Here is a 72,089-nt window from a genome sequence, read left to right as displayed (position 1 = left end):
AGCTTTTCTGTTGTATTTTATTTTAATGACTCAGTATGGATTAGTACAGTCTTTTTATCTCATTTGTTTACTATATATATACATATATATGTATATACATATGTGTGTGTGTGTGTCTGTACCCACATTCACTTGATATATGATCCTGAGACCCTCACCTACAGAGACCAGAAAAAGATGGAATCCCTCACAGCTAGAATCACAAGCAATTGTTGGATGTCTAACAGGGATGCTGGGTACCAAGTTCAGATCCTCTGAAAGAGCATCAGGAGCTCTTCGAGCCATCTATTCAGACCATGTACTATATACTTTCCAATTTGATGTTTCTTTTTAGTGCTGGAAATCAAAGCGAAGACTTTGCACATGCTAGACAAGCATGCTACCACAAAGCAACGTTTCCACCCTTGGTTTTCTGAAACAGGTTCTTGCTGTGTACACTAGGCTGACATTATACTAGCAATGTCCCTGCCCAGTGCTGGAATTATACTCACATGCTATAATTATTGTCATGAGCAACCACACCCAGCTAAAGCATTCAAACTTGAAGAACCAATCCCAAGACTCCCAGTAAAGACCATGGCTCCGTTAACAGTGTCATGTCACTCTATGTGTTTTGATAAAGATTCCATGGTGTGTTCATTGCAGACATTAGAGGAAATTGGATAACTACAGAGACACCTGATTTTGCTGAAGATGCAAAAAATTTCAGGATAGAAAATTGAACAATGACAACAAGGGACATAAACAATCCAACAAGATCCGTATCTTGCCAAGCTACTGAAAAGCAATCAGCTTCAGGTTGTTGGCCCTGTCCAGAGTGTCCCTGTGACACCTTTACTGGAAAGAAGCAGCAAGAACAGTGTGAAAGGTCAGATTTTGAAATATTTCCCTGAAATTCCAGGAGAATAGGTCACTGTATGTATATCAGGAATATTTAGAGTGAGGAGAGTGGTTGGTGTCACTGTTGGAAGGAACAGTGGAATCTGCAGAGACCTTCACTGCAATCTGGAGCATACAGGCCTTAAAGCCTTTTACCACGAACACTGGGGCCTTCTGCTACCACAACTCAGTTGGCATCAGGTCCAGAGTGCTTGACCAAGAGCTAAAAGTCAACTTTGGCTTGAGGAAACAGGGAAGGCAGATCTTGTGAGTTTGAATTTAGCCCAATACTTATAATGAAAAAGAACTTGGTCTACCTAGAGAGTATGGCGTAGTAAGACCATATCTAGAAAAAAACAGAGACAGAGACAGAGACAGAGACAGACACAGACACAGACACAGACACAGACACAGACACAGACACAGACACAGACACAGACACAGGGAGACACAGACACAGGGAGAAGTAAGGAGGGAGAGAGGGAGAGAAAAGAAAAGAGGAAAGATAGGGGGAGGTAAGGAGAGAGGGAAGATAGGGAGGAAGGGAAGGAAGGAGGAAAGAAGGGAAGGAAGGAGGAAAGAAGGGAAGGAAGGAGGGGTAAAGGAAAGAAAGAAAAAGAAAGAATAAACAAAGAGAGAGAGAAAGAAGAAATTGTTCCTGCTGTTCACAGCAGTGCACACAAGTGAACACAGCCATGGTGGGTGGGAAGAACCAGAGGTCAAAATCTTCTTTGTCCACATTAGAAGTTCAATAAAAACAAACAGACAAATAAAGACTGGTTACATAAGATACTATCTAATTCCCTCCACTGCCACACTCCCGCCCCATGACAAAAAGAAATGGATGCAGAAATCTGCCATTACCACAAAAATGCAGGAAACAGTCTTATTGTACAAATACTTATTTGCCCCTTTTACTGAAGAATTGTATGAGGAAGTTCAATACAGAGCTGTGGTACCGTGCACCACACTGCAGGCCTGGAATGATTTCTTCTTTCTTTCCTTCTCTCTTTCTTTCTTTCATTCATTCTTTCTTCCTTCCTTCCTTTCTTTCTTCCTTCCTTTCTTCCTTCCTTCCTTTCTTCCTTTCCTCCTTCCTTCCTTTCCTTCCTTCTCTCTTTTCCTCCTTTCTTCCTTCCCTCTTTCCCTACCTCCCCCTCTCCCTCCTCTCTCCTTCCTCTCCTCTCTCTTTCTCTCTGTCTCTGTCTCTGTCTCTTTCTTTTTCTAGATCTGGTCTTACTATGTCAGACTCTCTAGGTAGACCAAGTTAACGTCTTCATTATAAAGATCAGGCTAAATTCAAACTCATAAGATCTGCTTCCTCCTGCCTTCCCGGTTTCCTCATGCCAAACGACCTCTAGCTCTTGGACAAACTCTCTGGACCTGGTGCTGTCTGAGCTATGGCAGCAGAAGGCTCCAGTGCTCATGGTGAGGGACTTTAAGGCTGCAGTGAAGGTCTCTGCAGATTCCTCTGTTCCTTCCAACAGTGACACCAACCACTCTCCTCAAACTAAAAATCCCTACCACACATGCAGCAGCCTCCTTATCCTAGCTTTTAGGGAACGACTAGGAAATGTGACATTTCACACTCTTCTGCTGCTTCTTTCCAGTCAAGATATCCCAAGAACATGCTTTTACCAACAGTACAGCTCCCACCAGACATTGTTTCTCTTCCTATTCCTAAATGATTGTTTGTACACTAAAAAAACTTCTTCTGCTCCTCCTCCTTTTTCTTTTATAAAGATTTTATTTATCTTATGTGAGTACACTATTGCTGTCTTAAGACATACCAGAAGGGGGCATCAGATCCCATTATAGATGGTTGTGAGCCATGGTTGCTGGGAATTGAACTCAGGACCTCTGGAAGAGCAGCCAGTGCTCTTAACCTCTGAGTTATCTCCCCCCTCTTTCTCATCTTCTTTTGGTTAACACTATCTATCTATCTATCTATCTATCTATCTATCTATCTATCTACCATCTATCAATCATATGTCTATCTACCAACTATCTACCATATATCACTTATCTATCACAAGCAAATATTTAGTCTCAGGTGAAACAAATGTATGTGCGCATTTTTTGATATTTCAAATATAGCTGCAAGAAATATTCTTTTAAAATATGGGCATTTATGTGCTGTGAAAGTATAGAGTTTATAAAGTGTAAAGTTGATGTATCCAAGTATGATCTTATGTCAGGTACTAAACCTCAGAACAATGACATAGTGTAAGCATCATACAAGTAAATGAATAGCTACACTGGTTAGTTTTAGTCAACAGGACAAGTAGAGTCGCCTGGGAAGAGGAAGCCTGGACTGAGGACCCTCCTGTAGACAAGTGTGTGGGCATTGATTAATGATGGATGTGGGAGGGCCTGGTCCACTGTGGGCAGTGCGGGCTGGGCAGGTGGTCTCCTGTTGCATAAACAGGCAGCCTGAGCAAGGCAGTAAGCAGCCTGCCTCCTTATCTTACCTCTGCCCCTGACTGTGCTCCTGCCCCATTCCTCTCTGTGATAGACACTCATCAGGATGCTCAGGAACCCAAATAAACCCACTCGGCCCCAAACTGTTGGTATCTGTTAGCAACGGAAAGCAAGCTGGAATAAGAGCTGAGTGTGCATTCTCTGTCCCAAGGCAACCATTCAAACAAATAAACAAGCAAACAAACGAAACAACTTTTTTTGAGACAGGCTCTCATGTAGCTCAGGCTGGCCTTGAACTCCCTATACTTGTTATTTCTTCCCCACATTCCAAGTGTTGCTGGCCTTGCAGGTGTGCACCACCATGCTGGGTGTGGAACCCAGGCCTTGGTCCAGGCTAGGCAGACACTCTCCTGAGGTACATCCTCAGTCCCTAGAAAATTATATTTTTATTCCAGCACAGGCCCTTCAGTATGGGATTTGCTGCTTAATTTGACTGAGGAATCCAGTTAAACTGGTGTGAGGGCGAGGGCACACACCCTCAGTCAAGCAGTCAGCTGACTGGAAGATGAGGAGCAGAGCTGGAGATCAATCAAGCAAACCAAAGACGGAGCAGATTAAGCAAACCATGGAGGCCCAACAGTTTCCACCAGTTTTCTGTTGGAATCCCAGTGATTTTTATTCTCCTTCTCCTCTCCCCTTTCCTCCTCCCCTTCCAGGAATCAGTGTCCTGCCTGGGGCCTCTACTCTACTCTTTCTCTCCTAACAGTGCCCTCTCCTCCTGTGGCAGCCCACGTGTTCCACTTTCTAGGGTTACCAGAAGGATCCACCTGCTGTGTTGTTCAGGCCCTTTCAGCCTCTGCCTGGAGAGACTGCCTCTGTCCTGCCTGTGCCAGCCCCACCTTGTCCTCTCTGCTTCAGCCCTTCTGTCTTTCTGGCTGCTTCTAGGACAGCTGAGTTCTCCTGGTGCCTGCACCTATTCTGTGGCTGGTCCCTTTCTCAGGACACTTCTCTCTGGTGGCCATTGGAGCTGCCTCATACTTTTTAGTCTCCGACTATTGGGAGTGATGCCCTTGAAGCCCTCTATTGTTGATGTTATTATTATGGTTAGAATTAAGTATGACTGGGTTCATGGAAAACCCCCAGCCAGCTGCAGAAGACTAATACAAATCTGGTGGTCAAAATGAATAATAATATGATATGTCAAGATACCCAATGATATGACCCGTAACCTTTCTGAAAAACCAACATCCTGCTGACTAATCGATATGACAAACCTGTGAACTTTCTGACATCCTGTCAACATCAGCCGATTCCCTGACCACACGAATACTGTGTCCTTGGCCTGTGTAAATGTTTTACACTTCCCCCTTCCCTCTGTTACCCATATTATGACATAAATTCAGCCTTGGAGAAAAATAAAATTGTCGCCTTGATCAGACTCTTGTCTTGGCGTCCTTCTTCGTGTCTCTTGTCCCCCATTCTCCTCCAGGTAACCCCCCCCCCTTCGCTTACATCTGACTTACATTTGTTGCCCAGAAAACCAGCTTCTTGTTTGTATTCAGTTTACTTCTTGGGTAGTTTATCCCAATCAAACTCTTTTACCTAGAGAGTAAACTTTAATAGGTTACATAGTAGGAGCCTACACGTCGTTTGACCCATGGTGCAAAATGAGTTCATCTCCTGTGATTGGAACAGTGAGCACATGCCTATTGTTTTGCAAACCGATGAAGGAGGGGCTGGAAAGATGGATCAATGATTAGGAGTGCTGGCCGCTCTTCTAGAGGACCTGGGTTCAAGTCCCAGAGCCCACACAATGGCTCACAAGTACCTATGGCTTCAGTGCTACTGGATCTGACTAACGCCCTTGTCTGGCCTCCTTCGGCACTATATATGCACGTGGTACACAGACATACAGAGCTGTGCAAAATATCCATGCACATAAAAAGAAATAAAATATAAAGCCATTTGAAAGGTAAGAAAAAAGAAGTCAGAATGCAGTAGAAAGCTTCCATAGCAAGCCAAATATTTCAGCCAACACACTGAGCATGGAACAGACCTGCTGCCGCTATATTCTGAAGGACCCTGGGAAGGAGCTCTTAACCGTGTCCTTTGTTTTTCTTCTGCTCTGGAAATAGAAAATTTTAGTATAATGTTTGCTTAATTAGTTCTATGAAATTCATGTGACTCTGGCTGTACAGAAATGGCCCATGGAAAATGTGTTCCATAGGTAGGAATTGGTGACCTCATGAACTAGCGCATGTGACAGAGTCTAATTTCCACCCCTAGACCCATGGTGACTTAACGGGTTACTTGGTAGAGAAAAAGTATTTCGTAATGTAGCATTTGTATGCTTGTAGCCTCCTACCCTTCCCCGTGCTTGGTGTGCTTCCAGGTCAATCTATCTTACTAAAAGAAAAGGAAAGAAAGAAACAAAGGCAGATAGAAAAAAAACAGAATGTTGTAATTAGGCCGAGAAAAATAAAGTCATGTTAAGATAATTACTTCTACCTTTGCAACAATACATTATTTGGAGACTTCCTATGTGGTTTTGTTTTATTTTTTTCCTCTAAAATTTTATTTACTGTTAATTCTTCTAAGGAAGGAATGGGCATTTTGACTCACAGCTCAAGGATACAGTCTTTCATGGTGGAATCCATGCCAGCAGCAACGTGAGATGTCCGCTGACATTGCATGCATGGTCAGCAGACAGAGGGGTGATCAACATTGGTGCTCAGTTGGCTTCCTCTTCTTATTCAGCTCAAGGCTGAGCATCTTTGTTGCCCCCTTGTCTAATTTTTATTTACAACATTTAACTTGGGGCTGGAGAGATCAGCAGTGTATAGAGCATGTACTGCTCTTCTCTTGGACCTGATTCAATTACTCAGCTCCAATGTGATGAACCTATAATGTGCTGTTACTCTAGCTCCAGGGCATTCAATGCCCTCTCTGGCCTCCAGGGGAATGCACACATGTCGAGTACATTACACACACACACACACACACACACACACACACACACATACACACACACATACCACAAACACACAAATAAAAATAATAAACAAATCTTAAACAAATGAATCTCTTTTAACAAACATACATATACTAGTAAGTCATAAAATACTCAAATTATACACATTACATTTGTATTATACGTCATCAAACTAAAGCCCTCCTTTTTCAGCCTGATTCTCTACCATGCATAGAAAGAATACTATGGGGAGTCTGGTGGCTTTTTGCTTATGATATTTCCACTTTGTCTTAGTTAAGGTTCCTATTAAAGAAAAAAAAGAGAGGAAGAAAAGAAAAGAAAAGAAAAGAAAAGAAAAGAAAAGAGAAAAAGAAAAACCTGACTGGAGAGCAAACTAGGGAGGAAAGGGTTATGACTTCCAGGTCATAGTCCATCACTGGATGAAGAGAGGACAGGCACTGAAGCAGGGCTAGAGTCCTGTGGCAGGAGCTGATGCAGAAGCCATGAGGGCCTGCTTATTGGTTCGCTTCCCATGGCTGCTCAGTCTGCTTTCTATCAGAACCCAGGACCACCAGCCCATGACAGCACCACTCACCATAGGCTGGGCCCTTCCCAATTGATTGCGAATGGACAAAATGCCTTACAGATGGATCTCATGGAGGCATTTTCTCAACCGAGACTGCCTCTCCTTCCTCTCTCTCTACCTTGTGTCAACTTAACACACAACAGCAGCCAGTACCTGTCTCTTGACAAATGCAAATGCAAATGTGTTACCATTTTGTTCTGCTTTTGCAGAAATGGGTTTCTGTGGGACAGGTCGTTTTGCACTTTTTAAAAATTATCATTCTTGGAGATATTTTCAAGTCACAGAGCTCCGAGACATTCTCAGCCATGCAGTGGTGGCAAATACTTTTAATTCCAGCACTCGGAAGGCAGAGGCAAGCAGATCTCTGTGTGTTCAAGGACAGCTGGTCTACACAGTCAGTTCCAGGATACCCAGGGCTACACAAAAAGCCTGTCTTGAAAGCAACAGGCTGGAGAAATGGTTTAGTGGTTAAGAGCACTGACTGTTCTTCCAGAGGTCCTGAGTTCAAATCCCAGCAACCACATGGTGGCGCACAACCATCTGTAATGAGATCTGATACCCTCTTCTGGTCTATCTGAAGACATCTCCAATGTACTTATATATAATAAAATAAAGAAATCTTTTTAAAAAAGAAAAAAATTATTGACATTCTCTCTATATATATATGTATATATATATATATTGTTAATATATATATTGTTGATATATATATTGTTAATAAGCAAAGTCAACATTGTTTCAAGTCACAAGCCATGGCTAGGAAGTTGGCAAAATTTAATACATATTTTAGATAGCTGCCCCTGGCAGGGGCTGTTCAGCTTGGTGTCCAGGGACTGTGGGTCACCTTGATTTGAGTGTAGCCAGTTCTTTGTAGAGGACCACGCTGGCTGGGATGTAGTTCAGTTTTACTGGACTTGCCGAGCATGTATGAAGTTCTGAGTTGTGTCCTCAGCACAGCAGAAACCCCTGGGTGGTGACACACACCTGAGACCCCAGCACAAGGGAAGGTAAGAAGATGGGAAGTCTAAAGTCACCCTGGGCTACACAGGATTTCAGGCTAGCCTGCATTACATACTGAGATCCTGTGTCAAAACAAAACAATAGATGGGTGAACAACATCTTACACACCCTCAGATGGTCATGGTCTAGGAGAAGTTTTAGTGCCAAACTGACCTGTGACATTGTCCTCAATATCCCTAAGAACTCCATGCGTGCTTTATTTATTTATTGGGTTGGGAGAAACATGGAAGCCCTTTAAAGTAACAATACCTTCTGGAAACATTGGCACCTTTTGGTTGCCAGAACAGAAAAGAGTCATATCTAGTGTTCTGTTTTCACAGGACTCCATACCTTAGCAGGCCCGGAGACCTTAACACAACCAACTCAGTGATGGAGTACTATTCGGGCTGTAAAACTCATCACACAGAGACACCACCTACCAAACTAAAACAAAGATGCTACCCGTCATAGTTCACACAGTTCGGGAAGGTGTCTAAATCTCCCTACCTTGCTGTTTGGCTTCTCTAGTTCTGCTTCTGGCTAACTGTTGTTGTTAATGGAAGTATGTCAACCATACTTCAAACCAGGACATGGTTTTTGTGCTTAAAAATCTCATCCTGAAAAAGGCTTAGTGCTACCCAGGGATCCCGAGCACCCAGTGTCAAAGCTGGATGGCTAAGAAAGATTGTCTATTGGCTTAAATACATATTCAAGCAGTCCTCTCTGGGGAATAGCTCACAACATTTCTGGAGGCCCCAGCAAGATCCCAAAAACTAGACCTCAAGACACTGGGAGGTCTTGGAGCCCCATGGAGTGAGGAAGAGTATATTGGTCAGGAACCTCCTAGGGGATGTGTAATCTCGGTTATTTCAGGGCTCCAGGTCTCCCTTTGATCATTTGCTTCCTATGTTTCCCAAGGGGTCTGACATTAGGAAACAAATTAGAATGTCACGTGGTCTATCACTTCTGAAGCTAAGTCTAGTTAGGGAACCTTCTGTTTGAACACACAGGAGATGTCAGACATGGCTACTAATCCAGAATCTGGGATCCATTGGAGACATTACTGGATCCTCCTGTCCAGAATGTATGGATGGTGAGTATAAATTCACTCAGTCTGTATGAATGTATGGTGGCCACTCCTGGTTTGTGTGTGTGTGTGTGTGTGTGTGTGTGTGTGTGTGTGTCTTTCTGTATGTTTCTGTAAATTTTGTTTCTCTATATTGACACGTGGCTTTCTCTCGTGTGAGGCCCTCCCCTGACCCAGCTTAAAACCTGTGCCCCCTCCTGTGGGGGATCCAAATCCTTTTGGTTCTGTCAGGTCATCAGAAAAGTAAACAAACAAACAAAACAAACAAAAACAGAAACAAAAAACCGTCCTACTCCTGGAATAGGAGCAGTTGCTTGTTTTGTTGCTTGGTTCCTTCCCGCTCATGGTCAGAGTGACCCCAGTGTAGAGGTTGGGAGAAGCTAGGCCTCCAATCCAGAGCCCACTGACATCTAAGTGGAATGCACACAGGAAGGGGGAAATAGTTCCCCCAGGTGAGCATTTCTACTCCTGCTCTATGCTTGCTCTAAGGAAAGGGGAAAGGTTCCCCAGGGCTAAGCCCAAAAGGAAGGAGAAATTTCCACTCCTTTCTCTTTCACAATTTATTTATTTGTTTCAACCAATGATCTTCGAAATCTACCCTTCTCTGACAAAAAGGTAAAAAGAAGAAGGAGGAAGAGGAGGAAGGAAGGAAGGAAGGAAGGAAGGAAGGAAGGAAGGAAGGAAGAAAGGGAGGGAGGGAGGGAGAGAGGGAGGGAAGGGGAAGGGAAGGGAAAGAAAAGGAAAGAAAAGAAAAGAAAAGAAAAGAAAAATTAAAAACAACATCCCTGCCCTGGGCACCCTGCCAGATAATACACCTTGGACAGAACAGATTTTCCCTTCTGTCCAACACTTACCAAGGAACTTTAAAAACAACTTTTGCTGAGTCCTTTTTAAAGGATTAAAGACAGCTACTAACAAGATTGCCTTTGTCACCCAGTTGTCCCCAGATATTTTAAAAACAAAGTTATAAAAGTTAAAAGAAATTTAAAGAAATCAATAGGTCTTGGTTGTTGGAGATAGCTTAGAGGGTGCTTAATAACAGAGAACTGATTGGGCCAAGACCTTTCACAAAAGCAGAAAGCCACCGTCATCTTCTCTGAGGGTGAGATGTAGTTAGACTTACAGATACTCAGCAAAATTTTGATGTCTCACCCTCTGTCAGAAGAAACCCAACCCCCAGGGTTGGCCCAACCCCATGCTCCTATAATTGTTCAACTAACCAGTTCAGCTACCTCTGTCCAGATTAAACCGTACGCAGTGAGCCTGGAAACAAAGAGGAAATTAAAGTCAGTATTGCCTGACTTGAAAAGACAGGAAGCCCTGGCAGTCACCCTGGAGTTCACCTCTCCTGCCTTTGACAAGTCCTGGGACTTGGGACTCTCCTGTTTTGGACCTGAAAGATTAAATTCTTCAGCCTCCCATAGGCAGAGGTGAGTTAACCCATCTTTGTTTTCAAATGGACAGACCCAGTGGGAGGTTACTGCAGGCAACTGACATGGACCAGGTGGCCCAGGATTTAAAGACACTAAATATACACTTCCTGCTCTATTTTGTCAGAGGCTTCTTGAGAAAACCGATTATAAAAGGGCCACTGAGGGACTGCTCAAGTGTTGCAGGCTACAAAATGTCAACTAAACAAGGCAATGGGGGGTGCATGCCTTTAATCCAAGAACTTGAGAGGCAGAAAAAAGTGGATCTCTGACTTCAAGGCCAGCCTGTTCTATAGAGTGAGTTACAGGACAGCCAGGGCTCCCCAGAGAAATTCTGTCTCAAATACAATAAAATAATAATACTGGCTAAGAGCGCCCACTTTTGTAGAAAGCTACTTATCTTGACCCCCAACTGAAAAGAGGAAAAGAGAGCCTGTCTCACAGTAGTATTGCTACCAACCTTCAGATCCCAACTGAAGACTAAGAGACAGGTTTAAGACTTCCTAGGTGCAGCTCGATATTGCTGTCTCTGGATACCAGAGTTTGTGGAAATAGAAGAGCTCTATACAGCAGCACAAAGTGGGGCACTGAGCCTCTAATCTGGACTGACACTAAACAAAAGACAAAAGGGGTTTTGGCTTGTTGTGGTCCAGGAATAGCCACATGCTGACCACTTGGACACAGATCTCAGATATGCTGAAAGTTTATTGAATGCTTAATTCAGGCTGATCAATCAGGGTTACAGAGAAGACTCGGGAGCTAAACCATGATGCTGGTCTACTCTTAGGGCAGGCTTTTTATAGGAAAATGAAGCCCAGAAGACAAGGGGGAGCAGTGTTACATTTTGGCTAACTAGCCAATTATCAGGTGACCTGTAGGCTCATTGGTCCTACGTGAGGTAAGTGAGGTGGGTTAGGGTTTTTCTAGAGTACTGAGAGAATAGAGTGTGAGTAATACTGTCATAACCTTGTGATCTTTTAGGAGAACATGTTTCAGTGTCAGCAAGATTACTTCTGGGAAGTGGAGTTTGAGAACTTGACCTTAATTTCACACTTATGAACTAAGTAGACTAAAACCAAAATGACTACAGTTATATTAAAATGAATAGGTCTTTTCGAGCTGAAAAAAAAAAAAGAAAAAGAAATGAATAGGTCTTAACATAACCTAATCTTTGGTGCCATGGAAACACCCTGTGACAAATCTGTCCAAAAAACTTGACCCTGTAGCCAAGGATGGTCTGATTGTCTAAGAGCTGTAGTAGCAACTGAAAGTTTAATGAAAAAAAAAAAAAAAGCAAACAAGTTAACTCTGGGTCAAGTCATACTCAGAGCCCCCAACAACACAGTTGAGTCCCTCCTCGGTGGAACACCAGAATTCTACCTGTCTGACGACTGTATGACCCAGTACCAGACCCTACCAGGCCCATTCTTGAGTCCAATTTGAGAAACCTACCACTATTAATACAGGTGTTCATCCTTGACTATCAGGAGATGAACGATGAAACCAGGTACGTGGGAGCTGCAGTCATTACTCTAACCAAAATGATTTGAGCTCAAGCAAGGTACCTCAGCCCAGAAAGCAGAACTGATTGCTCTGACCCAAGCTCTCAGATGGGGAAAAGGAAAATCCACCACCATAAACAAGGACTGTCAGTCAGTATTGGTTTACTACCAACCATATCCACAATAAAATACAGAAAGAGGGCTTCTCACCATTGGAGAAAAGAGCATTAAAAAAATCTTGAACATCCTACAAGCTATTTGTTTTCCCTTATAAATTGCTGTCCTCCACTGACCTGGTTCTGGCTTCTGACCTGGTTGTTTGGACAAACAGCCCTAAGACCAATGTAATGGCTCTTTCTGGTGGTCAACTTGACTACATCTGGAAGGAACTGCAATCCAGAAATGGAGGGCACACCTGTGATCCAGATCTTGAGACTGGAAGACACAGGCTTCTGACCCGGAGCTTGACATGGAAATCTTGAAGTATAATGGCCATGAAATGTTTAGGCCCAGGCAAGGTAGTGCACACCCTTAATCCCAGGAGATTGAGGTAAGCAGATCTCTGAGTTCAAGGCCAGCCTGAGGCAAAACAAGTTCCAATCCAGGCATAGACCTTTAATCTGGGCCACACCCTCTGCTGGAGGCCTACGTAAGGACAGTGGAAGGAGGAAGACTCATTCTTCTTTGCCTGCTTGCACTTCTGGTTGCACTTTTGGTTATAGTAATGACTGCAGCACCCAATACCTGGTTTCATCGTTCGTCTCCTGATAGTCAAGGATGAACATCTGCATTAATAGTGGCAGGTTTCTCAAATTGGACTCGAGAATGGGCCCCGTAGAGTCTGGTACTGGGTCATACAGTCATTAGACAGGTAGAATTCTGGTGTTCCACCGAGGAGGGTCCAGCACATCTGTTGGAACCTACTTCTTCAGGATTCCAGCTTACATGGAAGACCAGCTGAAGCAACTAGCCTTGTGGGACTGAGAAACTACTAAATCCTTGAACTTCACTTTCACAACTTCCCATTGTTGGGTTAGTTGGATTACAATCTGTAAGTAATTACAGTAAGTTCCCTTAATGTATAGAGACATTCCATAAATTCTGTGACTCTAGAGAACCTTGACTAATACAACTAATGAGGCATATCGATAGCATAAGGAGTGAGTTATTGCTGAGTGACACTGCCTGAGATTCCATGGTAGAGGAAACAGCTCAAACCCACCCAGACAGGCTGATGGAGAACACCAGAAGGAAAGGAAAGAAACAACTGGCAGGGCTGTTGGTAACCTTCGCCAGGCTACATCTCTGGTTTCAGACCCCATGACAAATGGTACATGTTTCACATATCAAAACAGACCTGGCCTCCAGGTTCTCCCAGCATCCCTCAGTCCCTACCTGGCATATCCTTCCCACAGCCCCTTTCCAGCCGAGACACTGGACTGCCCTTCCCCCAGAGGCTCTTCCCTATATAATGCAGACATTTTGGTCTCCCCACTCTCTCCTTCCTCCTCTTCCTCTTCCTCCTCCTCCTCTTCCTCCTCCTCCTCCTCTTCCTCCTCCTCCTTCTTCTTCTTCTCTCTCTCTTTCTTCCTCTCTCTCTCTCTCTTCATCCTCCTCCTCCTCTTTCCTCTCTCTCCCTCTCCCTCTTGCCCCCTCTCTGCATGAGCTCTTTCTCGCAAAGACCTCCCCTTTCTTCTCTTTCCCTTCCCTTTCCAAGGCCACAGCCCTGGCCTCCTTCCTTGGTGCCCGTAAACTGGCCTACCTGACAGCAGTGTCCCAATAAACCCATAGTCTAATCTGGTTTGAATTTGCTCAGCAGAGAAATAACTTATCACTACTCATCTGAGGTCAACAAAACTTTCTGAGTTGCTCATACCAAGCTATGTCGTACCTTAAACTGGGCGGCCTAGTGCTAGGTGTCTCATCCAGATGCCGGGTTTGTGCTCAAATAAATCCACAACAGAGAACGCTTACCTAGGAAGGGGTGGGAATGAGCAGTCAACACCTTAGCAAACTCTGGAACAACGGATTTCACCAAGATCCAGCCTGCTGTTGGGGAGGATAAAAGTACTTGCTAGTTTTTAAAGACACCTTTTCAGGGTGGGTAAAAGTGTACCCCTCTCCACACACACACACACACACACACACACACACACACACACACACACACACACACACGCAGAAAGAATAAACAAGACATAAAAGCTAGGGGTCGTTCCTTTGCTTTGCTTCAGCTCTTCCACTCCATGTAGGAATGGATTTACTCCCTATGAGATTATGTTTGAAAAACCAGCCTTACCCCACCCCTCTGCTTCCCAGGCTCCAAGACCAGCAGTTGTCAGCATTCTCTTGCCATCCCTTTCTCAAGTCATTCCAGGTACTCCAGAAAGCCATCATTAGACTCTCTGAGAGATCCAACTGATCTCCCAGTCCATGACCAGTTTCCTCTTGTTCCAGTCCAATGATACTGTCTGGGTCAAGCAGGTAGCCAAAGGGACACTGAAACTGCCTCAGTAGAACTCTACCTGGGGATTCTCTCATGCCTGTGGAGGTGGCTGGCCTTACACCATGGATCCACGTGTGGAAGTCACAGACACTGCTGTCCAATGAACTGTCTCTAGATTCACTGAAATTAAGGTTTCATTAAGCCTCAGGCTGTTCCATTCCCTGACCTTCTTCCTTCTCCTGAGTCTTGTGTGTTGCATAATGCATCTGAGTAGAGTTATCCACCACCCTCAGGCCTGGATTAAAAACTGAAGACAGGCACAGAGAAGGGATTAGCTAGTGTGACTTCAAACTAGCAATCCTATATCCCATCTTGACCTTTACTTGCTGATGCCTATTTTAAATGTCTGCTTGAATATGGAACAAAAAAGATATGGAAATATATCTTTTAAAATAAAAATTTTAAATTTACAATTCTACATGTGCCTTATGGCTTTGGCCCCTTGATTACTAGAAACAGGGGAGCTTTTGTTACAAAATTTGATTTTGTAAAATGAGGCTTCCTAAAACAAATTTCTTCAAGAAATATTCTGACCTTTGGGAAATAGGAAAAAAAACCTGAGGATTCAGAATCCATGCCACAGAAGGCACCCTGAGGATAGAATTAAACATTCCCACCCACAATCAGCCAGAATTATGGTTAGTCAACTGGCCCCTGTACTACATAGGGGTAAACACAGTTCAGACTGTCAGCTCATTAACTGACAAAATTCACTGTGACTGGGGGTAACTACATCTCATTATAACAGGATGAGGAGCTGACTCATTTACTAAGACCAGTATAACAGGGCCCCAGACCTTAGCAAGTCCTGAGATTGACTCCGTGGTGGAAGTGCCATTCAGTCTGTAAAATTCAGCAGCACATGGACATCATCACCTGCCAAAACTAAAACAAAGGCCTAATCCATCAAAGTCATTATACTTCTGGGAACGTCTCAAAATGTACTAACCTTGCTTCTTAGTTTCTATAGTTCTGCTTCTGGCTAACTGGTCTTGTTAACTGAACTATGTCCATCCAGAACACGGTTTTTGTGCTTAAAAGTTCACTCTGAAAAGGGCTCAGGGATATATTGGGATCCTAAGCAGCCTGTGTAATTGTCAGCTGGATAATAAAGACTTTCTTAATTGGCTTAAACCTTTGTCAAAGCTGACTTCACCATCATGCACAACTACCTGTAAAAGTAAATTTTATTCACCAGATGTAATTGCTGTCTCGGAGGCTTACTGCTGAATAAACCCATCCCTTCTAGCTCTTTTTGAACTCTGGCTGGCTGGTTCTGGCCCAAATGCCTATCCAAGCTGATTGGGTCAAACTGGCTTCTCTCCGCTTTTTGACTGAATTGCTCTGCTTGGCCTCAAACTAACTGGCAATCTGTTATAAACTGGCTCCTTTTCTAGCTCATTCTGTCTTTACCTGCAGCCTCTCTCTCTCTCTCTCTCTCTCTCTCTATCTCTCTCTCTCTCTCTCTCTCTCTCTCCTCTCTCCCTCCCTCCCTCCCTCCCTCCCCCCTCTTAAGTCCTGTCTCTTTCCTGTCTTGTCCTCCTGAGAGTTGGGCATATCCTATCTTTGACTCATTCTCATTCCTCACGTTGTCTGCCTCTCTATTAGACATAACTTTCAAATATGGCTACTTCTTTCTACAAATTAACTTTACTTTCATTGTGGGGGATGGAGAGATGGCACAGTGTTTAAGAGCACTGACTGCTCTTCCAGAGGTCCTGCGTTCAATTCCCAGCAAGCACATGGTGGCTCACAACCATCAGCAATGGGATCTGATGCCCTCTTCTGATGTATCTGAAGACAGCCACAGTGTATTTGTATAAACAAAATAAATAAGTGAATTTTAAAAAAGAGTATCCTTAAAGTTGTATACTAAGGGCATGTCTGTATTCCAGCCAGAGAGATTAAAGGTGTATCATTCCAGCCTGATCATGCAGACAAATATGATCCTTTCATCCACAACAGCTATGCTGCTGGATTAAAATTCCTCTACAACTACCCAAGTCTGGAAGCCTGAATAACTAATAAGCCCGAAGAGTGTATGAGGGTGCGGAGAAGCTGCGCCTGGAAAGCTGGCAGCCTCTCCCTACACTTCTGCAAGCAGGGACTTTAGTCTAACTTTATTTGCTTAAGCTGTTAGTTGACTGGCAGACCAGGTATATAATTAGTCAGCTTTCACTTCTGCCTCTGCACCAGGACCCTCACTGGGTTCTATCTATATTCTATTCCTCTTTCTGACTTTCACTTTATTCATCTACAATTTTAAGAAAGCTGGTGCAGTGGTTCAAAGTCCCTTTCTGAAGAAAACTTCTCAAGCCTGAAGTCTGAACTCAGGTGAAGACCTTTGCTGAAACTTTACAGATTGCCCAGCAGAAAGTTAGCTTTTGTTTGTTTGTTGAGGAGACAAGGTGTCGCTATATAGACTGAGTTGGCTGTGAAGTCAGAAGATCCACCTGCCTCTGCTTTCCTGAGTGCTCATTTAAGTATTTTTTGTTATAAGCTCTCTAAGTTGAATAGATACTATCTGGCAAAAGGATTGTAGAACTAGATTTTCAAACAAAATGCTTGAAGGTGTGGCCAGGAGATAAGAATGGAATTCTGGGACAGACTCCTCTTTATCCATCAGCAGCGCTGGAAGAGTCCAGCAGCAGCAGAGGATTAGGAGAGACTACCAAGAAGCAGTGCTCTCTCCTAACTGGTAAGTACCGTCTTCTGCAGGCTCCTGCTGGAGAGGCAATGAGGATAGTGCTCCTTGGAGGTTCTGTACCATGTGGCTTTGTATTTGGGATGATGTGGGATTCTATGTGGGGCATTAGGACACCATTGGGTCTCTAGACATTAGGGCAACTTAACATCCAATAGTTCTTTGGATTCTTGGAAGGTGGATCCTCACTTATACGGAATAATGGACTTTTACAGACGAGCTATTAAAACTTTCTTAAATGGAGTTAACATGAGGTATAACTATAGAACTGAGGAAACTGGAGGAGACAATAGTCTGGTACTTTTAAACTAGGCCCCATATATTTAGGCCTGAATCTATAGGCCCAGAACTATAGCTTCAAGTAGGTTGCTGGGATTTGAGGTTTTGTGTTAGGTTTGTCAACTTGGCAAGGCCTGAAGTAGAAGAGATTTGACTTAGTTGGAGTGTTGAGAGCGGAGCATGTGGCCAGTCTAGGGAGATGTGCACCTTTTAGACCTTGGTTTTCATTTGGATTTTTTGAAAAAAAAAATTGTTTTTATTTCATGTGAATAGGTATTTGTTTACATGTCAGTGTGAAGGTGCCAGTTCCCCCCACGGAACTGGAATTACAAACAATTGTGTTGGAAGTTGAAGCTGGGTCCTCTGGAAGAGCAGCCAGTTGTCTTAACCATTGTTCTACCTGTCCAGCCCCTGCATTTCATTTTTCAGGGGCAGGGAAGCCACTGAGCTCTTTAAATGTTGGGGAATATTTTAAAAATGTATGCATTTATGTTGAGGATTCGCCTACTCCTTCCCTAGAATGCAGCTTCCTGTGTTTGGGGAACTTCATCTTCTTTGTCTGTCTTCTGGTATTTCCCCCTCCCTTCCAGAGTAATTGTGCTTTCACGCTCCAAAGCCTCACCCTCCCTTCTCTCCCCCACCTAAACTGTGACTTTTTAAAAATAAAGCCACGAGTCGGACAGTGCAGGAAATGCATCATAATGAACTCTCGTTTGATTTTTACAACAGAGTTGTGAAATCTCACTGGCCTGGACCTCATTGCAGCCTTCCGCTGAGCTCTGGGATTCCAAGTATAGACTGCTGTGACTGGCTCTTACCGGCACTGTATTTGAGAGCCGGCCTCTCTTGTGCCAGGATTTCCTCAGAGTAGAAGCCTTGGGGAGGATGAGCTTGAACTTCTGATCTTCCCTTTCCGATTGCACACTCAGCTTATCTGATGAGGAGGATTAAGCTCAGGGCTTCCTGCTTGCTAAGCAAGCTGTTCATTTGTTACCAACCACCAGCAAAAACAACACACACACACACACACACACACACACACACACAAAGATAGAAAGAAAGAAAGGAAGGAAGGAAGGAAGGAAGGAAGAAAGAAAGAAAGGAAGGAAGGAAGAAAGAGAGAAAAAAACCCTAGTCCTAGCATGTTGACAAGCCCGACACTTGGAAGACAGTAGGAAGTGGTTAAAACCCAGCTGAACTACAGTGTGAGTTAGAGGCCTGCATAGGTTATGTGAGACTTTGTATAAAAGTTTTTTTTTTTTTTCAATCGAACTTTTTGATCATAGCCTGCCTCTCTACTGTCTCTCTCCATTGAGTGTGCATGTGTGTGTGCTGGGGGGAAGGATATAAAACTCTAGCTATATAAAAATACAAACGCTTCTCTACAGTGGCAGTAAAATAGTTGACTTTGATCCAAGTTTGAGTGACTATGGATTTGGGACATCAAATAACCCTGAGTGACGTTCCCTATGGAAAACATATATGAAGTTCATTTTATCTTACAATATTATTTATTAGCGTGTGTGTGTGTATATGTGTGTGTGTGTGTGTGTGTATGAGTGTATGAGTGTATTTGTCTATGTGCGTGTGCATGCGTTACAATAGCATCTTGCAATGTAGATCCAGCTGACCCGGAACTTGCTATGCAGATCAAACTGACATGGAACTCACAGAGAACTGCATCCCTTTGCCTCCTAGTTCTGGGAATGAAGGCCTGTGCTACGCCACAGCTGACACTTTTCTGTTGTAATCACTTTTTTTTTGTGTATTTGCTGGAGATGGAAAACCAGTGTCTCTCTGCCACTGTTCTCTAACTCCAGTCATCCAAACTAATTCTCCTATTTTTTATTTTGAAACAGGGTCTTCAGTTGCTCAGGTTGCCTAGACAGGCCTTAAACTCATGATCCTTCAGCCTCAGCCTCCTGAGAAGCTGGAGTTACAGGCCTGTACTTCCAGGCCAGACATGAACTTTGACTGTCCCAGGAAATCAGTGCGTGTGCAAAGCCCAGAGGTAGGACTGGGTGTGTTGGGTCATGCCTGTGATCCCAGCATTCTGAGGCAGGAGGATTTCTATTTGTGAGAGACAACCATGAGACAGAAAGAGTTCCAGCTCAGCCTGGGCCACAGAGAGACCCAACCGAAATAAATCAATAAATCAATAAATCAATCAATCAATCAATCAATCAATAAATAAGAATGAATGAATGAATGAATGAATGAATGAATGAACCACCCACCCAACCACACTGGTGGGCCAGGAGGTGAGAGTGATTTCTGGTCATGGGATGTCAAGGTTATTGCCATTCCAGCCTCAGGGCAGATGGAGCTAGGTGAAGCCAACCCAGGCTACATTTCAAGGTTTATCTAAGAGTTAAGAGATTGTTCGAAGCTGAGCTCAGCAGCAAATGGCTATTCAAAGAGCTAAGATACCCTGAGGTGGCTTTGTCTCTGCTGGTCTGTATTCTATCCCTCCACCAGCAGCAAGTTCTCCTACTCAGTCAAGGTCAAGCAGCCTAAGTGAACTCCAGCCCATGTCCAGCTCCTTAGACATGAGCTGCTTAGTGTAACAATTTTGGAATAGGGTTTCTATTTTTTTTTTTCCTTTATTAACTTGAGTATTTCTTATTTACATTTCGATTGTTATTCCCTTTTCCGGTTTCCGGGCCAACATCCCCCAACCCCTCCCCATCCCCTTCTATATGGGTGTTCCCCTCCCCATCCTCCCCCCATTACCACCCTCCCCCCAACAATCACGATCACTGGGAGTTCAGTCTTAGCAGGACCAAGGGCTTCCCCTTCCATTGGTGCTCTTACTAGGCTATTCATTGCTACCTATGAGGTTGGAGCCCAGGGTCAGTCCATGTATAGTCTTTAGGTAGTGGCTTAGTCCCTGGAAGCTCTGGTTGGTTGGCATTGTTGTTCATATGGGGTCTCAAGCCCCTTCAAGTTCTTCCAGTCCTTTCTCTGATTCCTTCAACGGGTTCCCGTTCTCAGTTCAGTGGTTTGCTGCTGGCATTTGCCTATGTATTTGCTGTATTCTGGCTCTGTCTCTCAGGAGAGATCTACATCCGGTTCCTGTCTGCCTGCACTTCTTTGCTTCATCCATCTTGTCTAATTGGGTGGCTGTATATGTATGGGCCACATGTGGGGCAGGCTCTGAATGGGTGTTCCTTCTGCCTCTGTTTTAATCTTTGCCTCCCTATTCCCTGCCAAGGGTATTCTTGTTCCCCTTTTAAAGAAGGAGTGAAGCATTCACATTTTGATCATCTGTCTTGAGTTTCATGTGTTCTGTGCATCTAGGGTAATTCAACATTTGGGCTAATAGGCACTTATCAATGAGTGCATACCATGTGTGTTTTTCTGTGATTGGGGTACCTCACACAGGATATTTTCCAGTTCCCTCCATTTGCCTATGAATTTCATAAAGGTATTGTTTTTGATAGCTGAGTAATACTCCATTGTATAGATGTACCACATTTTCTGTATCCATTCCTCTGTTGAAGGGCATCTGGGTTCTTTCCAGCTTCTGGCTATTATAAATAAGGCTGCTATGAACATAGTGGAGCACGTGTCTTTGTTATATGTTGGGGCATCGTTTGGGTATATTCCCAAGAGAGGATCCTAAGCTGGGTCCTCAGGTAGTTCAATGTCCAATTTTCTGAGGAACCTCCAGACTGATTTCCGGAATGGTTGTACCAGTCTGCGATCCCACCAACAATGCAGGAGTGTTCCTCTTTCTCTACATCCTTGCCAGCATTTGCTGTCACCTGAGTTTTTGATCTTAGCCATCCTGACTGGTGTGAGGTGAAATTTCAGGGTTGTTTTGATTTGCATTTCCCTTATGACTAAAGATGTTGAACATTTCTTTAGGTGTTTCTCAGCCATTCGGCATTCCTCAGCTGTGAATTCTTTGTTTATCTCTGAACCCCATTTTTTAATAGGGTTATTTGTCTCCCTGCGGTCTAACTTCTTGAGTTCTTTGTATGTTTTGGATATAAGCCCTCTATCTGTTGTAGGATTGGTAAAGATCTTTTCCCAATCTGTTGGTTGCTGTTTTGTCCTAACAACGGTGTCTTTTGCCTTACAGAAGCTTTGCAATTTTATGAGATCCCATTTGTCGATTCTTGATCTTAGAGCATAAGCCATTGGTGTTTTGGTCAGGAAATTTTCTCTAGTGCCCATGAGTTCGAGATGCTTCCCCACTTTTTCTTCTATTTGTTTGAATGTATCTGGTTTGATGTGGAGGTACTTGATTTACCTAGACTTAAGCTTTGTACAGGGTGATAAACCTGAATCGATATGCATTCTTCTACATGTTGACCTCCAGCTGAACCAGCACCATTTGCTGAAAATGCTATCTTTTTTCCATTGGATGGTTTTGGCTCCTTTGTCAAAAATCAAGTGACCATAGGTGTGTGAGTTCATTCCTGGGTCTTCAATTCTGTTCCACTGGTCTATCTGTCTGTCTCTGTACAAATACCATGCAGTTTTTACCACTATTGCTCTGTAATACTGCTTGAGTTGGGTTGGGGAGGGGGTGTGGGCTTAGTAATTTCTGGTCCCACTACAAACCTCACTTTTGATTAGAATAGAGTACCATCTCAAATCTCTACACAAACCAACCAGCCAAGCCAAAAAGAAAAATAAACCCCAGAAGAAAAGAAAACTGCATTCATTTCACTCCCTTCAAAACCTATATACATGTTAAGTTGTTTTCTGTGGGGTTTTTTTCCATTTTTTTCTTTTTAAATTTTTTTTTTACTATTTTGGTTTTTTTTATTATTTTTTTTAAAATAAATTCAGTGTTCACATTTCTATAAAGAATTAATGCAGTTTCAGGAGATCTGCCCTTCTTGGGCAGGAGAACAGTGCTTTTCCCGGCCTGCCTCTAGTCTGACTGCCCACCCTGATGCTTCAAGGTGCCTGGAAAAGCCATAAGCCTGTGGAACAGGTCTGTTCCTGGCCGGGCCTCCAAGCCCTGGGCTCAGTAAGCTTTGGAGAAAGCAGAGGGGAAGACTAGCTTACTGTGAAACTTTTGCTAAAAAATATTCATACATGTCAACATGTACACTTGTCTAGACGCTGAGGAGAACAAGAGCTTGGAGACATCCCGTCCAGGCTGTGCGTGGGGGTGACCTCACCCTCACACTGGCATGTCCTCGGACGTGGGGTGCAGGGGAGTCCTGGCTTTCATCTTGGGTAGAGCCCGGCTTCCTAGTTCATGTTCAACTCCATTCTCTAAAACCTGTGCTGAGTCTTACACTACGCGGGAGGCACAAACGTTCAGCTTGTATGCAGAAAGGTAGAAAACCAACTAGAATATAAAAGTTTTGGTAATATAAGGTCATCTGTTCAAGTCCACCTTGGAAACCTGTAACAGATATTTAAATACTACATGAAAAGGCAACTTTAATATACTTTTTAAAAACATTTGAAGGGTTGGGGATTTAGCTCAGTGGTAGAGCACTTGCCTAGCAAGCACAAGGCCCTGGGATCGGTCCCCAGCTCCGAAAAAAAGAAAAAGGAAAAAAAAAAAAAAACATTTGTAGTAATTAGCTAAGAGTAAGAGTGAGTGAGTGTGTGTGTGTGTGTGTGTGTGTGTAAAAAATTCATTTCCCTTTGAGGGCACTTTGTCCTTTGAAGGAGGCAGGGAGGCAGGGAGGCCACATGGCTGGTTAGTGCTTCAGCCAAGGGTAGGCTTCGATGGAGGCCTTGCTCTGGTCTCCATAGTCGTACAGGAGCTCCTCCCCGGCCGCGATGTCTCCGGAGGCTATGAGGATGAGGTGAGGTGCGCCGTCGATGTCCTGCAGTTTGGTCTGGCCATTCCCACACTTACTGTGATTGATCGGCCTCCCAAGGCGGTTCGTTTCTTGAGTGGCATCCACGCAGTAGGTTTTGCTCAGATATTGAAAATAGTACATGTAGCAGCCCGTGGAGGGGTCCTGTGCGTACAGAGCCTCCTGCTTCTTGGCATCGGTGATTTCAATGAGGTCTCCATGGTATTCTACCACAAAGTCTCCCCGGGAGAATCGCTTGGTAGCAATCACACCCCTGCCTTTGCCATCGATTAGGTCAATCTTCATGCCATCTTCCTTCCCGCTCTCAATTAGCTCATCTGTCTTCTTCCTTTCTTCAGCCTGCAGCTTAGCGTTGCTCTTCCTGGAGCTCCTTCGCACGGGGTAGAAATCTGTGAGTTTTCTATTCTGCTGTGTCTTCCCTTGAGACTTCTTCCGAGGGGCCTGCTTGCCCTTGAGGGGCTTTTTCAGGGCTTGCTTAGCAACTGCTACACTGGTAGAATCACATGACCGGAGTGGAGTTTTTGGAGGTTCTGTTGCTTCAGATTTTTGGTTTGGAAAAGGCGCCAGGGGACCTCTCCTGGTATCTTTGCTCTTCCGTTCTCTGACTTCAGAGCGCTTCGGATAACATTCCCAGCGTTCCTTTTCTCTTCTCGCTTCCTATAGATTCCGGCCAATGGTTTCCCCGGGCATTTGACCTCATGATGTGCGACCGAGTTCTCTTCCTGCAGTGGAGAGCGCATTCCAGAGTATTTGTTCAGACTCATGTAGGCATAGATCTTTGACTGCCCAGCAAACACGTTCTCCTGCAGCCCGGCTAGGCCCATGGCGGCCCGGCCACCAGCGCTGCCGAAGCCGCCGCCGCTGCTGCTGCTGCTGCTGCTGCTGCTGCAGCTGCTGCCTCAGCTACCAGCTCCGCCACGACGCCCCGGGAAAGGGTCAGCAGCTGGAAACTCAGTGATGGTCACTGAGTCCTGTCATCTGGCAGTGCTCCCCTGTAGGTAGTGAGTAACCTTCATGGAATGCCAGAGTTGACCCTAAATGCAGTGAATCTGAAGACTGCAAAGCTCAAGTTAACAAAGAATTCCATCATCCAGGGAGAAGGCTCAGGGAGCAAAGGGTCTGGCCTGCCCGATAGATAGATGAGTTTGAGATGGGATCCTCCTAAAGGGGAAGCAGAGAACAACTCCAGAGAGGGATTTTCTTCCCTTCTCATGAGTCCATGGCACGCCCACATTCATACACAGCCAGGTAGTATAATGTACACAGTGTAGTACAATGGTAACAAATAAAACAATAAGACGTCTCACTGTACTCTGTCCTCTGCAAATGTTAGGGCTCAGTATCTGGTCTTGTGGGAGCCCATGGCCTAGTGTGGGAATTCAACCCTGAGGATTTGGTTATTTGATGCCTCTGCTCCTCAGCTCCCATCTTCTTCACATCCTTACTGATGATGCCATCTGCCCTCCACCTGCTCTCCTTCAGCTCTTAGTCTGTCCTGTCACTTGCTTTGGTTTTCCTTCATTTTTCCCCCTTTTGTAGCCCAGGCTAGCTCAGCATTGTCAATCCTCCTTTCCACCTCTCCTACAGTAGGATTACATAAGTTTGCCATCAGGCATGGTTCACAGCTTGTTCTTCCCTTTATTGACCGGGTGTTACTCTATAGCATTGGCTAGATTGGTACTCAATATATAGTCCAGGCTGCCCTTAAGTTCATGGCAATCCTCCTGCCTCAGATAAGTGCTGTGCTCACAGATAGAAGCCATCATTCCAGAATCTCACATGCTATAAATTGCAGGTGATCCAGAGAGAATGTCCCGGACATTTAAGCAGGGATCAGTAGGAAAGGAGGAAAGGTAAAAGCTGTGGGTTAAGGAAGGAGGAAGGGACAAGACAGAACACCACCTAGAAAGACCTGAGGTGATGAATTGGGAAGAAAGTCCACATGGCCTTGGGACAGGTGGTCAGGACAGCAGACCTGAGCCCTAGGCAGGGGCCAGATAACAGGGGCTTTGCAAAACCTCAGGGTAAGGAATTGGGCTCCCTGCTCCTTGAGAGAGCTCTGAGCTAAGGTTGTCAGTGGGACACACCCTGGCCTGATTATACATTTACCATTTGTCTCATTGTCTATGCATTAATTTGTTAGCTGTTCACTTACCCATCCGTGTAAGCTGCTTGTCCAATTCTGAGTATTTTACACCCTGTTATCCTGACTCATACTCCTCCATTCTCAGTTTATTAGTAATTTTTACCGAAGTAAAAATTTGTTCAAAAACCCTTCTTATTGACATTGGGATTTGCCTGGCCTTAGGCTGTAGTATAACTAGAATGAAAACATTTTGCCTTCCAACTGAATAAAACATGTTTCAATCTTGTGTGAGAGACACTTTAGCTTTGTTCCCCAATCTTTCAACAATGCAAAATGGAGCCAGTCCTTGAGCCCATGGCATGGCTCAGCAGATAAAGGCACTTACCAGCTCAACCCCATGCACCTGTATTTTAGAAGCCAGAACCTCGTCCACATAGCTGTCCTCTGACCATATATGTGCCCTGGCATGTTCATGCATGGTCTGACATGAAACCATTTACATGTGATCTTTAAAAATTATAAAAACCCAGCTCTTAATCCAAAGGAAATAGGGATTATTGTGACCCAACTTGGAGTGACAAGGGCTCCCTAAGTTGATGTGGGCTAGTTTATCATGAAGGAAAATCAGGTTCACTGTGGAAAAGGTTATGTGAGTTGTTACAGTTCTGGAGAAAAAGGAAGCCAAGTACCTGGCAAGAGCATCAAGCAGATGGGCCTCAGCAGAACACAGTCTCTCTGTCTTGTCTCTCAATTTCTCTCTGTCTCTGGTCTCTCAATCTCTCTCTGTCTCTTGTCTCTCTATCTCTGTATGTCTCTCTGTCTTTCTCCTCCTCTCCTTGTTAAAGTTTCCCCCTGTATCCGTAGCTATCCTATAACTCACTCTGTGGACCATGCTTGACTACACAAAGATCTACCTGCCTCACCTACATAGAGCTAGTATTAAAGGCATGTGCCACCACCACTCCATCAGAAATCTCTTCTTTTTTAAAAAAAAAAATATAAGTACACTGTAGCTGTCTTCAGACACACCAGAAGAGGGCATCAGATCTCATTACAGATGGTTGTAAACCATCATGCGGCTGCTGGGGTTTGAACTCAGGACCTCTGGAAGAGCAGTCGGGCGCTCTTAACCACTGAGCCATCTCTCCAGCCCCGGAAATCTCTTCTACAGATTCCAGATCTTCCAAGCATCTTAGCTCCAGCGTTGGTGGACGCTATTGTGTGCAAATGTAACTGTGCATGTCAGAAGCTGTCCTGATTGTCACAAGGACATTAGGTGAAGTGCAGGGGTTGGTAGCAAATGGCTACTGAGGGAAGAGGTGAGAATAAATGCTTGATAAGCCTCTTGAGACTTCTATCCTCTCACAGTCTCCATGCAGGATCTTCACGGGTGTGGCTTCAACAGGGAACCACAACTCAAACTCTGATGTTTGGGGATGGACCCAAGTGCTCTTCTCAAACATGTGAAGGCAAAAATGAAAAGGTTTCTAGCAACCAGCAAGGTGCTTATTGCATGGTCGATCTCACCTATTTGTTTCATTCCAGAAGGTGAGAGAGAGAGACTGAGTTCTGCTGCAGCCTTTCTGGCTGATGCTCCTACCAGGGTACTTGGAAAATGCATTGATTTGGGGGCTGTAAAGAGCCATTTTCCACCACTGTCTGTTCTCTTCGTTTTATGAGAGAGTAGGCCATAGGTCACCCGTGAGAGGCCTTAGCAAGAGTTATTTTACATGAAGATAGTAGTCAACTGGGTGAGACATTGAATGCCTGTGTCCATAACACTATCTACTTCAATAGAACTCTTAAAGGGACAGAGTGGTCGGTACCGTGTTCTGCTCACTACTTTTATATGCAAAAGTAAAATAGTCATGTCCTGCGTGGGTTTTATGTGTTCTAAAGTTGTCTAGTGTCCATTGAAATTCTCAGTGTTTGGTCACCAGGTTACAGCATTAGTTTTCTGATCTCCTCTAAGTGCGGGACCCCAGGCCTGAATGTTGAGCTCATGCTGGCTTCGTGAAAGCTCTTAGTATCTTTAAGACTGGTAACAGCCTTCTTTCCTCTCTGAGAGAATCTTCTGACCAAAAAGGGAGTTAATGATGTACTAGGCAGTCTTATTAGTGTTTTTATGGTTTAACAATTAAGAAAAAAGCCTAAAACCTAGAACTTGGAATCTGAAGACAGGTATCATCCTCCACAAATGGGCTTGAAAGTAGCTGCCCTGGGGATTCCTTACGTATTTGTGCCTGTGAGTAAATAGATCAGGGTCTCCTTCACAGCAGATTCTCCAGGAAGCCGAGCAAACATTAGTGCTATTTTACCCAGGAGGAAATCTAGGTGTAGAGAGCTCTACGGATCTAAGGTTTGGGTCTGTACCCAGTGCTTTTGTAGGTGTCTCTAGACATCTCTCAGGAAGATGTGGTCTCTGTCACCGTGTGTGGCTGAATTCTAGCTCAGTCCATCTTATTGTGTTTAAGGTAGTTGAAGTTTAGGGACCAACCAGTACGGCTCTGAGCAGAACAGTACCGTTTCCATCTTGAGGACAAGTGCATCTTTACCATTAGAAGGCTGGCCTTGGCTTAGATTCTACCGAGAACATACTCTCTAATGGCTGCTCTCAGTTTTCTCTGTTTGCTGCCTTATCTGGGTCATGGCCAGAAGTCATGTGGATGGCTCTTTGAGCAAGGACCCAGATAGAAGAGTGTATTTGGGGGAACAGGGTGCCCTAACAGAGAGGCCTGTGGGATTCATGCAGTCAGGATGAAGACCTGATCAGACATAGTGTGCTGAGTGCCACAGCTAACCAGAGTGACTTGTCACTGTCCTTCAGGTCAACACCATGGTTCAGCTTCAAGTCTTCATTTCAGGCCTCCTGCTGCTTCTCCCAGGTAAGTGAGTAGATGGGCTGGGGATGCTGAGAAGGCTGGAGGTGGCAGAAGAGATGGCAAGCCTTGGGCTTGTTTGATCATGGGTTATGTAGTGAGCAGAGACCCAGGTTACATTGTAGGTCCACAGAACTTACTTAGCGTGTATGGATTTCAAAACTGATGGATAAACAAACATGATCCACAAGAAAATGTGAGGCAAGGGGCGCATGCATGTGAATGACAAGCAAACACGGGTACACATGCAACTGTTATTGAGTTGCATGCATGCAGGATGGCTAGTCAAACTCAGCCTTCATTGCATTTCTTTGTGCCTTTTTATCTATTTAAACAAGTATGTAATTTAAAAACATTCCAATCAAAACACTCCATTAAAGGGGCAGAAGAAGGAAGAACATTATTGTCTTTGACACAGGGGCTATGTTAGTCTATGTTAGCCTCAGACTCCAAAGATACCTGAGGATCACTTCAAACTTCTATCCTCCTGCTTCTCATTTCAAAGAGCTTAGATGATTCATACAAAATATAATTTATTTTTATGACAATTAAAATAGAGTGCATTTATTTGTGATCCTAAGAAAGGTATTTGGAAAATCAAGGAATGAGTGTCCCAATAAGAAATACAACAAGGAGAGTACTTTCTCAGATCATGTAAAAACTCATAGCCTAGGCCTCTACATAGATGATAAGGGAGTCTCATAGCTCATTGTTTTGTAATTTTGTTGCTTATTTGTTTCTTCCCTGTGCTGGGAATCTAATACAGGAGCTAGCCTAGGCTAGCCAAGCATTGTATCATTGAGCTACATCATCAGCCCTCAAAGTTCCTTTAAAGGCCACCTTGGAAACTATTGGTATTAAGAATTTTATTCCATCATTTCCATAAGAATTATAGTTAACTGTTTCAGTTTTCAAAATTGCATCATTAAGTGATCGGTTGCATATTCTCTAACTTTGTTACCTTTCTTTACAAGTGTGTCTGGTTCAATTTCTGGGGATGTCACCAATACATAAGAAGGGATCATCACTTTGCGGGAATAATTTAGGGTTTTTGTTGTTGTTGTTGTTTTGTTTGTTTTGGGTTTTTTGCTTTTGTTTTTGTTTTGTTTTGCTTTTGCAAAGGGCTAATCATAAGGTCCTGCCCTTCCTGATAATATCCTAAATTCCTTTCTGATAATCACTCTGACATTACTAAAGTTCTGCCAGGAAGCCAAAACTGCTATATAAACAAGGCCTTGGCTCTGCTCATTGATCAGAATATGCGGAGGGAGGGTCAGTGATTTTGTAGTCTTTAGCACTGTGGGGGAGGAGAGGGCATGGTTTGAGACAGAGTCTCCAAAGCTTAGGCCTGTCTTGAACTCATTAGTTAGGTGATGCTCGCCCTGGATTCCTCATCTTCTGCATCTGCCTCACAGATTCTGGGAATACAAGGGAGTTCCGGGTACACAAGTGTTACCCATGTGCCCAGATTCTGAAATAAAATTTGTAAGTGTATAAAAAGGAAAAATTTAAGCTTCTCTCAGTGACCCATGCTTATCACCAGCACAGGAGTCAGGTGGGAGGATTTTGAGTTTAAACCAGATGAGGTGTTTGGCAAGACTCTGAATCCAAAAGAAACATACACACTGAAGAAAAAGGAGATGAGAAGAAGCAGGGTGAACATCACACCGTGGAATAAGTTGTTTTGTTTTCAGATGTATCTATCAAGTAATTGCACGGAGGAAGACTATGCTGACAGAAAAAAGTGTTTAGAGCCTTTAAAGTCAAACTGTCAAAATGAGTCTTTAATGATATAGGATATGGGAGGGAGAGGCAGCAGAGCTCTGGGACTTTGAATGTCAGCCTGATTTATGCTGCAAGTTCCAGGCCAGCCAAGGCTACAGAGTGAGACCCTGGCTGAGAAAACAAAGCAAGAACAACAAAAATTAAATTATAATTCCCTACTACCCCTTCCCCTCCAACATTCACAGGTGCACATGTGTGTAAACACGCACACACGCACACACCCACATACCCCCAAAACACCAATGATAAAGAAGGGAAGTTTAGAAAAATGTTGAAGACTGACTCTCCCTTTCTTTTTCTCTCCCTTTTTAACATCGCAGGTGCTGTGGCTTCTTATACGGTAGTGCAGGGTCACTCTGTCACACTTCCGTGTATCTATTCAACAACATACCGTGATGAAATCGTTCCCACATGTTGGGGTCGAGGAGAATGCCGCTCTTCTTATTGTATGAGGTCACTTATCTGGACCAATGGTTATAAGGTCACATATCAGAGGAGCAATCGATACCAGCTAAAGGGGAATATTTCAGAAGGAAATGTGTCCTTGACCATAGAGAACACTGTTGTGAGTGACAGTGGTCCTTACTGTTGTATAGCAGAGATACCTGGAGCATTCTATTTTGTCGACTATCTGTTGGAGGTTAAAGCAGGTAAGTTTTCTTCATTTTCTTTGTTTATTTCTTGCAAGTGAACTGAGTCCTCTATTCTGTAATTATGCCCTAGGACATTAAAACACCTGTTCTCACCACTGTAAAACTGTCACAGCTCTACCTTGAAAAGCAGACAATACAAGGTGCAGCTGCGCAGATGAGTTGCCTTCGGCCATGGTCAGCTGACCTTCTGAGCACAGGCCACAGGTATAGGTGGGAAGTTCTGCTCTCATCCCTGCCCTGCCTTAGGCTTTAGGTCTCTCACATCATATCACAAGAACTGTTGTTTGAGAAATGGAAAAGTCCTGGTGGGACCGTGTTTCCCTCCAATACCTGACCACTGGTCCTTCTTCAGTGTAATAGCAGGTGGCCAGCAGCGCTGAGCCTGTAGACCCTGACGTGCAGTTCCCTCCGATGAGCTTTATTAGAGCCAGGAAGCCTCAAGGCCAGGATCAGACCTGGAGTTGGGAGGGAGAACACTAGACAGAAACAACCCACTGTGTGAGTTCACATCTTGATGGTGTATGCAGAGGCTAAGAGGGGAGGGGAGGCTTCTCTGGAAAACCTGGAGAGAGGCTTCATTAAGAGCAAGAATGAGAGAGAGCTAGTTGAGGGGGGGGAGACCACTACCACGGCTGGAATGGCAGTGCAGACAGAGTATCCTCTTCAGACAACGGCCTTCAGAATGATCTTCCCAGCAGCCCTCCTGAGGATCTGAGCCAAATCCCCAGAACGCAGGCAAAGTCTGACTTTTATAATCATTTAGTCATGGAAGTGAGCATCCTGTTGTGTGATTTAGTTCACTGTAGCACAAGTGACAGAGTATGGAACAACCAGACCTTGGTTAGGTCCTTAAGTCAGGAGAAGCAGTTAGAACACAAACAGAGAGCTTCTTACCTGTATATAATTTTTACATTAGAAGCATTATTCTGATTCTAGTTTTAGTATTCGTTCATGCACTTGTCTTTTGTGTTTAATTTAATTTTTAAAACTGTATTTATTATTGCGTGTGTACGTTCATGTGGTGTGTGGCGGGTATACATACTATGATGAAATTGTCAGAGGGCACACTTGGGGAGAGACTCTCTCCTTATACGTCTATGTGAGCTCTCGGGGTGCAAGTTGAGTGGTGAGGCTTGCAAGTGAAGGGCTTCTACCTACTGATCGCTTTTTTGGGCTGCCTTGCAACACTATGCTTGGAGATGGCTTAGGGAAGCCAGAAGAAGCTGGTCACAGAGTGCAGAGGATGACATGCGGCAGCATTGCAGGAAGAGGCAACAAGCGTCACTTCACAGCTGCCACACAATGTCACTTAGCTGGCTGAAGTTCACAGACTCTGGCCTCCATGGTCTCTACCCACGTAAGAGTAAATCCATACTCATCACGTGCACACACACACACACACACACACACACACACACACCTGCAAACACAAACACACGGAGTTAAGTCTCTAACAAGAAAGCCACAGGGATGGTAGAAATTTGTCCAGCATCCCTGAAGCCTTAGGTTCTGTAGCTTGAATTCCAAGCAAAACAATAACAACGTAGGGGAGGAGCCTGGGGATTGCCAACAAAATTATAGAAAAAAATTATAAGTTGGGAAGGTGCTTGTCTACCACATTCTTGCATAACTCCATGGCATTATAGAGCCAGCACCAGAAAGGGAATCATATTAGTTTCAGTTAATTAACTGATGCTTTTATAAACCTTATAACTTATTAAGTGCTTACAAAGCCACCGTTGACCACCCACTGAGCTAGTCCATAATCCATCCAGCAGCTGTTTCATCTTAACAACTGAGTCTACATTTTCCCATGGTTTAAACACACCGAGCTTCCTCTTCCGGCTGTCCCAGGACCCTCATCAGCTCCTTTGCACTTTCCCATCCACCTGGGAGAGAAAACGTCCCAGAGCAGGGGAAGAGAAGGCCCTGTGCTGGTTGCTTCTTCCCTGCCTTTTGTTCTCACAGTGATCCTCTGACTAGATCTTCCTGCAGGATTCCTTTTCTGTCCAGGGAGGGTTTGTATTAGGCTCAAGCCTCTGCCTATACATTATAGGGTCAGACAACACAATCTAATAACCTGGGGCCACACCCAGATACTAATAGAGCTTCGAATCGTTGATAGTAACACAGCCACGCCCACTGCTGGCTAGGTTGTCAACATGACTTTCAAACCTTTTAACAGAAGTGCTTGCTAATGAACACCTATGTTTAGGTTTCTGAACCAAAACCACTTACTATCTGATCTTCTATAGAAAAGCTACTGAGTGAGGTGGCTCTGTGGGTAAAGGAGCCCACAGCTAAACTTGATGACCCGAGTTCAATCCCTGGGCCCACATGCTGGGATCAGAGTACAGATTCTGAAAATCCACATACCTGACATCACACAAAGACACAAATATGTGTATAAATAAATGCATTAAATTTAAAGGAAAGGCTCTACTCCTGCTACTTCCCTACCCACAGTAGAAACGCTATAATTTTTTTTCTTATTTCAAAATGAAAACACACTGGATTAAGGGATTTCACTGTATCCTCCATAGAGAAGAGTTCCAAAGCAATTGTTGCTTGAACAATTGGACAGTGAGGTTTTAGTTCATAGGTCGGTCAGTGAAAAAAGGCAGACTACTTATAGGGACCACCTGTCTGCTGACACAAAGGAACCTGCATCCTTTGCTGACTGTTTCCTTCTAGCACCATTTTACCGCAGCCCCATCTTGGAATGCTGCACACTGAGAACATCAGTAGCTATTCAGATGCTAACAAGTCCGATGCTGTTGGTTTGTGAGTTGCAGGTTGAACAGGCCTAATCCAAGTCCCCAGTCTGCAGTGCCCAAATCTGAAACTTTGAGCATGGATTTGATAATACACCTGCAAAATTCAATACCATGAAACTATCCTGTGCAGAATTACCCCCAGATTACAACCTTACCTTAAGCTGTGTATGTAAAGCGTAGGCATGTGGATGCCACTTCAATCCAAGTCTATACTTGTGCCCTACCCATAAGATAGTATCTTTGTGCAAATATTCCAAATCTTTAGAAAGCATTTTTTGGATAAGAGATATTTGTCATACCTCTCAGATTGAAAAAAGACGGTATACAGTGTCTAATTTCTAACAAATGTGCAAACCTCCATTGTGCCTTGTGTGGGATCTACATGCTTGGTGCATGGGTGTATTGTGTGTTTGTGTGACTGAAGTAAGCATGCCAGGCCTGGGAACTGTGGGTGAAGTCAGTCACCACTGAGGGGAGCCCCAGCCCTCGTACCTTCTCAGTTAACAGAGATAGAGATCTGAGGATCTGACACCTGTCATTCAGAAAGTGTTCCCGTGGGAACATGGGCTCTGTTCTTATCCATGTTGTCAGGGCAGCTGCCTGCTATTCGTGAGCTGACTCCACAGCCCTGTCACATTTTAGTTGATCAGTGACAAAGAAGAGAAGTTTATAAGAGAAGCTTCTGCCGTGGGACAGCCTCTCACTTGTACTATAGCAGAAGCTCTTAATCTCTTGTGGCTTGACTAATTCTTGCTTTCATCTTGATTTCCAAATCCAGAACTTCCAACAAGTCCCCCAACAAGACCCACCAATACAGGAAGACCAACAACTACAAGACCCACAACTACAGGAAGACCCACAACTACAGAAAGACCCACAACTACAGGAAGACCCACAACTACAGAAAGACCCACAACTACAGAAAGACCCACAACTACAGAAAGACCCACAACTACAGAAAGACCCACAGCTATTTCAACAAGATCCACACATGTACCAACATCAACCAGAGTCTCTACCTCTACTCCTCCAACACCAGAACAAACACAGACTCACAAATCAGGTAAAATCCAATGTGCATCAGGGCCCAGAGTCCTTGTTCTAAGAGAAGGTAGGACACACAGACACTGAGTCAAGTCATAAGTGTACATTAGGTGAAGAGTTTTGAACTGGGTGCCAACAACAGCTTCACAAGGCCTGCAATTTTCCAGTCTTAATCTTTATTTACCTTTCGCTGTGTAACAGCTGGAAGATGGAGGCCACCCATCTTTCTTTATCAGATTCCCACGGCATTCACTAGTAACCAGATGTGAAAGTGGACCATAGACCTAGGGCAGCAGATGAGTATGGTGGGAATCTGGTCCTGCCGAGCACGACTTTCTGATGAAGGAACAGGGAATGACTGAGAACTGCGGCCACTGTGGATCCTTTATGTCCATTCTGAAACTGTCCCACACACTGAGACCATAGTTCAGTGGCGTTAACAGTGTTTCCTGAGCACTGGGCAGGCACTCCATGCTCTATCACAGTGTTCATTCTCAGACAACTGTCCCATATAGCTGTGGTCTGTCTCTATTGTATAGTGACAGGATCCCACATAGAGTCAGGAAGTTGATGGTAGAGTTCATATTTCAGGTTTCCTACATGTAGATTCAATATTAATGCATAGTGATGTGACTTAAGGATCGGGAAAAGCTTGTCATTCTGAAGGCAAGGATAGGTCAAACCTTCTACATCTAGGAGTGAAACGATCACTGTTCACAGAGGTTCTCAAAGCTTCCTAGAACACATCCATCCCATGAGGTATATCTCTATTCTGACAAGCAAAAGAAGCCTCAGAGCTCTTTCTGAGAGAGGAAACTGGTGGGAGGTATTGATTTCCCTCACCTCTCTTGGCCTGCAGATTCATTAAAGCAGAACAGCTCTGAAGGATTGCGTGACAGGCCGAGCTTGCAGAGGCCTCTAGGCTTTACCTAGGATTTTAGAGCACAGGATTTCTGAGAAACCCTTTATTCCAGGCAGCTGCACACACTAAGAACTATGAGAATCTCTCAGGATTGACAGAATTTTTCAGTTCTTAGCTTTTGGTTCTTTGGAGGATGAGCTCATGGGCTGAGCTTGGATAAGTTACTGAATTTATTGAAAACTGAGATTTGGAAGAGAAGTGAGGACTCATCTGTCCATAGGACCTCTTGGGAGTGGTGTTAGTGTAATCTGATTTTTGTATTGTTAGTTTTCTAAAGCACTGCAGTTGTGGGTTGAATTGTACAACTCAGAGAGAAGACAAACACCCTGATTACTGTAAGAAAAGGACAGGTATTTTCACACCCACTTCTTGTGGTCATCCTAGCTGCCCCAAGTTCTATTCATGAAATAAGATGTGATGTGAGGTGAAAGAACAATGCGGGGAAATGACTCAGGCTGGGGACCAAGTTAAGCTCAGGATGCCTTTTACCAAGAACTAAATGACTGATGTGCAACCACCTAACATCTGTGGTGTCCCATTTTTAATTCAGAAGGACAGCCACATCCTTTTCCATGCTTGAGTGTTAGGGTAAAACAAGAAAAAGAGTGCAGTGCAGGAGGGCGTTGTTCAAATGTGAGCACCAGGTTGCAGTGAGGTTGGCCACCCAGAACTGAGGGGTCCTGAGGAAGCCCAGGTTTAGGAATTCCAGACCCTCTGTCACTCTGAGAAGGGAAACATTTATTGGACTCACAGAGGAGCAAGTGCTCAGCTCTTCATGTGAACTGTGCTATTGTTGGGGAACATGTAGGGACTCCAGGAAGAGAAAGGGAAACACGGGCTGCGTTGGAGAGTTCCATGTGGAAGCCTTTGGAACTCTCTCTCCAAAGCCTTGGAGAAATGGAAGATGAATCAGATAACAGGAAGGTATTCTTAGTTCAGGAATGGAAGGAGGATGGGAGATCTTGTGTCACTCACTCACTCACTCACACTCACTCACTCACTCAACCAACCAGTCAGTAAAAAGTTGTTTGTTTTTAAAGAGAGAGACAAAGGGGAATTCCTGAAGGTGAGTCAGGCTGCAGGACACGAATCATCATCAGTGAAACTGCTACCTTGAGAAGGACTCTGAGATGGAGCGGTGTATCTACTCCACATTGCTCAGTGAGCAGTCTCCCTGCAAAGAAGTGGGAGTGATCCTGACCTGGAATAAGGCTCATAGTGAAGAGGGTAAAAAGAAACTCCCAGGCCCATTCCTAGAGAGTGAAATACCACTGTCTTAACTCTCATCTTAATTGAGTGTCCTATTCTCCATTTTAGTGTTGACTATATTTCTATCAATGTTCAGGGGTCTAGAATGGAAAGTGTGAGACAATTCTCAATAGTGTTAATGTTTAGAACACAGATCTCACTTGCTCTGGATAGTAAAGCAACTCTGGACACTGGCTGTCTTTTTATATATTTCTCAGGAATCAGCAGATGCGGAAGTGGGTAGGAAGGAGCCCTTTCAGCTTAAGAAGGTTGGGAAGGCACTGTGGGAGGGTGATGGAAAGTTTTAGATTATGTTTTGCTTCTGTTTTTCTTGGTGGGAGCCAACCTGCTTCACGGCTGGAATAGTTCTTGCATTGTTCTCATTCCAGAAGCCACTACATATTATCCAGATCAGACAACAGCTGAGGTGACAGAAGCCCCATCCTATACTCCTACAGGTATCTATGTTACCTTTCCTGATGATCTTAGTAGTTCATATCTTGAGAAAGCTTGTGTTGAAAAGACAACAGCCTCTAAAACCAAGACATACCTGACTTTATAAGTAGTGTTGGGGACAGAGGCACGGCCTCATACTACTCCTTACAGCAGCCTGAAATGATCCCTTTCCTACTAGGACCTCCATTCCTGCAGAATTAAGCTATGTGGCTTCTTCATGTGAAAATAATGTCTGGAATATTCAATGTGATGGGGAGTCAAAGTACAATCACTCACAGTGTCTGAGCTCTGGAGGACTGGCCCAGGGAGCTGCTATGACTTGCAAAATCTACTTTTATGTGACTCTTTTAAAAACCAAATGACTCAGTTTGATCCCAAGCTCATCGCCACGCTCGATTCTTTGGGTCTTAAAACAGCCCTATCCTGTCTATATTAACCATGTCACTAAAACTTTCTTCAATATAGTCAAAGTCTCCTTGTCAGCCTGGTCAATCTTGAGTTCACAGGGGCTGCATCTGAGGCTGCATTCTGATCTGAATGTTTGTGTCTCTACGTTTTTGTTAATACTGATTCTCAATGCAGTAGCTTAAGAACCGAAGTATCTGAAAGGCCATTAGATTGTAAGGGTAAGATGTTCATGTATGGCATTAGATCCTTTATTAGAGGGCTGAAGGGCCTGATTTTCCTTCTCCTTCACTTGGGAATACACAAAAAGTACCAGCTATGAAAAAAGACTTTGACAACCTACCCAGTCAACTTGTGTCCAGATCTGGGACTCCAAGCCTTTTTTGTTCTAAAGAATTTAGAGCTATTTTGTTATAACAACCCAAATCGAGTGAGGTGGGTTGAATACACCACCAGCAGCACCCAAAGAGATTTGCAGCCCCAAGACCCCAACTCTCACTCACTCTGACCCTCACTCTGGGTGGATCCTACACTATCTGCTTTCTTTAAACCTATAGTGGTGGCATGACTTTGCTTGATCAAATAAGGTGATGCCGAACTCGGTCATCTTTCCCAGCTAGCTCTTACAATAATTGTAGGTTTGAGAAGGTCACGTGCTGGCCTTTGTGTTTCAGAGCTGGGTAATGTGACCTTGAGGAGCACCCAAACAAGATCAGGCCATCCAGGAGTCTGGGTGTGCACATTTGTAACTTAATATTCTCAGGAGATGATTATCGATGGTTCCCCCAACCCCATGTGGCCTACCTTTTCCCAGGCATTTCTGGACACTGGTTAATTTAGTTGCATGCAGTGAACTCAGAGTCCAGAAGATTAGATAAGAGCAACCAATAGTTTAAAAAACAATAGAAGGCAGCAGCCATCTGCCACTGTTGCTGGGTATGAGGAAGATAGAGGGAGTAGGGAGGAGAGATCATTCTTGATATCGGAGCCTGCTCGGCATCTTATTAATTAATCTTATTAACACCATCTCATTAATTTTTTAGTGGTAACTTATGTTACTGCTAAACTGGGGAAAATCTATAATTCTTCTTTGGAGACACAAAACTTTCAATTTTCCCACTAATACTACCCACATTTCTTTGGATAAGTTGTTGAATGCTCATCGTTAGATAAGTGGTATGATATTTCTAAAGTGAATTCCACATTATTCACCCTCTTCCCACTGCTCCTTCATCACGTAACAATAATAACATCACCTGTGTTTTCCAACACAACATTGCATGCTCAAGCATGCATTCCTAAGTGCTTATGTCAGGACCTTGAGTATGAAGGTCACTCTGCTAATGGACATGATCAGCATTGAATTCAAATTTTGTCTGATTCAGCTTCACCTTACTGAGTCACTTACTGTGATTCCTGGAAGGTCTTACTTAAGGACCTAAGTGCCAACAGAACCTAGACTGTTGACCTTGCCTACACCTAGTCATTGCCTCTGGCTCCTTGGAAGGGCTCTCTCAATGAGTAAAATACAAATACTGAAATGGGGGAAGGGTGGAGAGCTATGAGACATTTAAAGGGCAGTGCAGGCTCTGGCAGTTGTTAGGGCCTTCTGTAGACCTGCAGTATTTCCACTCATTGTGTGGGCACTATTAATAGGGTTGCCCACAGAGATGTCTGTCATTTGTACAGTTTAGAAATATATAATCATCTGATGTCTGCTTCCTCATATGTAAGTGCAGTTAAGAGAATTCTTGTCCGAATGTCATAAATCCTTACATGTGCCAGATACTCAGTGGAAAGAGGATTCTGTATTTCATTCATGGACACATAGAAGCAGTGAAAACAATGTATTCCTTGTTAGAAAATAGACATTTCAAAAACACGTTTAATATCTAAATGTTCAAACTTGCTGCTTAGTGACTCTCATGTCATATTAAATCTTAATCCTCACAAGGTGTAAGATACATTGGCCTTGTGGATATTATTTACAGACTAGTCAAAAAAATCTAAATTTTTATATTTGTAACTAATTTTTTCTCCCATTGGCCAGACTGGAATAACACTGCAACATCCTCAGATGACTCTTGGAATAGTGACACTGTAAGTACTCCTCCCTAATTTATTGGCCATGTTCCCTTCTATATCTTCCAGGAAGCATATTGTATTTAATAACTGTGTCTGTAATATGATGTCATAGGCATTTGTGTCAAAAAAGAAGAAAAACAAAACAAAAAAAGAGTCATATATAGTGTAGTGGTATATTCTTTAATTTAGGGACTCAGGAAACTAATTCAGAAGTTTGATTATATTATATTAAATATTAATATATATTTTAATATGAAGAATTTTGTGTTTACAAAGGGTATTTAAATTCAAGAATTCATTTAGGAACCCTTAATATTGTTTTCCCCACTCATTGACCACTCTCTGTTGAGCCCACTGGTGATTTTTCTTTTCTACAAACATCCACATATGGTATTGAGGTCTTAGGCACTCTCAAATTTCCATGACCTTCCCTAGCCTTTGTCTATACCATGCTTGAGTTCTGTCTTTACAGAAAATTTAGATACACTCACCAATGTTTTCTTCTTGGCTCCAGGAAGAAACAAAGGTTTAGTATGTGTAAGTAGCACAGGAGAAATAAAGGTTAAGATAAGAAAATAGCCAGGCAGAGAATTGTGAGGATCCAAGCATGGAGGACTATGGAGAATAAGAGAATTCTTACCTTACCTTGTATGTGCAAGGCCTCAGGTTTGAACTACCAAAAACCACTCAACAACAACAAAAGTTATTTATTCAAGGCAAGGTGGAGATATTTATGCAGGACCAAATGGAATTATACCTTACCTATGGTCAGTCAGAACATAACAACTGGACACTGAGAGCAAGAGTCCTTTGTTTTTTTTGAGACAGGGCCTCATGTAGTCCAACTGACCTTAAACTTACTGCATAGCTGAGGATGACCCCGAACTCCTGACTGTGCTGCCCCTATCTTCCAAGTACTGAAATCACAGGTGTGGATGCCACCATAACTGCCCCCTCCTTTGAGACATCACCTCATTTAGTAGCTCAGGCTGAACTGCAACTCATAATCTACTGAGTACTGAGAAGACAGGCCTGTGTCATCTTGTCTAGCCTGACATTAAAAAAATGAAATGACTTATTTGACGTTGGCACCCAGTGGTCTGGAGATATGGGAAGAATCTGTATATACTGGTTAAATATCAGAAACCATTATGCACTTGTGGCTAAGGACCAGACTATGGCTAGGTACAAAACAAACAGGCCTGTATACTGAGGTTGTTTTTGCCTTCAGTCATTTATGAAACAGCCAATGGTTAGTAGCAAGAGGGAACAATTTAGAGATAAGTTTAAAACAAGTGGTAGAAGAATCTGGACTCTGGCGATATCAGTCTCTTGCTGCATTGAAAACAATGCACAGCAGCACACAGCGTTGTTTTGAGTGTTTGTTAAGACAGAATCCCTTGTTGCTCAAGCCGGCTGTGAGATTGCTCTGTACCTGGGAAGGACCTTGGCCTCCCAACCCACTGGCTCCCAGCTCTCAGGTTCAGAGACAAAGGTGTGCTCCCCTGTGCCTAGCAACAGTAGCATAGGTCTTGATTCAGAGATCAACTTCCTGGCCTGTATCTCATGAAAACATTGCAGGAAATTTGCAAACATGAATGAGAAAGCATAGGCATTGCTGCCATTCATAATCAGGAAAATGTTATGAAGAAGATAGATGCTCATGTGGGCCTGGTGACTCGGCTGTGATCCAAGCACCCAGAAGGTGTAGGCAGGAGGATCAGAGGTTCATCATTATTGTCAACTAAAGAGTTCTCCACCAGCCTAGAATACAGAAGACCCTATCAGAATAACAAACAAATCTTGTTTTCTTCTATATTCCCCAAAGTGTTGGCAAGAAGCACCGAGAGTACCTTGTTCGAGAACCCCACTGAACATGTCACCTGTGGCTGTAGAGACAGAGTTCACAGAGCTGAGCTAAGGTGTCCAGGGTCTCACTGACTAAGCAGAGGAGCTGGGGTTGCGGTCCAGAGATGAAGCTCAGACAAGTGCAAAGGACCTGATCTTGTGGTCTGCTTCCTGCAGTTAAACCCATCTCTCAGGGTCTGTTTAGGTCTAGTAGACCAGTGCTGAGCCTAACCTGACGCCCAGTCTGTCTTATTCCAGTAGGCGATGATGCCCAGTCACCTGCACCAGGGCACTGGGAGAGATTCTCCATTTCTGTCTCATCACAAGCTGTTAGTCAGGCTGCATCCACGAGTAGAGTCTTCCTAGTTGTTTTTTTTAGAAAGTTACTGAATGTAATTCCATCAATTGCTCCTTTCCTCCCCCTTCTCCCAAACCCTTCCCCTCTCCTTCCTTTTTCTCTAATTCATGGTCTCTATTTCTTTAACTTTTAATATACGTAAATACTTATACTTTATACTATACATTAAATATAATATATATTCCTGAAATATAAAAATATAAATAAAACCCACCCAGTACACACACACACACAAACACACACACACATTATTTTTATATATGTTTTCAGTGCTGACCATTTGGTATTGGAATTTTATAAAGATGTGGCATTTGAATCCCGTTCACATGTAGAGTCTTGATTAAAAAAACAAAACAAAACAAAAAACAAAAAAAAAAAAAACCAGTCCAGCAGCTGAGTGTGACAATTAGGATTGAATTACTTTTCATTTTTATTATCATAAAATGTGCCTTTATGGAATACACTACTGACGACTAAAACAGAAATAATTGAATACGTGATCTATCAACGCACATTAAGCAGTCAGAACACCGACAGAATTATACACACAGGTCAGCAACGTGAGCAGCACAGAATACCTTTCCATCATCTTTAAAGACAATTTGGATTCTAATGTGTCCGTGTTCCACTGCCCGTCACTGCCTTAGCTCCCTGAATCTTGCTCCATGTTCCAGACGAGCCCCAGGCCAATGAAGGCGAAGGTCTAGGTTTAAGGTCTAGCCTGTGTTTTCTGTTCCTTGGTGCCCCTTTGGTTTGCTATTTATTTGTGGGTTGGTCTATTTATTACTACTGTGATTTTATTTATCGTTTCCTTAGGAAGCAATCCCTCCACAGAAGCTGCAGAGAAACCCGACTAAGGGCTTCTATGTTGGCATGTCCTTTGCAGCCCTGCTGCTGCTGCTGCTTGTGAGCGCCGTGGCTATCACCAGTAAGTAAGTTCATGACTATCCTCAAGGAAGGAGAGCCAGGGTCCTCAGTCCTTCTGACTGCCTTTAATTAAGCAAGGGTACAGGCCACAGGGGTTTTGAGTTTAAATGACTTCTGTATTCCCAGATCCAAGACACGCAGTAAGCCATCCATTCCTCAAGGGTTGTGTTAGAACCTACAAAGCACTTCCGGTGGTTTCCGGTACCCGTTGAGTGCCCAGCGATCTTGAACCATTGCTACGATGTCTCCAAAGAACCCTGGTCTTTAAGACTGTGATTTTGAGACAGACCTGTCTCTTCAAAGTGAGTTCCATGACAGGCTAGGTTGTACAGGGAAGCCCTGTCTCAAAAAAACAATCAAGAATATGCCTGCTTGGCATGTTTCCCCCTAATTATTTAGAACATGTTTATCTGAAATGTTTATTTATGCTAGCTCTAGTGCCAAATGCTTTTTATCCTAGCATTCCAATTCTGTGGTTAGACATCATATCAGATGGTGCCTAAAAGGGAGAATTACATAGAAATTGAGAAAAGTGCAATAAATGTGTTTGTTCCCTTCCTCAGTCCAAAGTTGTTTACTACCCACCCCCCAAAAGTGCTCTCCTGCAGCCCCTTAGACATATCTACAGTTCTTTGTTTCTTTCTGTGAACAATACTTTACAATGTCCTACTAGCAACTTAGGCTAGATGGGTGAATATACCAACCAATGGATAAGAAGATCCTTCCTGTGCAACACAGGAAGAAATTACCCAATATTAACAGGGGTGGATCAATAAAAAACAAACAGTACCTTGATTAGAAGAAAATATCATGAGTGTTTCTGATTACAGTTCAATTTTCCTTTCAACCTCTCTCACCATCCTTCTCCCACCCCAATTTAGGGTACATGGTAATGAGAAAGAATCCCGGCTCTCTGAGGTAAGCTGACATGGATTGTGTTGATTCTTTTTGAACTCGCTGTCTTAAGAACCCCTCCCTATGCTCTCATTAGCCACTAAATCATTCTTTACTGATTGATTTGTTGATTGATCAGTTGATTTGAGACAGGGCCCCAAACTGACCTGAAACTTTCTATGTAGCCTAAGCCAGACTGGAACTCACAACCTCCCTGCATCAGAGTCTTTAGTTCTGGGGTTATAGGTGTGGTCCATAATGTTTGGCTGCCATTTTGCACATTGGATCCAAAAGTAAAGTTTAATGAGGTCCCACACACACACCTTTTTTGTTTTGTTTTCATTTTCTCTGTGAGACCATGGGTGTCATGGGTGTCATTTGTAGACCAGGCTGGCCTTGAACACAGCTGCCTTGCTCTCCTGAGTTCTAAGTCAAAGCAGGAGGCTGCCACCACCTGTCGAGACCTTGCTATCCTCACTTCTCAGAGGTATTTTCTGCCTGCCTCTACCTTCAGACGACTGGGATTAAAGTCTTGGAGGACTATATGGTTAAGGCTGACTGAGACTTCTAGAAACACCCTGCCTAAAAATAAATAAATGAAGCCAGGTCTGGTGGCTCACACCTTTAAATCCAACATTCAGGTGGTTGAGACGGGTGGATCTCTGTGAGTTTGAAGCCAGCCTGTTCTATATAGGGAGGGAGTTACAGGATAGTCATGGCAACCTAGAGAGACGCTGACAAAACCAAGTGAATGAATGGATAAATGAATAAATAAACAAATAAATACAATAAAATATAAATTAATAAATAAGCAAGAAAGAAACCTAGGAAGCTAAACTAAGCACTGACTCCTGAGTGTCTTGCCCCTACATGTATGACAGTCCCAGGTAGAGGGAAGCTGGATTGCTCTTGTAATTCTCAGCACAGGTATCCCTTACGTGGCCAACTACAGACCATCATTTTGGGTTTACATTTCAGTAGTTGAGATGGCCCCTGGGCACAAATGACAAAAGCTCAATAATGTCATACATCATTGACAGTTAAAGTTAGTCTCTTTGCTTCTCTGATTTGTTCTTCCATGAGATCTAGGAAGCTCACCCCAATAAACGAGACCTTGACAATAGAATCTTGCTTGGTCTCCTTTTCTTCACCCTCATTTGGCCCACAGGTAGAAAGCCTCTTCGGGACCCTGAATAACCGGGTCCCCGCTGGCGGGGACATCAGTCCACTGTAACTACCCTGATTAGCAGGGGTAGTGAATGAACTCTCCAAGTTCACCTCCTGCAGCTGCAATGGGGAGGCACAAACAACAGCAGCCTTCTTCCCAAATTGATTTCCTTCAGTTCAGTGCCTGATGTTTTTGTGCATGCAATGTATGTGAATATGTGTCATACAAGTGGTCTTTGAAATTATGTAACACCCACCAGCCCTGTGAGAAGGCACTGTGTTGTAATAGCACCTATGAGAAGGACTGGGTCCAATCTTCATATTCTTAGATGAGATGTATAGGCATAATACCTATATAAGAGTAACAATATTAATTTCAAAATTTGTATCATTATATAGAATTATATCAACCTCTTCTCCTGCAACCCTTTCCTTCCTCCTGGGACCCAGAAATCCCACTGTTTTCCCTCTAGTGTTTTAAATGTTTTTCTACTCTATTCTTAGTGTTAGAAGGTGTAGATTCTATGCAGGATTCAAAACCCTTTCTTTAAAATAGAACTTCATGGGGTTGGGGATTTAGCTCAGTGGTAGAGCGCTTGCCTAGCAAGCGCAAGGCCCTGGGTTCGGTCCCCAGCTCCGAAAAAATAAATAAATAAATAAATAAATAAATAAATAAATAAATAAATAAATAAAATAAAAATAAAAATAAAATAGAACTTCATATTAATTGTATGCGTAGTGCCTTGGCTGGGGTGGGGAGATGTGTCATGGCACCTGTAGAGGTCAGAGGACATCGTGGAGCTGGTTCTTTCCTTGTACCCTCCCATGGTTCCAGGGTTATCACTCAGTTCACCAGGCCCTCCTAACCCTCACTAAAGCACCACAATCCAAAGTACACACAGGACTTCCAGTTTTTAACCCAGTTCCAAATGCACGTCCTAACCAGGTACCTGCTTTGATGACAGTTATCTGTCTTCCTGCATCTCCCATTCTATTACATAAGTAACATGAAAGATTCCCATATGAGCTGCTTTGAAGAAAATAATTCTTAGTCGGATGACTAATCACATGTTTCTACAACTTAGTACAGAGGTCCTGTGTACTGAGGTACTGTTCACTGTAACGGTTTTTGTGTGGTGGGCTTCTGGAGTCCTAAGTATGTATGACAAATGTTCTACTCAGACTTTAAAGATAGTCTCTTGTTCTTTCTCTCTCTCTCTCTCTCTCTCTCTCTCTCTCTCTCTCTCTCTCTCTCTCTTTCTCTCTTTCTGCAGCTTGGTTGCCTTCCCAGTCTCTAAGATTAGAGCTTCCCAAAATAAGGTGGTGGAGCAGGCCAGAATTGAAGACGAGGTCTACATTATTGAAGACAGTCCTTACTCTGAAGAAGAGTCCTAGTGGCCCTCTGAGGTGCCTTCTGTCTGAGATTAAAGAAATTGTCGGGGGCTGGAGAGATGGCTCAGAGGTTAAGAGCACTGTCTGCTCTTCCAGAGGTCCTGAGTTCAATTCCCAGCAACCACATGGTGGCTCACAACCATATATAATCAGGTCTGGTGCCCTCTTCTGGCCTGCAGGTGCATACATGCAGGCAGAAAGCTGTATGACGTATACATAATAAATAAATGTTTAAAAAAATTATTTAAAAAAGAAATTGTCACTGATTTCACAGAGTCAAACACCCATTACTTCTCCAAGGCAACTTTCTGTGTTGGTTCTTCCAGCTGCAGTGGAGAGGGTAACCCTCTACCGTGTATACTCAAAACTCAAGGTTAACATCATCCTAATTCTTGTATCCGCAACACCACCTCAATGTCTCCACTCACTGCAGTGATTCTCTCAAATGTGAACATTTTAGAAGGTAGATTTTTTTTTTTTGAGTCAACACAATTACCGGCAATACAGAAATAGTCTTGGTTATTTCAACCATAAAGAGAGGAATAATAGTTAAAAGTTAAAAAAAAAAAAAGGTGTGGGTGGGAGGGAAGTCCCAAATTCAGAAGAATTTCACAATCATGTTTTATCTGTTTTATAGTACTTTGAAATGTCACTTCCCCATCTTCCCCAAAGAGCTTCAATCATGGGAGCATAGAGGTTTTAAGGGAATCTAACGTCACTTTTAGAGGTGGGGAATTTCTCATAGCTCTGGAAATATCATTTATAATGCAGTTGATCTTAGGATGAGGATGGGTTTCTTAGGAGGAGAGGTTACCATGGTGAGTGGACCAGGCACACATCAGGGGAAGAAGACAATGGATCAAGGGACTGAGTTCATTAGAGCCATTTCCACTACACTTCTGTCTTGATGCTCACTGTTCCTAAACTCACCCACTGAGCTCTGAATTAGGTGCTGGGAGGAGACGTGCAGAAATGAAATGGAAAAGAAAGGAGAGAGAGCAGGACACAGGCTCTCTGCTGAGAGAAGTCCTATTGCAGGTGTGACAGTGTTTGTGACTTTCACAGGTTTCCTTCAGACTTCTAAATTTCTAAATTGTCTCATATTTATATTTAAAATTATTTCAGAAAGACAGAATATTTTTCATAATGAATCAGTTTGTCACAATCAATAAAATATTTGGTTTTGCTAAGAATTAACAAAGGCTGTTGCAGTTTGATTGTGGAAAAGAGCAGATTGGCTAGAATGTGTTGATGTCTATTTCAGTCTGAGTAATTCCTGACACCAGATCAGAGACATTAAACCCATGGTAGTCAAGGAGAGCATGGTGCTGGATCTCGGTCCACATTCCCAGTGCTGTACTACAGAGTTCAAGGAAATGAATATGTGTCTGCTTGGGTCTTGTTTGGTTGACTGTTTGTGTGGTTGGTTGGTGGGTGGATTTTGTTTTTTGTTTGTTTTGCTTTTTGTGTTTGTTTGTTTTGGGAAAGTCAGATAGTGGAAAGTTGCTGTTGTTGTAAAAATATGAAAAATAAAACTGCTGTCTTTTATCCCCACTAGGTCTGCACCACAGTGCCCCAAGATATCTGGTAGATATCTTGCCAGAAGCATACATTCCAATTCCATGTCAGTCCAGACTAACCAAACCACTTAAATCTACACATGAAAGAACACACGACACAATAACCTTTGACCCACTTTATAAGATATAATTGCCCACCTAAACACACAAAGCCCAGTATACATCCATCCCTTAAGATCATTAATAACTAACGAGTTGCTAAGACTTCTTGAGAGGGTTGCTGTCTGAGTCTCTGATTCCTGCTTCTGAGAGATGGGATGTGTAATCAGGCAACCTCTGCAGTTTCAATATGCCTCTAGGTGTCTGTGAGCCACCATCTTTCCTGGATGGATCCACATGGTAGTACTTAAGACTCTCCATTGCAAAGAGCCCTGAAGAAGCTAACAGTGGTATGCTTTCATTGTCACAACAGAGGTGGGGATGTCCACATTATTGAAAACAATTCCCCACATATACTATTTTCACTGATTTGTCTCATATACTTCAACCTGTAACATAACAGGTTAAAGGCAGAAGTACATATAAAAATACATCAGTGAGAGCTGGAGCCCCAAACTCACTGATCCCGGCCCACAGCTCACTGCTCCCAAACCCCTTAGGAGAGAGAGCTCACCGCCCGGACAGGTGGGCACTCCTGAGACTGCAGAGCAGAGAGACCACCAATACTGCCCACATCCCTGGCCCAAGAGGAAACTGTATACTGCCTCTGGGAACCAGAAGATAGGGGCACTCGAGCAGCAGGGCCTCCGCAGTCCACACACTGCCTGGGCCTGAAGGGACCCAGTCAACAGTTCTCTGCACCCAAATCCCATGGGAAGGAGAGCTAAACCTTCAGAGGGGCAGACATGCCTGGGAAACCAAAAGACACTACACTCTGCCCACATTTCTGACTCCAGAGGAAACACCTAATGCCATCTGGCACCCTGGTGCACGGGGGCTCCAGGAAAAGCCTGCGCAGGCCCTCCTGGTTGCCGCCCTCACAGAGAGTTCAAAAGCAGCCCCCCACGAGCAACTTGAGCTGCAGGACCACAGGTAAGACCAACTTTTCTGCTCTAAGCGACCTGCCTGGTGAACTCAGGACACAGGCCCACAGAAACAGCTGAAGACCTGTAGACAGGAAAAACTACACGCCCAAAAGCAGAACACTCTGTCCCATAACTGGCTGAAAGAAAACAGGAAAACAGGTCTACAGCACTCCTGACACACAGGCCTATAGGACAGTCTAGCCACTGTCAGTAATAGCAGAACAAGGTAACACCAGAGCCAACCTGATGGCGAGAGGCAAGCGCAGGAACCCAAGCAACAGAAACCAAGACTACATGGCATCATCGGAGCCCAATTCTCCTACCAAAGCAAACACTGAATATCCAAACATGCCAGAAAACCAAGATCTAGGGGCTGGAGAGATGGCTTAGCAGTTAAGAGCACTGACTGCTCTTCCAGAGGTCCTGAGTTCAAATCCCAGCAACCACATGGTGGCTCACGACCATCTGTAATGGGATCTGATGCCCTCTTCTGGCACATCTGAAGACAGCTACATGTACTCATCTATAATAAGTAAATAAACCTTAAAAAAAAAAAAGCAAGATCTAGATTTAAAATCACATTTGATCATGATGCTGGAGGACTTCAAGAAAGATATGAAGAACTCCCTTAGAGAAACACAGGAAAACATAAATAAACAAGTAGAAGCCTATAGAGAGGAATCACAAAAATCCCTGAAAGAATTCCAGGAAAACACAATCAAACAGGTGAAGGAATTAAAAATGGAAATAGAAGCAATAAAGAAAGGACACAGGGAAACAACCCTGGATATAGAAAATCAAAGAAAGAGACAAGGAGCCGTAGATACAAGCATCACCAACAGAATACAAGAGATAGAAGAGAGAATCTCAGGAGCAGAAGATGCCATAGAAATCATCAACACAACAGTCAAAGATACTGTAAAATGGAAAAAGCTACTGGTCCAAAACATACAGGAAATCCAGGACTCAATGAGAAGATCAAACCTAAGGATAATAGGTATAGAAGAGAGTGAAGACTCCCAACTCAAAGGACCAGTAAATATCTTCAACAAAATCATAGAAGAAAACTTCCCTAACCTAAAAAAAGAGATACCCATAAACATACAAGAAGCCTACAGAACTCCAAATAGATTGGACCAGAAAAGAAACTCCTCCCATCACATAACAGTCAAAACACCAAATGCACAAAATAAAGAAAGAATATTAAAAGCAGTAAGGGAAAAAGGTCAAGTAACATATAAAGGAAGACCTATCAGAATCACACCAGACTTCTCACCAGAGACTATGAAAGCCAGAAGATCCTGGACAGATGTCATACACACCATAAGAACACAAACGTCAGCCGAGGTTACTGTATCCTGCAAAAACTCTCAATTAACATAGATGGAGAAACCAAGATATTCCATGACAAAACCAAATTTACACAATATTTTTCTACAAATCCAGTACTACAATGGATAATAAATGGTAAAGCCCAACATAAGGAGCCAAGCTACACCCTAGAAAAAGCAAAAAACTAATAGTCTTGGCAACAAAACAAAGAGAAGAAAAGCATACAAACACAATCTCACATCCAAGTATGAATATAACAGGAAGCAATAATCACTATTCCTTAATATCTCTCAACATCAATGGTCTCAACTCCACAATAAAAAGACATAGATTAACAAACAGGATACACAACGAGGACCCTGCATTCTGCTGCCTACAGGAAACACACCCCAGAGACAAAGACAGACACTACCTCAGAGTGAAAGGCTGGAAAACAACTTTCCAAGCAAATGGTCTGAAGAAGCAAGCCAGAGTGGCCATTCTAATATCGAATAAAATCAATTTTCAACCAAAAGTCATCAAAAAAGATAAGGAAGGACACTTCATATTCATCAAAGGAAAAATCTACCAAGATGAACTCTCAATCCTAAATATCTATGCTCCAAATACAAGGGCACCTACATACATAAAAGAAACCTTACTAAAGCTCAAGGCACACATTGCACCTCACACAATAATAGTAATTATAGTGATTTCAACACCCCAGTCTCATCAATGGACAGATCATGGAAACAGAAATTAAACAGAGATATAGACAGACTAAGAGACATCATGAACCAAATGGACTCAATAGATATTTATAGAACATTCAATCCTAAAACAAAGGGATATACCTTCTTCTCAGCTCCTCATGGTACTTTCTCCAAAATTGACCATATAATTGGTCATAAAACATGCCTCAACAGATACAGAAAGACAGAAATAATCCCATGCGTCCTATCAGACCACCACGGCCTAAAGCTGGTCTTCTATACATGGAAGTAGAACAATGCTCTACTCAATGATAACCTGGTCAAGGAAGAATTAAAGAAAGAAATTAAGGACTTCTTAGAATTTAATGAAAATGAAGGTACAACATACCCAAACTCATGGGACACAATGAAAGCTGTGCTAAGAGGAAAAGTCATAGCTCTGAGTGCCTGCAGAAAGAAACAGGAGAGAGCATATATCAGCAGCTTGACAGCACACCTAAAAGCTCTAGAACAAAAAGAAGCAAATACACCCAGGAGGAGTAGAAGGCAGGAAATAATCAAACTCAGAGCTGAAATCAACCAAGTAGAAACAAAAAGGACCATACAAAGAATCAACAGAACCAAAATTTGGTTCTTTGAGAAAATCAACAAGATAGATAAACCCTTAGCCAGACTAATGAGAGGACACAGAGAGTGTGTCCAAATTAACAAAATCAGAAATGAAAAGGGAGAGATAACTACAGAATCAGAGGAAATTCAAAAAAATCACCAGATCCTACTACAAAAGCCTATATTCAACAAAACTTGAAAATCTGCAGGAAATGGACAATTTCCTAGACAGATACCAGGTACCGAAGTTAAGTCAGAAACAGATAAACCATTTAAACAACCCCTTAACTCTTAACGAAATAGAAGCAGTCATCAAAGGTCTCCCAACCAAAAAGAGCCCAGGTCCAGATGGGTTGAGTGCAGAATTCTATCAGACCTTCATAGAAGACCTCATACCAATACTATCCAAACTATTCCACAAAATTGAAACAGATGGAGCACTACCGAATTCCTTCTATGAAGCCACAATTACTCTTATACCTAAACCACACAAAGACCCAACAAAGAAAGAGAACTTCAGACCAATTTCCCTTATGAATATCGAGGCAAAAATGCTCAATAAAATTCTGGCAAACCGAATCCAAGAGCACATCAAAACAATCATCCACCATGATCAAGTAGGCTTCATCCCAGGCATGCAGGGATGGTTTAATATACAGAAAACCATCAACGTGATCCATTATATAAACAAACTGAAAGAACAAAACCACATGATCATTTCATTAGATGCTGAGAAAGCATTTGACAAAATTCAACACCCCTTCATGATAAAAAGTTCTGAAAAAGAATAAAAATTCAAGGCCCATACCTAAACACAGTAAAAGCCATATACAGTAAACCAGTTGCTAACATTAAACTAAATGGAGAGAACTTGAAGCAATCCCACTAAAATCAGGGACTAGACAAGGCTGCCCACTCTCTCCCTACTTATTCAATATAATTCTTGAAGTTCTAGCCAGAGCAATCAGACAACAAAAGGAGATCAAGGGGATACAGATTGGAAAAGAAGAAGTCAAAATATCACTATTTGTAGATGATATGATAGTATATTTAAGCAATCCCAAAAGTTCCACCAGAGAACTACTAAAGCTGATAAACAACTTCAGCAAAGTGGCTGGGTATAAAATTAACTCAAATAAATAAATAGCCTTCCTCTACACAAAAGAGAACAAGCTGAGAAAGAAATTAGGGAAACGACACCCTTCATAATAGTCCCAAATAATATAAAATAACTCGGTGTGACTTTAACCAAGCAAGTAAAAGATCTGTATGATAAGAACTTCAAGCCTCTGAAGAAAGAAATTGAATATGACCTCAGAAGATGGAAAGATCTCCCATGCTCATGGATTGGCAGGATTAATATAGTAAAAATGGCCATTTTACCAAAAGCGATCTACAGATTCAATGCAATCCCCATCAAAATAACAATCCAATTCTTCAGAGAGATAGACAGAACAATTTGCAAATCCATCTGGAACAACATAAAACCCAGGATAGCTAAAATGATGTAGGGAGCCATTCTAAGCTATACAGTCACAAAGGATGTGGGGAGCGGGTGTGGCGGCAGTCCCAAGATGGCGCCCGGGACTGCAGCTAAGTCTCATGACTAGCACCTGACTTCCTCACACACCTGAAACTAGCCATGTCCATTGTGAGAGCTGCACAGGCGTACCATGACGCAAGGCCATGTGATGTGGACGATGAACTGAGATTACACAGTCTGACTGAGGAGGCAGAGAGGGAGAGAGAGAGAGAGAGAGAGAGAGAGAGAGAGAGAGAGAGAGAGAGAGAGAGAGAGAGAGAGAGAGAGAGAGAGAAGAAAAGAAAAGAGAGATTGCTGCTTGCATGCAGAAAGAAAGGTTCCTGAATAAACTGCTTTGAGAAGAACGTCGTGGTGTCACTCCTTTCTTGCGGATGGAGACGGAAGCAACAAAACTATCCTCAACAATAAAAGTACTTCTGGGGAATCACTATCCCTGAACTCAAGCAGTATTACAGAGCAATAGTGATAAAAACTGCATGGTATTGGTACAGAGACAGACAGATAGACCAGTGGAATAGAATTGAAGACCCAGAAATGAACCCACACACCTATGGTCACTTGATTTTTGACAAAGGAGCCAAAACCATCCAATGGAAAAAAAGATAGCATTTTCAGCAAATGGTGCTGGTTCAACTGGAGGTCAGTATGTAGAACAATGCACATCGATCCAGGCTTATCACCTGTACAAAGCTTAAGTCCAAGTGGATCAAGGACCTCCACATCAAACCAGATACACTCAAACTAATAGAAGAAAAAGTGGGGAAGCATCTCAATTCATGGGCACTGGAGAAAATTTCCTGAACAAAACACCAATGGCTTATGCTCTAAGATCAAGAATCGACAAATGGGATCTCATAAAACTGCAAAGCTTCTGTAAGGCAAAGGACACTCACTGTTGTTAGGACAAAATGACAACCAACAGATTGGGGAAAGATCTTTACCAATCCTACAACAGATAGTGGGCTTATATCCAAAATATACAAAGAACTCAAGAAGTTAGACTGCAGGGAGACAAATAACCCTATTAAAAAATGGGGCTCAGAGTTAAACAAAGAATTCACAGCTGAGGAATGCCGAATGGCTGAGAAACACCTAAAGAAATGTTCAACATCTTTAGTCATAAGGGAAATGCAAATCAAAACAACCCTGAGATTTCACCTCACACCAGTCAGAATGGCTAAGATCAAAAACTCAGGTGACAGCAAATGCTGGCAAGGATGTGGAGAAAGAGGAACATTCCTCCATTGTTGGTGGGATTCCAGACTGGTACAACCATTCTGGAAATCATTCTGGAGGTTCCTCAGAAAATTGAACATTGCACTACCTGAGAACCCAGCTATACCTCTCTTGGGCATGTACCCAAAAGATGCCCCAACATATAAAAAAGACACGTGCTCCACTATGTTCATAGCAACCTTATTTATAATAGCCAGAAGCTGGAAAGAACCCAGATGCCCTTCAACAGAGGAATGGATACAGAAAATGTGGTACATCTACACAATGGAATATTACTCAGCTATCAAAAACAATGCCTTTATGAAATTCATAGGCAAATGGATGGAACTGGAAAATATCATCCTGATTTGAGGTAACCCAATCACAGAAAAACACACATGGTATGAACTCATTGATAAGTGGCTATTAGCCCAAATGCTTGAATTACCCTAGATACACAGAACACATGAAACTCAAGAAGGATGATCAAAATGCAAATGCTTCACTCCTTCTTTAAAAGGGGAACAAGAATACCCTTGGCTGGGAATAGGGAGGCAAAGTTTAGAACAAAGGCAGAAGGAACACCCATTCAGAGCCTGCCCCACATGTGGCCCATACATATACAGCCACCAAACTAGATAAGATGGATGAAGCAAAGAAGTGCAGGCTGACAGGAGCCGGATGTAGATCTCTCCTGAGAGACACAGCCAGAATACAGCAAATACATAGGCGAATGCCAGCAGCAAACCACTGAACTGAGAATGGGACCCCATTGAAGGAATCAGAGAAAAGAACTGGAAGAGCTTGAAGGGGCTTGAGACCCCATATGAACAACAATGCCAACCAACCAGAGCTTCCAGGGACTAAGCCACTACCCAAAGACTATACATGGACTGACCCTGGACTCTGACCTCATAGGTAGCAATGAATATCCTAGTAAGAGCACCAGTGGAAGGGAAGCCCTTGGTCCTGCTAAGACTGAACACTCAGTGAATGTGATTGTTGAGGGGAGGGTGGTAATGTGGGGAGGATGGGGAGGGGAAGCCCATGTAGAAGGCGGGGGGAGGGGTTGGGGGAATGTTGGCTGGAAAGGGAAACCGGGAAGGGGAATAACAATCGAAATGTTAATAAGAAATACTCAAGTTGGAGTTGGGGATTTAGCTCAGTGGTAGAGCGCTTGCCTAGCAAGTGCAAGGCCCTGGGTTCAGTCCCCAGCTCTGAAAAAAAAAAAGGAAAAAAAACAACAAAGAAATACTCAAGTTAATAAAGATAAAAAAAAATACATCAGTGAAAGACATGCAAAATTGAAACATGTAATAGAAAAAAAATCCACTCTTCTAAGTCTATTTTTAAAAATAATTATTTTTTTAAAACAGTATTCCTATAATAGGTTACTAAAATCTCTTAAATAAAAAAAAAAGATCATTAATAACAACCTGTAAATACAGAGTGGAATCTTAACATCAGCTTCCATTTTCTCTCCACTGTACCTACTCTCTCTGTCCCTCCTGTCTCTCTTCTTTCCGTTCTAGTCTCCTCCTCCTTCCTTCAAACTTTCTCCCGCCCATCCTTCCCTCTCGTCCAATGACAGTCCTCCTTCTATCCTGTACCTGCCCTCACCTGTATTTTACAAATTAAATGGTGAGAAGGTTCTAGTGAAATCGTGTGAGTCCTGAGTACTGACTAGGCAGCTGTCCTTGAGGCAGCAGAATTAGCATCAAAATACAGATAACTCCAGGGCAAACCACTACAAGTTGTATTCTGTCCGGGTTTGCCACCCATCTGCTCTAAAAAGATTGTGTTTAAAGTACATTGTTTTCTTTTTCTTAAATATGCAGCAACTGTACATCAAAGGAGGGTTTTAGCAGTGACAGCCCTGATTTGTAGCTTTCCTAGAAATACTATCGATGGTGGTAGTACAGGAGTTATGATCTACAGCTTGATTTTAAAAGTGGTGTGGGGGGGTGGGGGATTTAGCGCAGTGGGAGAGCGCTTGCCTAGGAGGCGCAAGGCCCTGGGTTCCACCCCCAACTCCAAAAAAAAAAAAAAAAAAAAAAAAAAAAAAATTAAAAAAAAAAAAAGTAGTATGGAGAGGCCAAACCTATTCTTATCTTAGGACCAGCCTCCGTCTTAAAGCCGAAGAAAATAACCTACAGCTGAACCCAAGCCACACCCAAGTACCCGGAAGGACCCTGTGACCTGTCCTTGGCCCATAATGCAGAGTCACTCCCTAGTGACTTCCTAGCAACAGCAAAGATTAGTCTGTTTCAGATGTACTTTCAGACCATTTGCGAGCGTCAGGGCCTTGCTTCAGAACATCCACCCTTCAGCTTACAGTGGTCATTCTATTAGATGCTTGTCAGGCTAGACACCCCCTTCGCGTGCCCTTATTTTACTATAAAATTCTTTCCAAATGAGGGTTCAGAGTGCTTCACCAAACTGTCCTATGGGTTACCAGTAAGTAAGCCCAAATTAGACAAATAAAGACACCCTAGCTGGATTATATTGGTGTCAGCTCCTTCGTGGTCTTTTGAGGTTCATAAACACTTCTGAGCACAACAATATTCGAAGTTCAACTTTTTATGTATGTCTTTTATTCAGTCATCTTACATAATTTATCTTTGTGATTAGCTGGAGGAGAGTGTTGAAGTTTGGGGGGTTATCAAGACCTGTAGTTTGTAACTTTGTCTGCTCAGCTAAGTCATCTGGAGAGCTGAAAACAGTGAACTGGCCCACTAACTGCAATCTCGGGATGCCAGTTGCTGGTGTCCTGCATGTTCAATTCCTCTGGATGGTTTATATATGTAGCTCAGACTGAAACCCACTGATCTATGGAGACGGCGAAGAGAGGGGACGGAGGAGAGAATGCCTTCATGATGTCTGAATTCAGTCCTCTGGAAGAACATAAAACTCACAAAATGGAACAGGACAAGTGGGAGGGGGCAGGTGTACAACCAAGTCATGGACAGCGTGTGAGGTCAGTGAGAGCAGGTCTGCCCCAGGTCTGGCTTCCAGGAGGTACTACTGGGAGCAAGAAGGCTGAGTGCTCCCATGTATCTGTGAGGCTCCTGAGAAAGGTGGTGCCCAGTTGTTAGCGCGACCTGTCCCTGAGCCTTCAAAGGACTCCAATGTTTCATCACAAACATTAAAGAAAGAGAGAGAGAGAGAGAGAGAGAGAGAGAGAGAGAGAAATTTCATATTGTGCTGTGGAGAAATGCTCTGAGGTAACTAACCCCTGTCCTGCACTGTACAATACTGGTATGGGCTGGCTGTCTTCACCAGTTTCTGCACCTGCAGTAGCCTAAAAATAGTTTTGATAATACCCAGTCATAATTTTAGCAAATCTTGTTTTTTTAAAAAATAGCCTCATGCTCATAGCAAAGCTAAGTGGAAAGTACAGACTTTTCCACAAAACCACCTTCCCCAACCTACACAGACTGACTGACAGAATGAGAGAGAGAGAGAGAGAGAGAGAGAGAGAGAGAGAGAGAGAAGGAGAGAGAGAGAGAGAAGGGGGGTTGGGAGAGGGAGGAGAGGAAGACAGGGGAGAAAGGAAGGAGAGGAAGAGGGAGAGGCCTTGCCAGCATCAGCATTCCCCATCATTGTGGCACAGGTGTCAAGACTGATGAACCAATGTTGGCACAATTATCAACTGAAGTCCATTGTCTCTTGCTTTTGCTCTTGTGCATTCTGAGTTTTGACAGATGTATTATGCCAAATATTCATCAATATTACTTCATAGAAAATAATGGGGGACAAGCCAGGAAATAACCTCAGAGCTGCCAAATTCCTAGGCTTTACAAGGAATAATAGATATCTCCAGAATCTGCCTTACCCACTGACTCAGGCATAGAGGTACCAAACTCGAGTCTCCTTGATAATTGATGGCATCTGTCCTGACTCTGAGAATGTCATCCAGTCATCCCTCCCTCTCCTAAATCTCAACTATAATTTGTTTGTGGTTCTTGTTTGTTTTTAAAAGTTTTACAGGGCTGGAGAGATGGCTCAGTGGTTAAGAGCACCGACTGCTCTTCCAGAGGTCCTGAGTTCAAATCCCAGCAAACACATGGTGGCTCACAACCATCTGTAAGGGGATCCGATGCCCTCTTCTGGTGTGTCTGAAGACAGTGACAGTGTACTTATATATAATAAATAAATAAATCTTTAAAAGTTTTTTTTTGTTGTGTGTGTGTGTGTGTGTGTGTGTGTGTGTGTGTGTGTGTGTGCCCAGGGAGACCAAAAAATAGTGTTCAATCTCCTGGCACCAGAAATATGGGCAGCTACGGATCACCTCACATGGGTGCTGGGAATAGAATCTGTGTCTTCCGTAGAAACTGCAATGGCCCTAACTGCTGAGCCATCTGTCCGGTCCTGGGGTTTTACTATTCTGAGAGAGGTTCCTCCTGTATAGTAGGTGAGCCTCTAACTTGCGATCCCCCTGCCTCAGTACCTTGAGTGCAGAGATAACGTGTGTATGACCATGGATAGCCAGTACAGCTCCTGACTTCATGGATCAATACCATTTATCATCTCCTTGCTGGAGGATACTAAAGCTTGTTGATTCATTCGCTGTAGGAGAAAGTTTGGAAGTTTCCGAGTTCTGGAAACTAAGCTATCTGCTGTGAGTATTCATTGGCAGAGTTTGTGTGTGTGTGTGTGTGTGTGTGTGTGTGTGTGTGTGTGTGTGTGTCAGAAGAGTCTTCAACTGATTTAGGTGCCCCAAGTGCAGGGACTTTCAGATGAGAAGGAAGATTAGAGACTCACTCTTTGTGAGCCTGGAGGGAGTTGCTTAGAATCAGAAATAGCAGGCTGTTTCCCAAGGACAGAATTCAGCCCTTCAGAAATGAAGCAGGAAATGAAAGGATCTCTGAAAAGGAGAAGAGAGGAGCATGTGATGCAGAGAAGAGAGCAGAAGCCTGGGTCCCACCCCTGCAGTTTCCCAGGAAACAGAGGGAGGGGAAACTGCTCTCAGAGGTGAGCAGGAGCAGATGGGCTGTCCTACCACAGGGCAGGTCCACAGCCCTCACAAGCCCTGAACACAGCTATGGATTGGGCTGATTCCTCTGGCACATGAGTCAGCAGGAGAGAAAATTCCCATTTTCCCACTTGTGACATAGAAGGCCTCAGCCACAAGCCATCTTGAAACACAGCCTCAGTTCAGCCTTCCAGTCTACACTGAGGAAAGACCCAGAGGTACAACTGTAGGAAGGAGGCAAGCCAGGCACTGAGTGGAACAGACAGCAGGAGGCTGGTTTCAGACTGAGAACACAGAGGGAGAGAGCCTAATCTTGCCCTCAGAGTCAGGACAGACCTCATCAACTATCAGTTAAGACTGGAGGTTGTGGGTTGGGGATTTAGCTCAGTGGTAGAGCGCTTGCCTAGGGAAGCGCAAGGCCCTGGGTTCGGTCCCCAGCTCCGAAAAAAAGAACCAAAAAAAAAAAAAAAAAAAGACTGGAGGTTGTACCTCTGCTCCTGTGCCAGTAGGTGGAGCCAATTCTGGAGGTATCTATTGTTCATTGTAAAGTCTGGGAACTTGAAAATGTGGGGTTATGTCTGATAAGCATACTGAGTGTCTCTCTAATGTAGACTTCAGCTTTTTAAGATAGAAAATCCACTAGGCTGAAGAGATGGCTCAGAGGTTAAGAGCACTGACTGCTCTTTCAGAGGTCCTGAGTTCAATTCCCAGCAACTACAATGTGGCTCACAACCATCTGTAATGAGATCTGATGCCCTCTTCTGGTGTGTCTGAAGACAGCTACAGTGTACTCACAAACAAAATAATAGAAGAGATAGAAAATTCAGTCTGAGGAGATGGGGGTTTGGGAATGGGGAGAGAAAATGACTGAATGCATTGGTGTTCACCGCAAAGAGAAGCAGAACTAGAGATTCAATGGTGGTGACAGGTTTGGAAGTGTGGCCAGGAGACACAGGAGCATGTTGCTGCAGAGTAGAGTGGGCGCCTGCGGTGCCAGGAGGTTCAGGCCACCACTGTGCCAGCCTTGCCCCATCAGTAACTGTGGCCACTGACTCTGCCTCCAGCCCCTGCTGCTGCTGCTGCTCCTGCTCCCTCGCAAGCTCCTCACCCTGCTGGGGCGAGGAAACCTTCCTTTCAGAAGCTGCCTATGTGCAGCAATGCATGGGTTAGCCTGGGACTTCAGGACTGTGAGCATCGAGAACAAGATAGTGTACAGCAGCCTGAAACTTGCACAGGTCCGGCCCCTGGAAATGCTGCCCAACCACAGGAGCACACTGACTCCAAGCAACAAGACATCTCGGATGAAGAATGGTTTATTTTCTGGCTTAAATCTCCTAGAAAGACCTCCGAGAACCATGCTGCATCACGTTGACGTCCATCGCCTCCGGAAACCACAAAGTTCATGATCTGTGCTGCCGCTGGATGCTACGTGCAGGGAAACGTCTTTTTTAGTAGCCATGGATGACTGCACTCCTAACTGAGAATGACAGGGGAGGCTTCTATGACAACTTACCCCACCCCCCAAAAGATACAGTCAAGGCACGAAGCTACTAAGAAGAGGCCTTGACAATTGTGACAGAGAAGCTGAAGCGTAGCTACTCACTGTTGATGGCTTTAGAAGGTACGGGAGGAGAATTTTATGTTCTCTAGGGCTGGCCACTGAGGGTAATTTGACCATGCTCCAATGAATGTGTGGACGACATAAATTGGATTTCCTTTTCTTTTTGTTTGTCTTTCTTTCCTGTGTGTGTGTGTGTGTGTGTGTGTGTGTGTGTGTTTGTGTGTGTGTGTTTGTGTGTGTTTGTGTGTTTGTGTGTGTGTGTGTGTGTGTGTGTGTGTCTGTGTGTGTGTGTGTCTGTGTGTGTGTGTGTGTGTGTGTGTGTGTGTGTGTGTCTGTGTGTTTGTGTTTGTGTGTGTTTGTGTTTGTGTGTGTTTTGTGTGTGTGTGTGTGTGTGTGTGTGTGTGTGTGTTTGTGTGTGTGTGTGTGTGTGTGTGTGTTGTGTGTGTTTGTGTGTGTTTGTGTGTGTGTGTGTTTGTGTGTGTGTGTGTGTGTGTTGTGTGTGTGTGTGTGTGTGTGTGTGTGTGTGTGTGTGTTTGTGTGTGTGTGTTTGTGTGTGTGTGTGTGTGTGTGTGTGTGTGTGTGTGTTGAGTGGGGCAGATTAAGCAGGGTCTTATATATTGAGACTGGCCATGAACTACATTGTAGTGTGAGATGCCTTTGACCTTTTAATTGTTCTGTTGCTGCCTCCCATTGTTGTGGTCAAAAGTGTTCGAATGCCTGCTGGACTGAAAAAAATTCTTCTGTGTAAAAGTTGATCACTAGTTTTAGTGAAACCCTCTGGACCTGGGGCTGACTGAGCTGTGGTAGCAGAAAGCTTCAGTGCTCATGGTCAGGGGCTTTAAAATCTGTCTGCTCCAGGCCACAGTGAAGGTCACTTAGTTTTCACTGTTCCTTCCAACAGTGTCAACAACCACCATCCCAGGGCTTAATCTTCCTGATATCATGTAGCAGCCTAATCTTCCTGGAATTTCAAGGAAAACTATGTCACAAGGACACTCTGGGCAGGGCAGCCAGCGTGAAGCTGATCGCCTTACAGTAGCCTAGGAGGATACAGATCTTATTGGGTTGTTTATTTCCCTTGTTGTCATTGTTCAACTTCTTATCCTGAAATAACTTCAATTGGCTCAAAATCACATGTTCCTATAATCATCCAGTTTCCTCTAATGTTTGCCATGAGCATGCCTTGGGACCTGGATCAGATGATGAAACTGGCGTGATGCTGTTAACTGAGCCATGGTCCTCACTGGGAGTCCTGGGATTGGTTCTTCAAGTTTGAATGCTTTGATTGGGTGTGGTTGCACTGGAGCCTAGGTTCCAGCATAAGGCGGGGAGGTAGCTGGTGTGAGATCAACCTGATCTACATAGCAAGAACCTGTCTGCAGATACACAAACGAACTAACCAAGGGTGGGACGACAGCTCTGTCATACAAGGATAAAAATCAAACATGCTAAGATTATGCTAATCTATACTGACCTATTTAAAAATTAAAAGTAAAGAGTACAATCAGGCACTCCAGAGCAGGAACTGTGAGACTTTATGACCACTCTTACCTGTATAGACTGGAGGTCCCTGGGTTCCATGGCACCTCATCTCAAAACCAATAAACAAAAGTCTAACCAAGCAAACCTCAAAAAAAAAAAAAAGTAGAGATTAAATTTAATGCTGGCATCCCCCATTCTCTGTCCTCACTGTTTAGCATTCCCACACTCCTTGAATGATCTGGATAGTCTCGTTGTACTTCGAGACTAGCACTGTTCAACATCAATACAGCAAGAACTACATAAGCAGCGTTTATATTTTCTACTATCCATGCTTAAAGAAACAGTGCTTGTGAAATTACACAGGAGTTAGATGGATGCACTTGCTGCACAATGATGAAAGCCAGACTGAGTATCCCAGCCCCCATATAAGGAGACACCACACCCAGAACATGAGAATCCCATTTTCTGAGTGAGGAACAGAAGATGGAAATTGATGGATTCTGCTCCAATATTAAAACCTCATGAGGCTCTGGTTCAGAGAGAGATCCTGACTCAAAAGTATATGCAGAGTGTTAGAAGACCCCATATACCCTCATATGATTCAGATCTTCATGTATCCACACACATACACACACATATACCTCACCGAGGTGCACATCCATTCATTTGCGCATGCAAATGCACATATACACACACAAATGTTTAAAAATAGAAATAGGTTACATGAATTTTAAGAACTTATTTCCTTCACTCAAAGTACTATATGTCTTGTTATCTCAACCTAGGATAGATAGAAAAATCACTCAGGAGAGTGTGCACTCTTAGAAAATCAGAGTGCATTTTACATTTCTTAAACACCAAAGCCCTTGAGTGAAGAGTTGTGTCGCTTCCTGAATGACTACTTTTGAGATAAGGGTTATTTTGAAATCAGCTATCCAAGATAGAAAGTGGGCTAGGGGTGAACCATTTGTTGTTATAGACTGAGGCTGAAATTGCAGCTCGAGACTGGAAGATCTAAGGGAGTTTTTCAAAGCATCAGAGAGAAGTTTCCTAAAAACGGAACCAGCTATGGGATAGGTATCTAGATCAGAAGACTGGGAAATCCTAGAAGCAGACAGGAAGCCAGTATGACTGAGCTGAAATAGTAAAAACAAGTACAATATATATATATATATATATATATATATATATATATATATATATATATATCCCAGATGTTCGCAGCTAAGTTTTAGAGGACTTTGCTGGCATACATGAAGCCCTAGATACTTATGCAGAAACCCCAAGGGACATCACAAACCTAGGATCCCAGCACACATTCAGGAAGAGAAATCAGATGTTCACAATCATCTTTGATACAGAGGAATGATAGGCCAACCTGCATTATACCATGAGATCCTCTCTCATCACAAAACAAAAATCACAACGTAAACCAACCAAATTAAAACTGAAATCATTCCTAACTCGATTCAGTAAAGCCCGATATTATTAACTTTCCCTGAGCCATCATCTCTCTTCCCCCAAATGTATTTGGAGGCATCTTCCAGTCACTCAGAAGATGGCCATCAAGACATATTACCTGAAACTGATTCATGACTGTGTCCTCTGTGTCTTTAAGAAGACCACACATGATTGGTTGGTTGATTGGTTTGTAGGTTGGTTTGTGGCTAATTGGTTGGCTGCTTAGTTAATTAATTTATATGGTTTGGAGGAGTAAGGACACTGTCAAATTTCACAACTGCTCTAGAAATACCTGCTTGAATGACACTTTACCTTCTAATTGCCAAGTAGGAAAGTAGTCGTATCTACTTTCCCGTCTTACACAACTCTCACTTCAGGAGACTTCATGGACAATTTAGTAACAACTGGAAGGTTGTTGTGAGTATGAAGAAGCTTGCCTTCATCTCCGTAAAGATCAGTTCTCACCAAGCAGCCTTGGCCAGCCTGGAACTCTCTGTACAGCCACACTGCCAAACAATACAGATCCACCTGCCTATGCTTCCCCAGTTCAGGCATTAAAGGTGTGCACCACCATACCCTGCACTCCCTACACTTCGGAAGCAGAGTACGAGCTAGCTTTATTTCTTTCAACTCCCCCACTCTTATTATGGGCTGCTAGTAAACATTGGTTAGAAAGATGTTAGTTGATGGCATTGGGGAAGTATAAGAGACAAGTGTCCCTTCTGCTCTTGTCCAGGAACTCCTGATTTCTCAAGTTCATTCTCCCTTTTGGAGTGCAGTTTATTCTTCCTGTAAATCTAGAAGGTTGGTCCAAGTGTTGAAGTCCATTAACTCTCCAACCATATGAAAAGCAGTGCTGGCCCAAGGCCTAGCTAGAGTCACACCTCAACTGAGGATCTTTGCTGAAGCTAGGAAAACTGCCTAGGGCACACGAGGGCTGCTCCCACTTACTTAGGCTCTCTTTAGTTTATACCACTGAGTAGACACTTTCTAGTGGATGGATTGGAGAACTGGAGAGACTCAATTTTCACACAGAACAAGTGAGAGTGTGGCCAGGAAATAAGAATGGAATTGCAAGAAAGAGTTGTCTTTATCCATAAATAGCTCTGGGAGAGTCCATGGGCAGCAGAGCACCAGAAGGCGAGACTAACAAGAAGTCACGTTCCCTTAAGTTTCAGGTAAGAATGGACATCTATATGGCCTTATGCTGAAGAGAAAGGATCAGAAGATCCTTGGTTCTCAGTGTTTCTGTACCATGTGGAATTAGAGATGTTGTGGGGTTGAATGGAGACATTAAACAATGATGCTTGAGTCCCTACACATTACGCTAACTTAACATCCAGGGTTCTGTGGATTCTTGGAAAGTGAATCTTTGTTTAAATGGAATAGTAGACTTTCATAATATTACATAATGATATAGGTATGGGACCAGGGAGGCAAGGGCACACTTATATTTGTAGTGTTGTTCGTTGACTTTTTTGTGGTTTGCAAAATTAGATTTTGTAAGAAAAAGCTTGTATGCAGTGTGGCTGTAGACATTGGAAGTTTTGTGTTAGAGGTAATGTAGCTAAGGACAGAAGGAACTAAATTTTGCTGTAGTTGGAGTGTTGGGGATGGGAAGGGAGTGGCCAGTCCAAGAGGAGGGTCAGCTTTTAGAATTGGGATTTGTTTTCCTATCACTGGGAAGTCATTTAGTCCTTTAACTATTTGGGAAATATTTCAAGAAAGTCTTTAAAAAATTTTTAAATATTTGAATCTGTTAAGTGGGATGCTCCAACTCCCTCAGCTTGGAATTTTGGTGGCTGGAACCCTTCATCTTGGGATGGCTGGCTCTCCCGATCCCTGGCTTCACCAACAACCCTTTGCTGCTGGTTGCTGGTCTCTCACTCCCCACAGCACTCCTCCCACCCCACATCCGTCCCCTGTGCCTACACTGAACTTAAAACAAGAGTCACTGAATGTAACAAATATGCCTCAGTGGTTCTCACCAGATCCTCACAGCAGTTGTGAGGCCTTACTGTGCTCTTCCTCCAATTGTATTACATGTCAGTGTGTGAATGTGTGTGTGCGTGTGCATGTGCATATTTGTATGTGTACGTGTGTGTGTGTGTGTGTGTGTGCGTGTGTGTGTGTGTGTGTGTGTGTGTGAAAGAGAGGAGGAGAGGGAGGGAGAGACAGAGAGAGAGAGAGAGAGAGAGAGAGAGAGAGAGAGAGAGAGAGAGATTATAACTTTCAGGCATCCATTCTAATTTTTTACCAGTATGTACTTGGGGATCTAACTCAGGTAATGAGACTCAGTGACTTTACCCACTAACCAATCATTCTAGTCATTGATGAATTTCTTCCTACATTGAGGATTCCATCAACACACAACTTCTGTAGATCCCTGAACCCCTCTCATGCCTAAGCTGACAATCTTTACTTGGGAGCTAGATCCCACCCTCCATTACTCAGCAAAACTCTTCTTCCTCCCTGTCAAAAAAAACAATGCAACTCAAGAATTGAGGCAGGAGGATAGTGAACTCAATACCCCCCTTCAATAATCCTCAGATCTCTCTCTCTCTCTCTCTCTCTCTCTCTCTCTCTCTCTCTCTCCACACACACACACACACACACACACACACACACACACACACACACACACACTTATGGACCTTCTGTTTATTCTTTGAGCTTCTACTTATTTTCAATGCCAGAAGTGACCTGGATCATGTGGGAATCTCCTTCTCTTACTCTACTGACATGATAGGCATCATCATACATCACTGCATCTTATATTTTCATTTGATTTTGACATGTCTTCATCTATCTAAGTCTGGCCTCCACATTGTAAATGCCTAGAGATGACCTTGATCTTCTGATCCTCCACTACCAATGTTCTCAAAATACATACAGGCAAACACCACCTTCCCTGGTTTATCTGATGTGGATGACTGAAAGAAAGAAGATGGGCTCTCTGAGGTAAGCTCACATGATTGTGTAGATTGTTTTTGAACTCATTGTCTTAAGAATTCCTCCCTATGCTCTCTTTAGCTACTAAATCAATTCTTTACTGATTGGTTTATTGATTTGAGACAGGGTCTTACTATGTGGCCCAGACTGACCTGAAATTTCTATGTAGCCTAGGCCAGACTAGAATTCACAACCCCCCTGCCTCAGACTCTTTAGTTCTGGGATTACAGGCATGGTCCATAATATTTGGCTCCCATTTTGCACCTTGGACCCAATGTTTAATGAATTCTGTGCAAACTCGTTTTGTTTGTTTGTTTTATTTTATTTTCTCTGTAAAGCCATGCTTGTCTAGGCATCAATTTGTAGACTACGTTGGCCTGGAATTCAAGTCTGTCTATCCCTGTCCCTTCTGAGCCAATGTTGAGATTAAAGCACTGGGCTACCACCTCCTAGCAAGTCCTTTTCTTGCTATCCTCTCTTCTCAAAAATATTTTCTCCGTTTTATATTTCCTAACTTTTATGGCATTATGGCTGTTGGGATGGGCCAGTCACAAACACAAGATGTCCTCTGTCTAGATTGATTACCTTCAGTCCAGTTCCTGGTTATTTTATTTTGAAATGTACGTGAATGTGTGTCATACAAGTAGTCTTTGAAATTATGTCATAGACACCGACCTCTATGAAAAGGCACTGTGTTCCTTTAAATGCTTTTCTACTCTATATTTAATGTTAGAGGATGTAGATTCTATGCAGATTTCAACAACCTGTCTTTTAAAAAGAACTTATTATCGTATACATAGTGCCTTGACTTTGGGACATCAGAGAACATCATTGTGGAGCTGGTTCTTTCCTTCTACTATTCCATGGTTCCAGGGTTAAAACTAAGGTCACCGGGCCCTCCTAATCCTTACTAATCCATCACAGACCAAAGTTATTACAGGAGTCATCCAGTTTTTAACCCAGTTCTGAATGCACAGACTAATCAGCTACCTGCTTTGATGCCAGTTTTCTGTCTTCCTACATCTCCCATTTGTGTGTTCTATTACAAAAGTAATTTGAAAAATTCCAATATGAGCTGCTTTGAAGAAAATAATTCTTAGTCTGATGGTTAAGCAGACTTTTCTGACTTTGTACCAAGGCCCTGTGTGGTACTGTTCTCTGTTATAGTCTTTGTGCATGGGACTCCTGATGTCCTGAGTATGCATCAGTGTATCATAAATGTTCTGCCCAGACCTTAAAAAGGGCCTGTTTTTACAATCTCTCTCTCTCTCTCTCTCTCTCTCTCTCTCTCTCTCTCTCTCTCTCTCTCTCTCTGTCTCTCTCCCTCTCCCCACCTTCTCTGAGTCTAAGAACACAGCTTTGCAGAACGCAGTGATTGTGCATCCCCGAGCTGAAGACAACATCTACATTATTGAAGACAGATCTCGAGGTGCAGAATGAGTCCCAGAGGCCTTCTGTGGGGCCTTCTGCCTGGGATTACAGAGATCGTGACTGATTTCACAGAGTAAAACACCCATTCCAGCTCCTGGGAGATTTTCTGTATTGGTTCTTCCAGCTGGAGTGGAGAGGGTAACCCTCTATCCTGTATACGCAAAACTCAAGGTTAACATCATCCTAATTCTTGTATCAGCACCACCTCAGTGTCTCCACTCACTGCAGCGATTCTCTCGAATGTGAACATTTTTAGAAAGTTGATATTTTTTTTGAGTCAACACAATTACCGGTAATACAGAAATAGTCTTGGTTATTTAAACTATCAAGAGAGGAACAATATTTAAAAGCTAAAAATAAAGCGTGGGTGGGAGGTTGGTTTTGAATTCAGAAGAATTTTGTAATCATATTTTATCTATTTTATTGTACTTTTAGATGTCACTTCCCCGTCTTCCCCACAGGGCTTCAATCATAAGAGCATGGAGGTTTTAAAGGAATCTAATGTTGCTTTTATTTTTATTTTTTTAATTATTTATTATATATAAGTACACTGTAGCTGTCTTCAGACACACCAGAAGAGGGCATCAGATCTCATTACAGATGGTTGTGAGCCACCATGTGGGTGCTGGGATTTGAACTCAGGGGCTCTGGAAGTGCTCTTAACCACTGAGCCATCCCTCCAGCCCCTAATGTCATTTTAGAGGTGGGAAATTTCTCATAGCTCTGGAAATATGATCATTTATTATGCAGTTGATCTTAGGATAAGGATGGGTTTCTTAGTAGGAGAGGTTACCATGGTGAGTATGGACCAGGCACGCATCAAGGGAAGAGAATAATGGATCAAGCAATTGAGTTCATTAGTGCTATTTCTACTCCACTTCTGTCTTGATGCTCAGTGTTCCTAAACTCACCCACTGAGCTCTGAATTAGATGCAAGGAGGAGACAGTGTGGAAATGAAAGGGGAAGGACAGAGCAGGACACAGGCTCTCTGCTGAGGGAAGTCCTATTGCAGGTGTGACAGTGTTTGGGACTACCATGGGTTTCCTTTAGACTTCTAAATTTCTAAATTTTCTTCAGGTTATATTTTATATTTAAATTTATTTCAGAAAGACAGTGTATTTTTCATAATTATCTTTGTGATCAGGTAGAGGAGAGCATTGAAGTTTGGAGAAATGTCAAGGGCTCATCAAGACCTGTAATTTGTCACTTTGGCCCTCCCTCATCTGGAGAGCTGAAAAGTGTCCACTGGCCCACTAATTACGATCTCAGGATGTCAGCTGCTGTCATCCTGAGTGTTCAATTGTGGATGATTTATGTGTGTGGCTCAGACCAAAACCCACTGACCTATGGAGACTGAGAAGAGAGAGGACAGAGGACAGAATGCCTTCATGATGTCTGAATTGAGTTCTCTGGAGGAACATAAAATGCAGAAAATGGAACAGGACAATACCAACAGTAGGAGAGGGCAGGTGTACAACCAAGTCATTGACAGCGTGTGAGGTCAGTGAGAGCAGGTCTGCCCCAGGTCTGGCTTCCAGGAGGTAGTATTGGGGACAAGAAGTCTGAGTGCTCCCATGTATCTGTGAGGCTCCTGAGGAAGTTGGTGCCCAGCTGTTAGCTGACTCTGTCCCTGGCCTTCACAGGACTCACAGTTTCATCACAAAGACCATTTTTAAAAACGAACAACAGCGAAGAAAATCCACACTGTGTTGTGGGGAGATGATCTGGGGTAACCCCTGACCTTCACTGCATGATATGGGCTGGCTGTCTTCACCGGTTTTTACACCTGCAGGAGCCTAAAAATACTTTGATGTTGACCCAGTCACCATCTTAGCAAATTTTGTTTTTTTAAGAATAGTTTTATACTCATAGCAAAACTAAGTGGAAAATACAGAGATTTTTCACAAAACCACCTTCCCCCTCCAACCCAGACATACACACATGCTGATTGAGAGAGAGAGAAAATGAGAGAGATTAAGAGCAAGAAGGAGAGATAGAGCAAGTGTAGAAGAAAGGTTTGGGAGACGAAAGGGGGAAGGAAGAAAGAAGAGGGGAAGGAGGGGAAGAGGGAGAGGCCTTTCCAGCATCAGCATTCCCCATCGTTGTGGCACAGATGTCAAAACTGATGAACCAATGTTGGCACAATTGTCAACTGAAGCCCATAGTCTCTTGCCCTTGCTCTTGTGCATTCTGGGATTTGACAAATGTATATGACAAATATTCACCAATATTGCTTCATAGAGAAGAGTGTGATAGGCCAGGAAATAACCTCAGAAGTACCAAATTCCCAGGTTCTATAGTGAACAAGAGATTCCTCCAGAATCTCATTGCCTCAGGCTCTGAGGTACCAAACTCTACTCTTCTTGACATTTGATGACGTCTATCCTGACTCTGAGGATACATGATGGACGCAGTCATCCCTGCCTCTCCTAAATCTCTACCATCATTTTTCTTTCTTTTTCTTCCTTCCTTCCTTCCTTCCTTCTTTCTTTCCTTTCTTTCTTCCTTCTTTTTCTTTCTTTCTCTTTCTTTCTTTTGTTTCCCTATGGTTCCTGTTTCTTTGTTTGGCTATTTGCTTGCTTTCTTGCTTATTTGATTTTAAAAGTTGTGTGTGTGTGTGTTTGTGTGTTCATGCATGTGTGCATGTACATGTATGTGTGTCTGCCCAGAGAGACCAAAAATGGTGTCCAATCCTCCTCTGGAACTAGAAATACAGGCAGCTATGGATCACCTCACTTGGGTGCTGGGAATAGAATCTGTGTCTTCCGTAGAAACTGCAATGGCCCTAACTGCTGAGCCATCTGTCCGGTCCTGGGGTTTTACTATTCTGAGAGAGGTTCCTCCTGTATAGTAGGTGAGCCTCTAACTTGTGATCCCCCTGCCTCAGTACCTTGAGTGCAGAGATAACGTGTGTATGACCATGGATAGCCAGTACAGCTCCTGACTTCATAGATCAATACCATTTATCATCTCCTTGCTGGAGGATACTAAAGCTTGTTGATTCATTCGCTGTAGGAGAAAGTTTGGAAGTTTCCGAGTTCTGGAAACTAAGCTATCTGCTGTGAGTATTCATTGGCATAGTTTGTGTGTGTGTGTCAGACGAGTCTTCAACTGATTTAGGTGCCCCAAGTGCAGGGACTTCCAGATGAGAAGGAAGATTAGAGACTGACTGCCTCTTTGTGAGCCTGGGAGGGAGTTGATTAGAATCAGAAATAGCAGGCTGTTTCCCAAGGACAGAATTCAGCCCTTCAGAAATGAAGCAGGAACTGAAAGGATCCCTGGAAGGGGGAAGAGAGGGGTATGTGATGCAGAGAATTGTGCAGAAGCCTGGGTCTCACCCCTGCAGTTTCCCAGGAAGCAGAGGGAGGGGAAACTGCTCTCAGAGGTGAGCAGGGGCAGAGATGGGCTGTCCTACCACAGGACAGGTCCACAGCCCTCACAAGCCCTGAACCCAGCTGTGGATTGGACTGATTCCTCTGGCACGTGGGTCGGCAGGAGAGAAAATTCCCATTTTGCCACTTGTGACTTAGAAGGCCTCAGCCACAAGCCATCTTGAAACAAAGCCTCAGTTCAGCCTTCCAGTCTACACTGAGGAAAGGCCCAGAGATACAGCTGTAGGAAGGAGGCAAGCCAGGCACTGAGTGGAACAGACAGCAGGAGGCTGGATTCAGACTGAGCAGGTAAAGGGAGAGAGCCTAGCCTTTGCAAAGCTTAGAGTCAGAACAGTCCTCATCAACTACAAGTAGGACTGGAGGTTGTACTTCTGCTCCTGAGCCAGTAGGTGGAGCCTATTCTGGAGGTATCTATTGTTCCATGTGGTAAAGCCTGGGGATTTGGAACTCTGGTGTTATACATGATAACCATACTAAGTGGCTCTCTAATATAGACTCCAGCTTTTTAAGATAGAAAATTCTGCTGCTGCTGCCTCTCAAGCTGCTTCCCCTGCTGGAGTGAGGAAAGCTTCGGGCCAGGCACTGCCTGTGGCAGCAAACACGTGTTTGAGCGTGGGATACCGGGAGGACACTGGGCATTGAGAACAAGATGGTGTATAGCAGCCAGGACCTTGCATAGGTGCTGTCCCTGGAAATGCTGCGCAATCACAGCATCATTCTGACTGAGCAACAAGACATCTAAGATGAAGA

The 72,089-nt window shown here is 43.4% G+C and overlaps 2 protein-coding genes across 2 annotated transcripts; one reads left to right on the top strand and one right to left on the bottom strand.

The window, feature by feature from the left end:
* The first annotated feature begins 16,932 nt into the window (after positions 1–16,932).
* Positions 16,933–46,188, top strand: LOC116909099 (T-cell immunoglobulin and mucin domain-containing protein 2). The gene is made up of 9 exons (XM_032912571.1): positions 16,933–17,079; positions 28,076–28,133; positions 30,233–30,562; positions 34,121–34,405; positions 36,946–37,014; positions 39,468–39,517; positions 42,525–42,636; positions 43,517–43,553; positions 45,971–46,188. Exons 2-9 carry the CDS (start codon positions 28,085–28,087, stop codon positions 46,089–46,091), a joined length of 1,053 nt encoding a protein of 350 aa, XP_032768462.1. The 5' UTR covers positions 16,933–17,079; positions 28,076–28,084; the 3' UTR covers positions 46,092–46,188.
* Positions 23,040–24,001, bottom strand: LOC116909098 (N-lysine methyltransferase KMT5A-like). The gene is given in 2 exon segments (XM_032912570.1): positions 23,040–23,764; positions 23,767–24,001. Coding segments are annotated over 2 exon segments (945 nt in total). The 5' UTR covers positions 23,987–24,001.
* Positions 46,189–72,089: the final 25,901 nt, after the last annotated feature.

This window comes from Rattus rattus, chromosome 9 (genome assembly GCF_011064425.1).
Source record: "Rattus rattus isolate New Zealand chromosome 9, Rrattus_CSIRO_v1, whole genome shotgun sequence".
NCBI lineage: Eukaryota > Metazoa > Chordata > Mammalia > Rodentia > Muridae > Rattus > Rattus rattus.
This window is presented reverse-complemented; position numbering and strand designations above follow the sequence as displayed.

Excerpts from the sequence above, each read along its gene's own strand:
- LOC116909099 (XM_032912571.1), top strand. The coding sequence starts at position 28,085 with ATGGTTCAGCTTCAAGTCTTCATTTCAGGCCTCCTGCTGCTTCTCCCA. Across the intron at positions 28,134-30,232 it reads CCTCCTGCTGCTTCTCCCAG|GTGCTGTGGCTTCTTATACG; the intron begins GTAAGTGAGTAG and ends TTAACATCGCAG. Across the intron at positions 39,518-42,524 it reads ACTCTTGGAATAGTGACACT|GAAGCAATCCCTCCACAGAA; the intron begins GTAAGTACTCCT and ends TCGTTTCCTTAG.